The 72,089-nt window shown below is 40.8% G+C and overlaps 1 protein-coding gene across 1 annotated transcript; it reads right to left on the reverse strand.

Annotated features, from left to right (window-relative positions):
* Window positions 1-3,559: 3,559 nt before the first annotated feature.
* Window positions 3,560-47,801, reverse strand: LOC112124179 (bromodomain testis-specific protein-like). The gene is made up of 19 exons (XM_026655632.1): window positions 47,610-47,801; window positions 43,412-43,549; window positions 42,439-42,568; window positions 37,869-38,047; window positions 36,284-36,643; window positions 34,777-34,905; window positions 34,319-34,507; window positions 31,460-31,644; window positions 31,099-31,388; window positions 30,883-30,996; window positions 23,724-23,864; window positions 19,301-19,362; window positions 17,510-17,702; window positions 16,679-16,791; window positions 14,711-14,834; window positions 9,860-9,924; window positions 7,372-7,577; window positions 5,889-6,069; window positions 3,560-3,625 (listed from the first exon to the last, which is right to left on the reverse strand). Exons 1-19 carry the CDS (start codon window positions 47,799-47,801, stop codon window positions 3,560-3,562), a joined length of 3,057 nt encoding a protein of 1,018 aa, XP_026511417.1.
* Window positions 47,802-72,089: the final 24,288 nt, after the last annotated feature.

A 72,089-nucleotide genomic window follows, 5' to 3' on the forward strand; every position in this document is an offset into this window, starting at 1 on the left:
CACAACTCGATAGTCTGATGGTGGTCTAGTCTCTGGAATCTTCACCAGTGCACATACAGAGTTCATGCTTTATACCATGTTAAGCATCTATACAGTATGCATGATTCATCACACCAGGCAACCCTGGGAGGGCTGGCAGAACATGCACGTAGGAGCAGCTTAGAAAGAATAGTGATTAGTGCCACCTTGAATTTTCCCTGGTTGTCTAATTCCCTCCTAGTGTTCCATGACTTTCTGAAAGTAATGACCTGTGGTTGAGTAAGTTCATTTGTTAATTCCCTCAACACTCTGAGACACATCACCTGGCTCAGCCGATTTGCATACACACTGGTTATTTTCATCAAGTTTCCTGTCCCCCGTCCCAATAGGTAGCTATAGCTGTAGATAGAAGGTTAGACCATTCACTTTATTGAACAGAGCGATTCCACTCAGGTCGAGCGGATCACCACGAGAACGAAGGTGACCTGCAAGGATTCTATGTGCTCTGCAAAGAAAAATTCAGCATGGTCTTTAAGACAACAAATAAACAGAAGCAGAGTGAAACAATTCAGACAAAAGACCTGATATGCACACAGTGTGACTGTTTCAAAATGGATTACTGTTTGCAAACCCCATCTTTGTGATGCACATAGAACGGGTTCTAAATGTGACTACATGGCATACACTACAACGAAGAGAACCATGACCATTCCCTTTCCTTTGAATGAATCAAATACTGTACACACAGTGTTCTTTCCCTTCAGCACCAACCCAAGAAACAAACGGCGCTACAGCAGATCTTCAGACAGAAAAGAAATGGAAATGCAAGAGACCAGCCAGTCCCCACCCCGCTCCCTCGGGTTTTACAAGCAAAGAGAGCAAGTCGCCTGTTATTTATGTTTAGCGGCAGTCAGGTTACCCCCTCGTACCCCCATATTAAATGGTTAGCACAGAAACCAAGAGCCTTTACCTTAATTCTCACGTAGCAGTGCGTACCCAAGGAGGGATCACTGAGGCAGGCTGGAGGATTCTCCCGGATGATCCGCTGGAAGGTCTTGCCTGGACTCCTTCCTATGCTCCACAAAAGTTTCAGCAGCTCTATGCAGGCGCAGATCGCGCAGTAGCTATACACCAGCGCCCAGAAGAGCAGAGCCCTGACCGTCACCATGAACCCGCCCGGGAGCCACGGTAAACAATCAGCGGGGCTCGCCATTAGGCGGCGGCTGCTCCTCTCAATCCTCCCTCCCAGTCAGCGTCAGGGGATGGGCTCGGCAGGGAGAGCAGCGCGCCACCAGGCACAAGCCGCCGCCGGCAGCCTTGTGAGCGGGGCCGGAGCCCAGCCCAGCCAAGACACCGGCACGTCTGCCTCACGCCAGCGGCAGGGAGCCGGCCAGCAGCAGCCGGCGTGACTGAGAGCCGCCAGGCAGGAGGCTGGCTCCTGCAGCCGGGCGGGGCAGCACCACGCGGGGGGCAGGCACCGGGTCCTCGGCTCCCTCCGCTTTCCTCCCAGCCCCTTCGGGGGGGGCAGCCCCGGGCCGGCCCCCCAACAGCGGGAATGGCGCAGAGGGCCTCCCCACAGCCCCCGGCTCTAAGGCAGGGGCCAACAACCCGGCGCAGGTCAGCCGCAAGCAGCCCCGTGCGCTGCGCACCTACCTTGTCAGAGGTAGCCCTGTGCCCCCGCCAGGCGCCGTCAGCCCCGCGTGCAGCCCCCAGGCACGCCCGGGTAAGTCTAGGCTGTTCTACACCCAGAACCGGGGACAGCTCCGCCCCGCGCCCCCAGCGCCCAGGCTGGATTCGGGGGACTCATCCAGCCCAGGGCAGCCTCAAAGAGCAACCGCACTCATCACCTACTCTGCGTGTCTCTCCAGCACGCCCCTTTTGAGGTAGGAAAAATATCCTCGCTGCTCAGCTGCGACATTAAGTGACCTTAGCTAAGTCCCTTAGAAAGTCAGTGGCAGAGCTGGAAATTAAATCTACTCGTATTCTCCCTCCCGGTCTTAACCCCAGCCCTACCCTTCATCGCCCTTGGTTTACCGCTCTATGCGCAAGGCCCTGTGTTGAACACGAGTACACGGAAGCACAGGTTACTGCATCAGCGTACACTGGTTTTTAAACTGTTTAGTATAGGTAAGAATTTAAGTTTTCAATAAAATATTAAATGCTTAACTCCTACGCAATGAAAAAAATATGATCCATAAACTGATGTGGGGATGTAGGCTCAAGGTTGCAGCCAGACAAATAAGGGCTCTAAGAGAAGTGAGCTGTTCTTAATTCATCTGAATGGGGTATTAAACCTGAAGTCTGAAACAGTAGCTACTGTCTTAGATAGGGACAGTTAGACAGTAGATCTGTAATGGTAGAGTACATTTCAGCTCCCTACCTGGGAGTGTAATTTGCTAGAGCAGAGGCAGATAGAGGTTAGTGGTTGTTAGGAGACAGGAGCAGACAGCTGGAAGGTAGGAAGTTCTAAATAGTAATCGGGATTTTGGAACCCTTTGATTTATGTACATTTTGGCAAGTTGTTTTCCCCTCTTCTCCCAGTTATATTAAAATAGTACAATCATATTCTGATCCTGATTAGGGCTGCTACATACTAGGTACTTAAAAAAAAAACAGAACAATTTTTAAAGGTTAAGAGAGAGATATCTTTAAATGCTTCCCAGAAATACAAGCATTTTAGTTCCAATGAATTTCTTTGGGTACAAAATATGAATGATTAGGTAGGCACTCCGGCTTGCCTGCTCTTTCAAGCCATCTCTACTATAAAATACATGAACAAAAAAGTTAACCTGCCTCTACTTGGTTAAAAATGTTAAGTGAACAGAATGTGGCAAATGAAAGTGTAGGTCAAGTACAGAAAATGCAAAAGTTCCACAAATGTAGTTCTTTAAATACAAATTATTTCCACAGATCGTATAGATGGTCACTATTACAAGTCCAGTTTTTATTAAATAGCACATTTATGTGTTAATTAAAAAAGTGATATCTTCACTATTTAATCAAAATAAAACGCTTTTGAAGAGACAAAGTTATTATGGTTTGGATAACTTCTCCAAAATATTATTTAACACTACATGTAAATGCAGTGTATAACCAGAAACAGCCAGTGAAAACAAGAAAAGAAATCAGCTGTGGGCAGTATATTTTAAAAAAAGCTTCTGGAATGGCTCTGAAAGATAATTGCTTTTAAAAGTTCTAAATTCAAAAACAGGGAGATACAGATATTCCAAAAAAAATCTCTACAATGTATTTTAAGTAGTAACATGTATATGCAATCAAACATGACCGTGCTCAACTAGCTAGCAACAACTAGATTTGACAGATTATAAATGCAAGCAACAAAAATACCCTGTGATGTGTCAATGCATAATTTTAATATTTAACAGTGCTATGCAAATTAAACACATACTACAGCAGTTTACAGCTCTTCAAAGTGGTCTAAACAATATACTGTTGAGATACATAAATAGCACACATGTATTTAGCCACTTGTATCAAGTTTATTGTACCATTGCATTTAGTACAATATCACTCAAGGACTGTGGCCAGGTTGCAACTTTTGCTAGTGTCCAAAATTCCACTAAAGAGTTTCTTCAAAAGTTGCCATTATATCACTCTGCAGGTTCATGTCAATGGTACCAGTCATCTACAGGAAAGTGAATGAACAGGTTTCATAACTGAGTTATCACAGACAAAAGGAATACCATAATAAGTGAGAAAAATCTCTTCTAAACTACTAAAGTGACAGCACACCTATTGCTTGTTTATAGTGGCATCCACAATGGTAGCACTGGGCACTGTCCAAACTGCATTAAAAGGAACTTAAATTAAAAAAAAAATTGAAGTAACATGTCCACTTCCTTTTCTCATCATTGCAGGTGGACTTCAGTATGTATCTAAAACATTCTTTTTTAAAAGTCAGCCTGTGGCTGTGATTTCAATCACTTCATGGTATCAGGTTGCAAGACTTTTAAAGAATTTGATCGTTGGAAGTGAATTGAAAAGGCAAGCACTTCTGATTAAAAAGACATTTCTGTAACCAATGGTGATGGGAGAGAAAGATAAGATGTTTATTTACCTACTCTAATAGGGCTAGAGGGAATTTCTTTTTTAAATTTGATCTGTAATACCAACATTAAGTCCAAAACATACATACTAAAGGAGCACAGATGAACAACTTACAAGACTTCTGCTGTGAGATATTCACAGACCAGAATTTTTGTAACCTTAAATTTTGCTGTCTCTTAATGTTCTGATCTGATGAGCACTGTAGAACACACACACACACACACACACACACACACAGGGAATGTTTTGTTTTTGTAGGATTATTCTGCTGCACAATCATTGATGTTACTATGTCTGCTTTTGTGCATGTGTATATCCTTGAAGAGTCTGACAGCTGTCAACATTTGGAAGTTTCAGATTAAGGTAGGGTATGAATTTAAAGTGCAATACCTATTCCAGAGTAGTTTACCCTGTGGACACACTAATTCATTTTGGATTAACCTAAACTGGAAAAGGACACTCTTATTCCAGAATTAGAGTGTCTACCCAGGAAACTATTCTGGGTTATGGTGGAATAGCTATTTCACAATAGCTAATCTGGAAACTCTGCAGATGCCATGGGCCTGATCCAAAGTCCATTGTAGTCTATGGGGGGTCTTTCCATCAACTTCAGTGGGCTTTGGAGCAGGCTCTAAAAGAGAGGTGATTGTAGTGACATTTACACTTTCTAAAAAAGATTAGGTTACACCAACTTACCCAAAACTTTACTGAAATATCCATGAAATGCCAAGTTTAGACAAAAGCATTTTGCAGATTGAGGAGTCAGCTGTGGTTTAGCCAAGCTACATTTCTTACGTGGGAGAGATTTTTCCAAATCATTGGGTTAAAGACGGAGAAGTAATATATCCTGACAATCAGACTTACATTATACAAGGAAGATACATGCTCCAGTTTTGAAAGAAACTTGGCAAACAGATTACTTAAATTATAAATTAACATAGTGCTTGTGAAGAGTGCCAGCTAGAGCTGATAACTGTTTATGAAGGACATTCTTTGGAACAGGAACTTTGCATGGGCAGCAGCATAAGCTTCCCTACAAGGCTTCCAGGGTGACTCAGTGTATTCTGAGTGACCTTTTCAAGGGGAAAGAGTCTTTCAGCCTCTGTACCCAGCAGAGGCCAAGTTCTAAATGAGACTGACAGAGGTGCCAATTTAGCACTGACAAATATCCTAATCAATCACATTTATTGTTCCATGATAATTTACTCTTAGAAGTTTTCCCTTAAGAGTATCCCAGAGGTAAAAGGAATTTGAGTTCTTGGATCAACTACAGTCAGTTTACTTTAGGATGCAAAACAACACTAGGCAGAGATTCATCCACTTGCAGTGAGCCCTGTATGACACCATAAAAGCCCCTTAACCAGCTAGGGAAGAATTTCCCACCTTGTATTACCCACACTGGCCCCTTTCATTAATCCTGGGGATAAGTAGGCAAGCTGGGGGCTGGAAGAGAATCCCCACAGCACACAATACTATAAGGATTTCATGCTGCTGTGGGCAGCAGAGTAACCTATAAGCAGCCCTGATGTATATCACCAGCCCCTGGAGCAGCCCAAAATTGGCTTAAGTCACTTTTGTGCCTTTCCACCGTTGATCCTCGCACCTCCCTTTCCCCATTACTCTGTCTTTCTGTGTTGTACCTCCTGGAGGTGTAGCACAGAATCTTAAGCCTCAGACTTTACTTACTGGGACAGATCCTCAGCTATTTTAAATCAGCATAATTCCATTGTCTTCAAGTGAATCTACAATGACTTATGCCAGTTGAGGATCTAGTCCACCTGATTTTGTGCTCAACTGTAAGTAAAGCAAAGTTATTAGTTGAAAAAAGTTCCATGACTTACAGCTTCTCTCCGCCTGCGCTCTTGCTCCATTTTTCTAGCCAGGTTACGGTCTTTGACAAGACCTTTCTGGATATTTTGTTGAACCCCAGGTGGTTGTTGCTGTTCGCTGTTTGGCCTCTCTTTTTGTGGCTCTTCATCGGCTTTCATTCCAGTGGATTCCAGTTCTGCTCCTTCATGGGCCCTTAAAAAGTAAAATAAAATGTCTGATTCTTTGGTTTCCTCAGCATTATTTCTGTAGCCTTAACACGTGTCAGCTGAACAAAAGTGTCTGTTAGTAGCTTAATCAGCACTTACCTAGTACACAATACTTTAATGTGGTCCAACAATATGTATTGCACATGTTCATTAATTATATAAAGCTTTTCCCCAAATATAAGCATTACGTGGCAATATTTTTGTTTTTAAATGGGAAGCAACGGAATAAGCACCATTGACACTCCCCACCACAAACCTATATGGGGATTGTATATTTCTTTTAGATGAAATAAGTTTTGTAAACAAAGAATATAAAATGGGGATTTCTTACGTGAGAGTCAGGTAAGGGAAATGTCAGAAGCCAGTCTAGACTCATGGCTTCTGCCTTGTTCCTCTTTGACTGGCCAATCTGATAGAAGTTTTTTCTATCAAGTGACCCCCTGCTGCCTAAAATAGGGCAAGCCACCCCAGTGATTTATTCCACTGATGCCTCTCTATTATTGAAAGTGAGGGGCATGGCATGGGGCAGAGAGCAGTCTCATCCAGTCAGTGGCTTGTCGTTGGAGGACTTGCAGAGCTGGAAAGAGGCATTTTTGAGGGGCATGGCAGGGAATGGAGAGAGGCTGTCAGCCCATGAATTATGGAGGCTTGCCAACAGCGCTGTCAGCTCTGACAGCTGTCTAGATTTGGCAGTGCACTGATTGCATGTTAAAATGGATGCAATGCACTGGTGCAAATTCAATGGAGATGCAGGGCTTACCCCTACACATTTTAGGAATAGAATTTTGTTATAGCTCTGCCACAGGTTGTTCTGTTACAGCAGAGTAAGTGCAAAAATGCAATTATCTTGAATTTAAAGCAGATTAGCTAGTCTTGATTAACTCCACGTATGGATCCTCTTATTCCAGAACTCATCCACACAGAGCTACTCAGAAATAGCTATTCCAGAATATCTCCCAATGTAGATGAGTCCTAAATTGCGTATGACTGATTCTCTTATGACTACTGGTGCAGTTGCTCATTACATATCCTTAAATAATTGTATTATCAGCTTATCAAACAGACTGGTGAGTCACACTTTCATGGACAAGCCAACATAGCATATTTCAAAGGAGTCATGTGGTACTTTATGAATAAACTGATTCCTTACTGGTTTAAGTATTTTTTTTAAAAATAGAAATTAACTTAATAAATTCCACACAGCCATCCAAGAACAGACAGTTGATACAAATAAAGTGGACATGCGAAATTGGGTCATTTTCCCACTCAGTTATAAGGAATTACAAACCTCTCTTTTTCTTGAAAGGGGGTTTTCCCTTTCCTCTTGGCTTGTTCCAGTTGTCTCCTTAACTCTTGTGCTCGCTCAGTTTCTTCCTTTTCTAGTGCTGCTTTCCTGAACTGTTTGAAGTTCTCTGGAGATGCCTTTATGGGAACTGGAAGTGCCATCTTTTTACATAAATTTATCCAGGAGTCTGCATTCTTAATTCTGATGTCCTGAAATTTAAAAAAAGTGACTGTAATTCACATAATAGTTTGTGGTATTAAACTGCATTTTTTGTAAACAAATCACTTAGTCCTTACTATACTCACAAAACACTTGGTTTTCCCTGGACCTACTTTCACTCATAAGATGCAAACATCATAACTTTTTCAGTGCAGTTTTCAAATAGGAATGTTTTATTAGATATACGCTTTCAAAAAATTTTGTTGTAGATATTCTAAGTGTGCTTTCTCAAATAATGCCACTCTGTAAAAAAAATGGATTACCAGCAATAGACATATCTGTTAAATATCTTCCCCAGATCCTCCCTATTAGGACATATGCACCAGATTTTCTAGACCCAGAATGAGATGCATTCAGGACTGCTTTGCACACACGCACACACACACACACACACACACACACACACACACCCACCATTGGCAATGTTTTCCTCCTGCATAACTCCCATCTCAGTTCTAGGAAAGCTCCTATCAGGCCTGCAGTTAAAAACTTTTTTTTGTGGTGTAGAGGTGTGAAAAATTCTTTCCTAGTCCCACATGAAAGTTTGAACTCCAGCACTACTATTAGAGGCATTTTCTCAAGTATTGCTATGACCTGGTATTGTGGAATATGGAGGCGACGGATGCTAGTATTAAAAAAACCCACACCCTGAAAAGAGTCAAACCACATTAGTTAACAACGTAGTACAGGTGCACAAGTTTTGAATTCTGAGTCCTTTGTTTTGATATGTTAACTTTTTTATGATGTGAAATCCTAGAAATATAGGGCTGGATGGGCCCTCAAGAGGTCATCTAGTCCACCTCCATATTGAGGCAGGGTTAAGTATACCTAGACAATCCTTGAAAGGTATTTGTCTAAGCTGTCTTAGAAATCTCCAATCACTGTGATTCCATAACCTCCCTAGGGAACGTGTTCCAGTGTTTAACTATCCCTTATAGTTATTTCCTAATTTCCAACTTAAATCTCCCTTGGTGTAAACTAAGCTGATTACTATTTCTCCTACCCTTGGTAGATATGGAGAACAAATTGGTCACCAACCTCTTTATAACAACTCTTAATGTATATGAAGACCTATGTCCCCCCTCTCAGCGTACTCTTCTCTAAATATGTCCAATTCTTTTAATTTTTCTTCATAGTTCACGTTTCCTAAACTTCTTATTTTTGTTGCTATCCTCTGGTGTGTGTGTCTCTCTTCCCTCCTCCCCAATTTGTCCACATCTTTCTTAAAGTGTGGTGCCCAAAACTGGCCAGAGTACTCCAGCTGAGGCCTCACCAATGCCAATATTATAGAGCATACTTGCTTCCATTGTCCAAGTCATTACTGAAAATATTTACTAGTATCTGACCCATGACAGACCACCACTTGTACATGCTCCCATTTTGACAGCAGTCCATTGATAACTACTCTGAGTGCAGTCTTTCAACCAGTTGTGCACCCACTTTATAGTAATTTCATCTAGACTATATTTCTTTAGATTGCTTATGAGAACATCAGGTGGGACTGTGTTAACAGTCTTACTAGAGTCCAGATAGATGTCTACTGCTTTCCCCCCGACCCCACTAGGCCAGTTACCCTGTCAAAGAAGGAAATTAGATGGATTTGACATGATTTATTCTTGAGGAACTATCAACAGAGATTTGTCGATAGTTCCTCATCACCCAGTTATGCTCTAGGTTTGAATAAATTGTTTAATTGTTTGTTTCAGTATCTTTCTTGATATTGCAATTAGGATGACTGGCGTATAATTCCCCAGGTCCTCCTTTTCAAAGTTAGGTACGGTTTGTCCTTCTCCAGTTCTCTGGGACCTCCCCTGTCCTCCATGAGTTCTCAGATAATTGCAATAGTTCGGAGACTGCTTCGGCTAGTTCCTTAAGTACTCTAGGGTGAATTTCATCAGACCCTGCTGACTTGAATACATCTACCTTATCTAAATATGTTCTTTCCCTATGCTGGCCTAAGATCCTTCCACTTTATTGTGAATATTAATTGTGTTAAGCATCTGGTCACAGTAGAACATGACATAAAATAGCATAAACCAATAGAAAAAAATAGGACATGGAATAGAAACATGTGCTTGAGTCTTTGGAAGATGGATTTCAATAGCTCCCAAGGTCTGTGAGACAATGAACACATAAGCTATAGAAGTCACTTGAGAAGATCCTGAGATAAGGTGCTGCTGCTTTATAATAAACTTTAAAGATCTTCAAATAAGATATGCAAAATTGTTTCCTTGACTCTTAAGAGGGACATCCAAAAAGACAATATTCCTACCTTTTTAGGAAGAATTTGAAGTGTAGGATCTAGTGTGTTTTTATCATCAGTGCTGTCAGAATGACCTGTTGGAACAATAGAATGAGCTTTATGAGTCATGTGTTGATCATCTGGAAGATGCTTCTATTTCTGGAATGGAAGCCCACTGAAAAAGTCCTTTACAAGTTGGTCTCTGCTTTTATCATTGTGGCAGAGGAGCTCCTGAATTCATCAGTCCCAAGTAAGACAGAAAGAGATGCCTAAAGTGCTTTCACTTTCCTGAGTTAGAAGTTGAAGTGTTTGAATAGGGTTTGTAGGTTTTGTTCCACCCTTCATTTTGTGAAGGCTCTCTCTAGAACCCCTCCTTTCCCTGTAGAAAGCGAATGTAGGCAGGACAAAAAACCTTCTTAGAAACTGCAGTGCTTTCTATTTCTAGTTACTAGACTGGGACGGGGAAAAAAAACCAACCCTCTACATTACTCATCTCCTTTCCCCTCCCCCTCCAACAGAGATTGACTCTATCCCTTCTGTGATGTTCCCAGCCTCCCCTAGAGAGGGAGGAGTCAGTTACTTAGTAACCTCACATTCTGCATAAACGCATTTCTCCTGCCAGTTTCCACCTTTTTAAACAAGTAGGTCAGTCAGTAAGGTCTTCTAGTCATGTAAACCCATTTCCACTTCCAGTAGCTCCAGGGTACAGAATGTTTAAGAAATAAGGTATGTGCTCTGAGTAATTATCTTATTTGTTAAGCTGATAGATAATTCATTCTGAAAGGCAAACTATAAATTCCATTTCAGTAGCATTCATTTCAACACATATAAATGAAATTCTCTCTCTACTATATGTACTGCAAAAGAAAAAAACCTCAAAATATCATGTGTTTTTGCCAAAAACATTTTTTGAATTGTGCACTTAGAGTAATATTAGAAATACCTTGACAAGTATGTGGAATTGCAGATGACTAAGTCTTCCATTATTTCAGGTAAAACATACTGAATCAATAGGCAGAATTACCACACAGTAACAGAAGCGTTATGCTGCTTTTACCCCGGATATCACTGCTTTTTAGTGCTCAGAAGGGATTTCTATATCTAGATTGTTAAGTGCTTTGGGGATGGAAGCTAAAGCTTTGTTTTTCACAAAGGAACTGCTTTAGACATTGATATGGCACAAAACATAGGTTTAATACTCTTACACCTTTTTGTAATAAAACTCACTACCATCTACTCCGGGTAACTAAACTAGGTTTCAGTAATTCTATGTAGAATTATTCTTACCAAATGTTTAACAGATTTGATAGCTACAGGATAAAATATTATGTAAGCAGTTACATAAGCATCCGGGGCTCACAAACATGTAGAAAACATTAAGACATTAAAGTGCCTTCTCTGAAAATTTAAACTGTGGTCTCCAAATGCTATTTTCCAAAAGCAACCTTTACAAGAAGCAAACATCCCAAGTAGTCTCTTTTTTTTTTTAATTAAAAAGTCAGAAAATGAGCATACTACTCAACTTAAAATGAGCAAGAGTTTTGGCTAGCCAAATAAAATAGGATACCAAGTCAAGGCAGCCCTGTTGATGGGGGTCTGAGCCCCGGTATGTCTCACCGATGACCCTTGTAAATTTCTGGACCTGTCTGAACTCAAACCTATCTAGACAGCTTCTATGAGACCTGGAGAAAGGTCACTATCTTCATGCTTCTCCAGCATGGAGATTTACTTGGCTTTGAAGTGAACCTCCAGTTCTCCTGAATCTAATTATGTCCTTCATCACCCTGCTCTTCACCTTGCCCCCACACAAGCATCTGGAATTGTCAAGGTGATGGGAAGCCTAGAGCATAATCTTCAGCACAAGAGGCTCTGCTGTGAAGACCATCAGTTCATGCACGAGGAGCATTTACTCTTGGGCAGGAGAGGATTTTCTCAAAGCAGACACAGAGGGCTTCATGGCTGTCTTTCAGAAACCTGGTAGTGACCTTACTAGGTTCCAAGAATCCATCTTCATCTCCACTTCAAGAGCATGAATGCAAGATGGTGAAACTCAGGCCTTGTAACAAAGCTGCCTGCCTGCAGTCAGGGACTGCAAATTGAGCTGCTGGCTCCCACCTGGCATTTCCTGCCTTGGCCTGAATCTCATTACTAATGAGCTTCATGAGTCCCAGGCTGTGAGTGTATTGAGGAGCCAGTACTTTGAGCTCACAGTGGCATGGGGTGCTCAGGAAAGCTATTTTGAGTATTTTTAGGAAATAGCTGACCATACAAGAATGTCTAATTAGATTTGCTTTTCTGTAAGATCTCTTGACAAGTGGTTCAGACAAGCATGAGATTCTTTTAAGCAAATTTTAGGTCAAATTATGTCAGTAAAGATGCACATAGTAGTTCTTAGCACTTATATAGCATCTTTCATCTGAGGATTAAGCAGCACACAAGCTTGTGGAGCAAATGGAGATATCCTATCTCCTAGAACTGGAAGGGACCTTGAAAGGTCATCAAGTCCAACCCCCTGCCTTCACTAGCAGGACCAAGTACTGATTTTGCCCCAGATCCCTAAGTGGCCCCCTCAAGGATTGAACTCACAACCCTGGGTTTAGCAGGCCAATGCTCAAACCACTGAGCAAAGTCTAAGTTCCTTTTATTATTCAAGGAAAACATTTCCCCCCAGAGTTTTAATAATGGAAAATAAATGTAATAATCTTAGTAGGAAGCTCAGGTTGGGTGACTGGGAAATAGCTCCCATGCTGGTTACTCCTGCAACAGCAGGTCTGGTGCTGATGAATGAGCATTGAGCAGAGCTCTGCTTATTCATCTCATTTATTTTTTAACAAAACAAAACAAAACAAAAAAACAACAACACATAAGCAAACTAGTGCTCGCACCCCTGTGGCTCAAAAACTAAGCAACTCGTAATACGCCCCAGGGCAAAAACCTTCTCTTACCCTTCCAATCTTGAGATTCTTCCTGCAGCAGCCTTCTTTATGTACAAGAACTCTAGCTTTATTGCCCCCTTGTTAGGGTCAGGAATAGAGCATCCCAACTCCGGTGATCTCGACAGTGAGGATGAGGGGAACCATCCCACAGCCCCCTCCACTTGCCAAGTGAAAACTATAGGAGTGGTGAGTGAAAAGGTAGTGAAGGATTGAAGGAAAAGATTGAAGAGGACAGAACTAAGAGGGATAGAGAAGTAGGGATATGGGGAAGATAGGCAATGAGGAAGGAAAAGATTGAAAGGAAAAAGAAAGAGCAAACCATTCAGACAAAGAAAAGATGGGAACAGGAATGGAAGAAGAGAATGAAAGACCAATGTTTTCCAATAATATTTATAGATTGCTATAGGTGTACCTGTCATTTTGAAACACATTAAAGCAAGGTCATTGCCTTGAAGTTTACAGTTGAACAGTATGTGGGTAATAATTCAAAAGCAAAAAGGCGTGTACACATGGTCATTGAGGATTGTGCACTGAATTATAACTCATGTAAAACTGATACCAGGTGCTGTAAAGTGGTAGGCACTTTTCAGCATACATAAAGTACATTATTGGTACTAAATAAGTGTTGCAGTACAGAAGGGCAGGGTTAAGACTGCAATGTGAAAGCATTGTTTTGGTATAATTAAGTTTGTTAGTTAACCCTAAATTTCTAACACTATTCATTGACAATCTTCACTGCTAATTGTTTGGAAATAAGTATGCTTTTAGTTTCCACAAAGTTTTGTTTGAAATTTGTTTTATTTATGTTCAAATAAATGGGGGCAGGAGGAGGAGGAGGAGAAGTGTGTCTTCACTGCATTGTTAGTTTGGGGCACAACTCAAGTGATACCCTAATTCAGCTCTTGTTCACACAAAAATTTCTAGCCTAGGGTAACTAGGGCTTTGAGTTTGAAGTAGCTAGCTCATCAAGGGAGGTGGGCTGGAGCTCAAGGGATGCTGAAGCTCAAGCTACTATTGCAGTGGGGACTCAGTTTGAGAATTGTTAAGCTATCCCCTGCAGAAATGACTGATCTAAAGCTCAATACCTATTTGAAAGTCTGAAGTGAGTAAAAACTTTATGTTCTAGGGACAGGTTATTCCCAGACTCTTTACCAGGATCCTCCTTCAACCCTACTGTACTAATTGCTCAGTGGTTTATGGGCTACTTTTAATATATTGCCCAGGAAATATGAAGCCATCAGATCATCTTTTTCAGCAGAATTCCCTAATCATGACTGCACTGCCGAACTTTAGAAGGGAATGAAATGCTGCAGTGGACACACGGATACCTGTAGCCCCTGCTCTTTCAATAGTGATGCAAGACTGAAGCAGTATTTTATCAGTTTGTTTCTACAGTAGGGAAAATTCTTTGGCATCTGTTTATTTTGACAGATCTCTGCTACCCACAAAAGCCAGATAATAAAGAATAAGCCACCTGGAGACATTCCAGGGAGTGTCAGTAGAGAATCCTTTTAAAGTTCAGCAAAAACTTTTACTATTATGTAACAGGGCATCAATGGGGTGAATTTTTATCTAACTATTCTAAGCTTTCTAAATTAAGCTATTTGTCCCCTCTACTAAACTGCAGGGAAAGTTAAGCCTTTTCAAATTTAAAGTCATTGGCTTTATATAGTCTTGGTATCAAATACAACCAGAATGAGAACTGGACATCCATTTTTACTTAGCGTTGTGTAAATTAAGTGAATCAACAAACAACAACAAAGTGGACCAGGAAAAATAGTCACAGTAATGTTTGCATGCAGTACTATTTAGATATTAATTAGTGAACAAATATTACATTTAGTATTACTTTATTTTGACCAATATAATCTGAAAGTTCACATATACATTTATTTCAGGTGTCCACTCCTGATCTCAGTTACATTTCTAATAAGACCATACATACTTTGTTCTTGATTTATGGGTTTTGAGCCAGCAACTCCCCCAGAAACATTGTTTTGAAGAATATTTAATTTTCCAGATTCTTTGCCATCACTCATTGGAATATCCTGGGAAGATGAATTGGATGCCTAGGAGAGAATTAAGAGAGAGTTCAAAATGTACTCTGATCAGTTAATCTGTGCAATGTTCTATACATAGTATTTATCTAACAGAAAAAGGGAATTGCAACAGTGGGTTATTTCAGTCTATACAGGCTGGACCTGCAAGGAGGAAGTAGATTTGATCCATACTGTGGTGAACTAAAGTAAATTCTACATAAGCAGGCACTTTACTTAGTAGCAAGTACTGCTGAAAGAAATCAAGTGAGGGGCAATATGACTGTGGCCCAGATTCCCTCCTCCTGTTCCAGGGAGTTAGCACCACCTGAATGGTGCTAAGTGGCAGAATCAAGCCCTAGCTGGCCAGCTGAGAATTCCCCCAGCACAGGGGAGATCAGCTTGTGCAAAGTGTTTTACTGGCTCCTAAAACTGCTACCCCACCCCAGAGTAAGGGGCAGGGTGGAGCACACCTGCACTACCTTCATTTATAGCTGAGTATGCTCCTCTAGAGGTCAAACTGGCATAAGATAAAGCAGCCCCAATGTTGGGCTGGGGCTTTCACAAATGCACCATGAGAGTAGGGTTACCAGACAGCAAGTGTGAAAAATCAGGATGGAGCCTATGTAAGAAAAAGACCCAAAAATCAGGACTGTCCCTATAAAATCGGAACATCTGATCACCTTACATGAGAGTCAGAGAAGGTGTTACTGGCCCTCCACCAGGCTCAGTGCAGAAGAGGAAGAGAGCCTCTCTTCGTGCAATGGAGACTCTGGGCTGGAGAGTCCAAGAACAAAATGGCAGCACAGAAGAGGGACAATATATTTAGCTGTGATGCTGGGAGTTCCTTTTCCAGACCTGAAGAAATGCTCTCTGTGGCATGAAAGCTTGTCTTGCTCACCAACAGAAGTGGGTCCAATAAAAGATATTACCTCACCCACTTTGTGTCTCTAATATGCAGGGACTGACATGGCTACAACTACATTCCGTAGCATGGAAAAGGTGCATTTTAAGTCTTCGCACTGGAGAAACTTCAGAAAGTAAAAGCTTTTGAAAGCTTGGGTGAATCAACTGTACCTAGACCTGTTTGGAAGCATGTTTGTCTAACTATCTTTCTAGACAAGTTGGGAGAGGTTAAGCTGTGACATCAAGTCCAACTCAAAGGGAACTATAGAATTCAGCATGATAGTTGAGGGCCCCCATCTGGAGACTCCTCAAGGGTGGATTAGCCAAATTCAGGGTTTATTTATTAAATCATTCCTCCCTCAAAGAAACTGCTGAAGAAATTCTCCATAGTTATCTTTTAATCAAAAGATAAAATCATGTGGAGAGAGGGGGGGAAAAAGCCAGGCCTCACCTCATACCATCTTCACTGTACCATACAGCTGACAAGAGTTTAGTATGATATTTCCAGAGAAGGAAGCAAAAAGAAGAAGAACTAATGAAGATGCTGTGATTATATTACAAGGTAATCTTTACGTTCTGAAAGTCAAAGTGATCCTGGCAGTTTTATACTTTCAGGAACTATGTTAGAGGATATGTATTAAAGAAAGACAGTTAAGCTAGTGATTCCTTCAGCTGCAAAGCTTTTCCTTTCATATTTTGGCATAGAAAGCGCAATCCAACTCCTATTAAAGGCAATTAAGTCACTATTTGATTATGGGAATTAGATTAGACCCATACGGAACCACTGAAATGCTAATCAAGCTCAAACAACATTTCCAGAAAACAGAAAACCTTGCTCCAGTGTTGTATGAATACAAGCCTGAAGTGTTGCGATACTAGGTCTACTTATTTTGAAGGACAGAAGGTTAGTTATATGAAGATACTTGAGAAATCTATTTGGAGATAAATTAGCATAAATAATGACAATTCACCTCTGTGGCAATGTGAGTAGGCTGGCTGACAGAAGGCTGGCATGTCTTTGGAATATTTTGAGGCCTTTGCTGTACTGGTGTGGAGTGCAGTGGAGATATAACTGTGATTATACCTGAGTGGAGGGGGGGGAAAAGGAAATTAAATGTGCAACTTCCCATAATATACAGAGTCAACAAATCTGTAACCTATACTCAAAATTAGCTCAACAATATTTTAAGACACAGAATAGCCAAGTGTACATTCCAGTTAGATACTTTTTGGTACAGTCATCTGTTTTTAGTTAGCTTCCTAGCTGGATAATCAGCTAGCAGCTCATTCAGTTTTATACCAGAGCTGAGGAAGGATGATAAACTTTCAGATTTTTTGAGGGGGATGTCATTAAATATTTGTAAGATAGTTTTAAGGTAAGAGATATTTAAATATTCTTTCCTTTAAACCCAGCTTTACCAATGCAGCATTATGTCCTTTTAGCCCAATCTTGAGTCACTTTTTATAGTCACATTTTCTATTTTTCTATTTTGCTATTTGAGAGTAGTAAAATGACACTTACTAAAACCACAGTATCTGAAGTGTTGGTAGACTGCATTTCAGCCACCAGGATTCTGCTAAGTGTTGCTTGACCCCCATGACAGAACAAAGGGTGCTCAACACTACACATGTAAACTATTGCGGGGTCTCTAACCTAACACTTCCCCCATCCCACCTCCCAGCAAATTCCAAAAAAACAAAACAGGAATTCTAGACAAGACAAATACCAATTTTCTTCTCCTGCTATAATGACAGTCTCATGTCAATAATAGCCATTTCATTTTCTGGTGTAAAGATTTTACCTGAAGGAGACAGCATGCTTTGTTCAGGTAGTTTAAGTGGACTACGTTGCAAAAGCTGAGGCCATTGTGGTATTTTATGAGAAGGTTGCGTTTCTGAAGATCTTTGATTTTGCAAGCTACTAGTAAAAGAAAATGAAGTCTGCACTTCAGGAATAGCATTGCAGGATGTCTTTTGTGAAGACAGTGGTATTTGCTGCAGGAAGATTTAAATGTAATTAATTTTTGATATTTACCTTGCATTTGATAAAGTTAAGACTTTAATACCTCTTCAAGTTTTTCCCCTTTCCACCTGGGCATTTGAAAGTGATTTACTCCACTTAAAAATACAGTACAAATACTATCTGATGTCACTGGTGCCTATAATATGTTAGGAATTCTATAGGTTTGACAGCAGAAAAATGTATCCATTTAAATTAACAATGATGCACAATTTAAACTGAAGTGGAATTAACTCCTGCTGTCTGGTAGATACTTTGATAAATACACTACATTCTGACTCAGATACCAAGTATACTACAGAGGAAGTTGTAGAGACATCAAGATAAATTAAATGTAAGGCCCAGCCTGGTGGCATAGGAGTAGCATTCTGCAAGTCTTAGTTTTCCGAGGGAGAGGCCGAGATATATCAGTAGCATGGATCTCACCGTGGAGACACTTGAGCGCTTATCTTGCAAAGGCTACTCACAGTGAATAAAGTTAAGCATATGCTTAAGTCTTTGCAGGATCAGAGCCTGAGTGAAAGGCATAGTCTAAGAAGAGGTCTTGCATAATCCCTCTATAACGGAGGGTGAATAAACAGCCATTGAATAAAGAAGGCCAGTTAAGTTTGCCATCTGATTTTTCTATGTGGCTAAGTACTCTGCTCTGAAAGGAGGAGCAGTATATTTGAAGCACAGGAGCGGTACTCAAACTCTTCCAGGAAGGGGGAGAGGGAAGGGAATTGAGTCCAGTGTGGGCAAACTGATGTGGAAGTTTCTTGTAAAAGTACTTTGAAATACGAGCTGCAGCCTCTCCTCCCCGCCACACCTCCCACTGGGGATCTTTCAGAGTACATTCTGAAGGATGAGCATGGGCAATGGGAGGGTCACAGGCAAGCAGCTGCACTGGTATATAAGATGGGTATTCACAGGAGTGGAATAGGTGGTTTGTTTGTTTATTGGAAAAAGAGAGCTAAAGAGTTCTATATATTTAGTTTCATGTTAGGCTAGTTCCTCTTAAATCTTGCTCATTGTTCAGATGATGCTGTAATGTTTTGGATACTTCCTACATCTGTCACTATATCTGAACTAATATTTTACTTGAAGATTTGTATGCTTATAGCTAAGAGGAGACCTTAGTGTGCTTAGCATGGTTTATTAGGTTGATTCACTTTAATATGTGAAGGGTGAGACTGTGTTAAAGACACTTAAAAAATAAACCTTGTTAACCATTTTTAGGTAAATGTTGCCTCCATATTTTTCCTCAGACCCTGTTTCCCCCCCCCCCCCATCTGTAGTGAAGGAAGAGGATCCCCAAATGCTGCTCCCACCCCAGCAGCTGGGCTAGGTCTAGCCAGAGTGTTCCAGCAATATGCGTAACTTTGAACTTCTGCAGCAAACAAACTTTGTTCCACCCTATGAGTGAGGTAAACAAAATTAGAATCTAGTTAAATGTTCAAGATTTTAGTATCAAACAACAGAGAACAAAGCAATTTAAGTGATTTCAGCAAACAACACTACGCAGTGAATGACAAACCTTTTAATCTAGATCTAAAGTTATATGCATTCTAACAAAAGAGAAATGTGAATTTACCTCCATTTGTTCTTTAGAAGTCACACCATTCTGTCTGGTTCCATTTGGCTTTGAGCCTATTTCTGTAATCATCAATAAAGTAAGTGAGAAACTCCGATTTCACATCTGTTGTACGATTCACATCAGGACATTTTTATCTGTATTGCAGTAGCACCTAGAGGTCCAAGACCCATTGTTGTGGGAACTGAACGGACGTCCCTGTCCCAGAGAGCTTACTCCTGTTCAGTGGTGTTACACACATGCTTAACTTTGTGACGTCAATGGGACACACATATAGGGCCCTAATGGGATTTATATCTTAGCTGCCATTGCCACTTTAATGTAATTTTTTGTATTGTATAAGTGTAAAGAAACCACAGACTAAGGGTGGGATTCAGTGGGCAGCACAGAGCTTCCAGCCTAAGCAGAGATGAGGCTATGGTATTTTGGCATGCTCCAGTGGCTGGAACAGCCCCCAATATAACTTAAAGCAGCCCTAGACAGCTAGCAGCCTCAAGTACATACCCATCCAAGACCATAGGCACATATTCAGGGCAGGTAGCCCCTCCTGCTACCACCGGCATGCTCTATTTTTAGTGTGCTAGCTCAATCAGCTATCACCTTTATGTCTCCTCGAGCTAGAAGTTACATCTCCAGCTCAAAGTGTAGACATGCCCTTAGAATATCCATTAACTACATCCATATTTTTATTTCCGATGAAATGGTATATTACAAAAAGTGATTAACAATTAAAATTGGTGTACATGGCTTTCAGAATAGATATTTTAAAATCAATGGCAGCGTATAAAATATTTAAAGTGAAAGGCAGCTGTATTTCTAGCTGAAAACTTGCCGTAGCAGTGGACTGCATGTCAGTTTTCAATTAACAGCGTGATTTCAAGTTCAAAATACATTCTGTATGTTTTTAGACTACTTCTATTTTTACTTAAAGATTGTCATTCAGTATATGTGAAACGATTAGACATTTGAAGTAGTGACAGATGGCTCAGTAAAACAAAATTTCTAAACTTAAGTTTAAATTGCAAGACAGAAGTATCATAGCTTAGTGGCATTCCCAGACCAATTAGAGTCAACGCCACCTTGAGATGAACTAACGCCTATATAAAACTGGCTGAAATGTTGTGCTGGTCATGAAAATTAATTCCAGCTACAAGAGAAAAAATCCTTTACACCAAAGAATATGCTTCCATCTTCCAGGCAACTATTGTAGAGCCCAGAAAGTTTCAAAAATTCTGAGCTCGATGTTCTGGTTTTAAACACTTAGACCAGGGATGGGCAGCCTATGGCATGCGTGCCAAAGGCAGCACATGAGCTGATTTTCAGTGGCACTCACACTGCCCAGGTCCTGGCCACCAGTCCGGGGGGCTGTGCATTTTAATTTAATTTTAAATGAAGCTTCTTAAACATTTTTAAAACCTTATTTACTTTACATACAACAATAGTTTAGTTATATATTATAGACTTATAGAAAGAGACCTTCTAAAAACGTTAAAATGTATTACTGGCACGCAAAACCTTAAATTAGAGTGAATAAATGAAGACTCAGCACATCACTTCTGAAAGGTTGCCGACCCCTGACTTAGACAGACATCAACTTCAGTGCTGGATATTGTGGTCACTGATAGGGTGACCAGATGTCCTGTTTTTAAAGGGACAGTCTCGCATTTAAGCCCTTGTGCAGATGTCCCGACTTTTTCTTTAGAATGGGCAAATTGTCCCGTATTTTCTGTCTCCCCCCACCAGTACTGGTGGGTCTTGCTGCTGGCCAGATCTCTACTCGCCAGCTGCCCTCCCACCAGCTGAGTGGGAGGGTCCAGTGACTGATGATGGGGGCGGGTGTACAAGGCTGGTGGCGGGGTGAAGCTGCAGCACGCAGGGCCGGCCGCTGCCCCTGCTGGTCCATAAGTGCAGCCCCTGCTGCATGCCGGCTCTCAGCCAGCAGGGCCTCACCCCCCGTCCCTTTTCTGGCCAGCGCAGGCTGCAATGTGCGGCCGCTGGTGCGTGCAGGCAGCGGCCAGTTACGTGTCGCCTCTATTGCCCACTCATCAGCCCTTTATGTGTTTCCCCTCTCGCTGTCCTCTCCCTGCTTTGTCCCTTCACCCCCTCCAGCCCCGCTGCTGCTCCATATCCCCCCCCCCCTCCCCAGCCGGGCAGAGAACTAGCCCCTGGTCGGAATGCTCAGCTTACCAACAGCCTGGCTGGCAGGCTCCTTCCTTCCCCCACTGCCTCTGGCTGGGCCAGCACCCCAGGAAAGCCCAAGACCCTCTGGTCCAGGGTGCTGGCCAGTAGGAACCTAGCTCGGTGTGTGCCAAAGCCCCGTACAGTGCTGGCCCAGGGAAGCCTCTCTGCCCCTCAGCTAAGCTCTGGAGAGGTGGGGAGCAATTTCCAACCTGTTCACACCCCGACCCTGCAGGCTCCACAGCAGCCCCCACCCCCCCAGGCAGGGCTTACCATCTTTTTCACACACACGCCCGCCCTGGTTCCTGCCCCCCCAAGGAGCGTGGGGCTGCTCCATCCCCTAGGCAACTCTGCTGCTGAGCCACCTCTCTGGCCAGGCTCACTGAAGCTCCTGCAGCCAGGTTCCCTGGGCCCTAGTGCACAATGCATCCTTAGGGCTTAGCCCCTTCCTGCCTGTGCTGTGGCCAGGGGACAGGAGACAGCTGGGTTTTGTCAGCGGCCATTAGCTGCCTTTGAACACTATAGGGGCAGGAAGGGACAAGCTGCTTCCAGCCACAGAGGGGGTGGGAAGGGGGTGGGGAAATAGATGAGCTCTGCAAAGACACAGGCCAGGTCATTCCTTCCTTTCCCCTCTGGCTGGAAGCAGCTCCTGTCCCTTCCCTCCTGCACAGAGCTGAAAGACTGCTGCTGGCCACATTCTGGTGTGAACCCTCACAGAAATCTGAGGGGGCCATGTGATCCTATGTGCCCCCTCCCATGTGTTGCCTTGGGAAGGTGCAGCACCAGGTGAGGTGGGTCCGGTCTGGGGGCCCAGCCAGGCACGAAAGACAGAGCGCCAGGCAGGGAGGGTCGGTCGCCCCCCCATCATGTGTATGAGTGTGAGTGTGAGAGAGCTCTCCCCATGTGAACCCTAAAGCCTTAAAGATAAGAAGGCAAATAAAAAGAATCCAACTATGCAGTATTTCTTTTTAATAGGGGCTCAGTCAACTTGATGTTAATTTGAACGGTTGTACTGCATAGTTCTGATTGATTGCTGTTGAACTTGCTTGAATACGAGTAATTTTACCAGGTGTCCTGTATTCAGCATAGGGAAATATGGTCATCCTAGTCACTGATTGTTCAGTAAACTGCAAGGGTGAGCATTTTATGCAAGACAGAGTATATCAGTCCTTCAGAGGATCTCATCATGTATAGCAGCTTTACCTGCAATTTGAATAATTTTAAGTTTGTTCCCCAAAATCAGTGTACAGAGAGTCTAAGACAAGAACCACCCTGGAAAAATGAGCTAGGTTAATGACCACTTAAACCCTCTTCTATACTAGATGCTAAAACACATTATTGGGAAAAAGATTACACTGGGAAAATAACATTTTTTTCCCCCGACATGTAAACAGGGCCTAAATATTGAGCTATACTTTAATTAGAGTTTGAAACAGCCCCACTATATACATTTATATTGAACAGTTTGAAAAAGTTCAAAGGAATAATACACGATACTAAGTCTCATTCCTCTCCTCCCACACAGATATGCACCTCATGCATACAGTAGTCAAAGACACTCACAATCTTTCAGCAATCTGGGATTGTTTTCAATCCAGACTGCACTGCAAATTGCATTTCAGAACGGAACACTGTAAAAACAATTTCAATTAACTCTAACTTTGTTTTTTTGGGAAAATATCAGTTTGAAGTATGATCATTAGAAATGCTATTGGTAAGAGTTTTGGTACTACACTTGCCCTCATCCCTCCCCAACAATTTATTTTTCTATTTCTTAAAAAGAGTTTTGCTGCTAGGTTGTAGGCCTACACACAAACAAAATATTTCTATAGTCATCCCATTATAGTAATCATGTTGTTACAAACATTTAGGCAACACAGTTTTTAGACAACTTTGAATTAGATGAAAGTATGCTTTTAAAAGAAGAGCTTAATACTTTTAAGTAACCTAGCATATAGTTTATGACACGCTCCAGTACAGACACTTACATTTTGCTACTAGAAGTTTTCATTCCCAATTTCAGTTTGCCACTAAAAAAAAAAAAAAGTACTTTTCTAGAGAAGTTTTATCTGTAAAAAGAGTTTCAGTATTTCTACTTCATAGCATTTGACTAGACTATGGCACCCTGGAACATATAGCAACTCCGTAGGCCTAGAAGTATGCAAACTGAAGCTTCTTTTGTAAATTCTGAAGCATCAGGTCCTGTATATCAAGAGGCAGATGCTATACAATGAGGTTATCTGACCTGATTCAGAGTCATTGGTATCTGAAGAGCTAGAATCACTGCTAGTGCTGCTGCTGCTAGAGTCTGAGGAGGAGCTGCTGCTGCTACTCTCACTCAATCGCCTTGGTCCACCAATAATCTTTGGTATAGTGTTATTTTCAGCTGCAAGATAAGAAAAGGAAGTTAAAAGTACATATAGCACTGAAAGTCTTATGAATATATATGTTAAGTAGGGCTGTGAAGTGAAAAAAATTAATCATGGTTAATCGCACTGTTGATAATAGAATACCATTTATTTAAATATTTTTGGATGTTTTCTACATTTTCAAATATTGATTTCAATTACAACAGAATACAAAGTGTACAGTGCTCACTTTATATTTATTTTGATTAAAAGTATTTGCACTATAAAAAACAAGAAATAATATCTTGCAATTCACTTATTACAAGTACTGTAGTGCAATCTCTATCATGAAAGTTGAATTTACAAATGTAGAATTATGTACAAAATAAACTTCATTCAAAAATAAAACAATGTAAAATTTGAGATCCCACAAGTCCACTCAGTCCTACTTCTTGTTCAGCCAATTGCTCAGACAAAAAATTTGTTTACATTTGCAGGAGATAATGTTGCCTGCTTCTTGTTTACAATGTCACAGGACAGTGAGAACAGGCATTCATGGCACTGTCATAGCCAGTGTCGCAAGATATTTACGTACCAGATGTGCTAAAGATTCATATGCCCCTTCATGCTTCAACCACCATTCCAGGGCACATGCATCCATGCTGATGATGGGTTCTACTCAATAACAATCCAAAGCAGTGCAGACCGACACATGGTCATTTTCATTATCTGAGTCAGATGCCACCAGCAGAAGGTGGATTTTCTTTTTTGGGGGTTGGGGTTCTGTAGTTACCGCATCGGAGTGTTGCTCTTTTAAGACTTCTGACAGCATGTTCCACACCCCGTCCCGATCAGATTTTGGAAGGCAGTTCAGATTCTTAAATCTTGGGTCAAGTGCTGTAGCTATCTTTAGAAATCTCACATTGGTACCTTCTTTGCGTTCTGTCAAATCTGAAGTGAAAGTGTTCTTAAAATGAACCACTTGTGCTGGGTCATCATCCGAGACGGCTATAACATGAAATGTATGGCAGAAAGTGGGTAAAACAGAGCAAGGGACATTGAACTCCTTGGGGGGGAATTGTATCACAAATTTAATTAATGCATTATTTTTTTTAACAAGCGTCAGCAGCATGTCTTATGGAATGGTGGCCAAAGCACAAAGAGGCAAACGAATGTTTAGCATATCTGGCACGTAAATACTTTTGAAGCTAGCATTGCAAGGTAGGAGCATTGCCAGCAGATCGAGGGAAGTGATTATTCCCCTCTGTTCGGCACTGGTGAGGCCACATCGGGAGTATTGTGTCCAGTTTTGGGCCCCCCACTACAGAAAGGATCTGGACAAATTGGAGAGAGTACATCGGAGGGCAACAAAAATGATTAGGGGGCTGGGGCACATGACTTATGAGGAAAGGCTGGGGGAACTGGACTTATTTAGTCTGCAGAAGAGGAAGAGTGAGGGGGGGATTTGATAGCAGCCTTCAACTACCTGAAGGGGGGTTCCAAAGAGGATGGATCTAGACTGTTCTCAGTGGTACCAGATGACAGAACAAGGAGTAATGGTGTCAAGTTGCAGTGGGGGAGGTCTAGGTTGGATATTAGGAAAAACTATTTCATTAGGAGGGTGATGAAGCACTGGAATGGGTTACCTAGGGAGGTGGTGGAATCTCCAACCTTAGAGGTTTTTAAGGCCCGCCTTGACATAGCCCTGGTTGGTATAATTTAGTTGGGGTTGGTCCTGCTTTGAGCAGGGGCTTGGACTAGATGACCTCCTGAGGTCTCTTCCAACTCTAATCTTCTATGATTCTAAGAAGAGGACCGCATTATCTCCTATAAATGTAAACAAAACTTGTTTGTCTTAGCGCTTGGCTGAACGAGGAAGACTGAGTAGACTTGTAGGCTCTGAAGTTTTATATTGTTTTGTTTTTGTACACTTTTTGATTTCATTTACAACACAGAATACAATATATATGAAAGTGTAGAAAAACATGCAAAATATTTAATAAATTTCAATTGGTATTCTATTTTTTAAACTGCAATTAAAATTGCGATTAATCATGATTAACTAAAAAAAAAGAATTGAGAGAGTCAACTGTGATTAATTGACAGCCCTAGCGTTAAGATTAATAAAGCCACACTCAGATGCGCTCCATCTGAGTGACTGCCAAGACTACCTTTGCTAAATCTCTGTCCACTATTCACAAGGACGACAACATGTACCTGCCATTGTTTGGGTGCACGCTGGCCTGTTGGAGTCTAACTTAGTCCTTTTTAATACCAAAAGAGATTTTTGCTACCCTAAAGAAAAGATAAACAATTTAACTCAGTGGAGATTAAGATTTGGAGAGAGTTCCACAACAGTCCTTGTTTTTGCAGGCTAAAGCTCCAGAATAGCTAACTTAAGAAGAAAGTCTCTAAGGTGCCACAAGGACTCCTCGTTCTAACAAATTTATTTGGGCATAAGCTTTCGTGGGCTAGAACCCACTTCATCAGATGCATGGAGTGGAAAATACGGGAGCAGGTATAAATATATGAAATATAAATATATGAAAGGATGGGGGTTGCTTTACCAAGTGTGAGGTCAGTCTAACGAGATAAATCAATTAACAGCGGGATACCAAGGGAGGAAAAATAACTTTTGAAGTGATAAGAGTGTGGCCCATTACAGACAGTTGACAAGAAGAAAGCTGCAACTAACTGTTAGATATGGGACCATTAGTACCAGTTTTGGGGAGATAAATATGCCTACGTACATAAGATACCACAAACAAAAGCATGAAGATGCCCTGAAGATAGATGTGAGAGATGTACATTTCTATTATGGAGATTATTGCACCTCTCTCTGAAGCATTTGGTACTGGTGCCAGAAACCGAATACTGGATTAGACGGACCACTGATCCAGTTTGGTATGGCAATTCAGATGTTCCTAAATGTGTAATAGTGGCAGTTCCTGGTCAGAAAGCACATCAAGATGCAGAATAAAATAGCCAGCCACGCAAACAGTTCCACTTCAGATATTTGTTCTTTCTTCCACAAGTCTATGCAGAAAGCATGTCTAAAAATATTGAAGTGTTGCTAAAAATACATTAGTTGGAACAGAATTGACAACTCTTTATCCTCCCTCCCCTCTCCCCCCCAAAAAACCCCAAACCAAACTGTAACCTAATTCAGTTTTTTCCTCCACCCTTAACTCAGGAATTAAAATGGAAGTATTTTGCACTTTCTAAAGTGAATGCAGATAGGATTTTCTCCCTGTCCCAGGAAACAGTAAAGGACCATTAAAGTAAATTTTCTATCAGGTATTTCATGGTTCCTCCTCCTCCCCCTGAGTTCAGTAGCATTTTTCCAAAATGCAGGATTCAGAGCATGGATTGATTTTCTACTGTAGCCACCCAATGTGAAGTCTTTCCCTACAGAATCCAGGGGAATCAAGATTTAGATTGAACTTGAGAACTAAGTGAAGTCAAGCCTCAGTTCTTATTCTACCACTCTCTTTAATTGCTCCCATGCTCAGTAAATCTATCTTGTTTGTCTTCCCCTGTTGGAGACAAGGCCCCAGACTTTCCAGTTTAGTGTCCAATGCAGAGAAAATGAGCTATATAGAGCTTCAGTTGTGATATTTGTCTATTGTGTGGGACTTATAGTTTGCAATGCAAGCAGCATACAAAAGGAATGTTAAATGGGAAGATGGTGCATTTTACATTATCTAAAATCAGGGTCTGGGGCTGTAGAAGCATAACTGTGTATACTGATTTTTTTGCTTCTGTTGTAACTGACTTTCTAGAAGAGTCTGATAGTAAGGATTGAGTCACTATGAGCAACAGTAGGCACACATTACTCACCCTGTACCACTTCTGGGGCAGGAGTGTTTTTATAATTTCTCCACCATCCCAAGTTGGCTATACCGTCATGGTTTACCTACCCTTATAAGAGATCCATCTCAAGGTGAGCCAGGAGAGAGAATCTACTGGACTAGAACAGGCATCATCTCTGGCTCCACTGGAAAATGTAGGCCTGATAATGTGTGCATAGAAGGTGCTGAAGACTAGGGTATAGGCTTGGTGTCAATCCATATGGTGTAGAAGTTCCACATTGATTATGCTAGGATAATGCCTCAAAACTGTAAAGAAGCAGTGCTATCTTTGTCACACTACTATAAAAACCATCAGTAAAAGTTGCTAGATCTATCCAGGGCCACCCCCCCCCCCCCCATCTGAAGTCATTGGAAGCTCTAGTAGTTCTGAGCAAGGAAGAGCCGAGCAAGTTTCTTGACTCACGCCTTGAAGTGCACTTTACTGGATAGTTAGGGGTCTCATCTTAAGAGCAGAACTTCAATAGAGTTTTACCCCAATGTGCCAAGGTAGCAGACGCCTGAATTAGGGCTGTCGATTAATCGCAGTTAACTCATGCTATTAACTCAAAAAAATTAATTGTGATTAATGAGTTTTAATCATACTGTTCAACAATAGAATACCAATTGAAATTTATTAAATATTTTGGAAGTTTTTCTACATTAATATGTACTGTATTGTGTTGTAATTGAAATCAAATCTACATTATTTTTATTACAAATATTTGCACTGTAAAAGTGATAAAAAAGTATTTTTTAGGGCTGTCAAGCGATTAAAAAAATTAATCATGATTAATCACACTGCTAAACAGAATACCATTTAATTTTTTTGATGTTTTCTACAATGTCAAATTTTAGAGCCTACAAGTCCACTCAGTTCTACTTCTTTTTCAGCTAATCGCTCAGACAAAAATGTTTGTTTACATTTGCAGAAGATAATGCTGTCTGCTTCTCATTTACAATGGCACTCGAAAGGGAGAACAGACGTTTGCCACAAGGTATTTACATGCCAGATGCGTTAAAGATTATGTCCCTTGCTGCTTCAACCACCATTCCAGAGGACATGCGTCCATGCTGACGATGGGTTCTGGTCAATAATGATCTAAAGCAGTGCGGACCGCTGCATGTTCATTTTCATAATCTGAATCAGATGCCACTTGCAGAAGGTTGCTTTTCTTTTTTGGTGGTTAGGGTTCTGTAGTTTCCGCATCTGAGCGTTGCTCTTTTAAGACTTCTGAAGACATGCTCCACACCTCATCCTTCTTAGATTTTGGAAGGCACTTCAGATTCTTAAAACTTGGGTCCAGTGCTGTAGCTATTTTTAGAAATCTCACATTGGTGTCTTCTTTGTGTTTTGTCAAATGTGCAGTGAAAGTGTTCTTAAAAAGGAACTACATGTGCTGGGTCATCAACCGAGACTGCTATAACATGAAATATATGGCAGAATGAGAGTAAACAGAGCAGGAGACATACAGTTCTCCCCCAAGGGGTACAGTCACAAATTTAATTAACCCACTATTTTTTTAAACAAGCGTCATCAGCATGGAAACATGTCCTCTGGAACTATGGCCGATGCATGAAGAGGCATATGAATCTTTAGCGCATCTGGCACGTAAATATCTTGTGACGCCAGCTACAACAGTGCCATGCAAATGCCTGTTCTCACTTTCAGGTGATGCAAGAAAGAAGTGGGCAGCATTACCTCCTGTAAATGTAAACAAACTTGTTTCTCTTAGCGATTGGCTGAACAAGAAGTAGGACTGAGTGAACTTGCAGGCTCTAAGATTTTAGATAGTTTTATTTTTGAAGGCAGTTTTTTTGCACATAATTCTACATTTGTAAGTTAAACTTTCGTGATAAAAAGATTGCACTACAGTACTTGTATTAGGTGAATTGAAAAATAATATTTCTTTTTTTACAGTGCAAATACTTGTGAATCAAAAATAAAATGAGCACTGTACACTTTGTATTCTGTGTTGTAATTGAAATCAATATTTGAAAATGTAGGAAACATCCAAAAATATTTAAATAAATGGTATTCTATTATTGTTGAATCGCGCAATTAATCGTGATTAATTTTTTTAATCGCTTGACAGCCCTAGCCTGGTCACATCCTTCATAACTGACATAGCTTAGTACTTTGAAGGGATCAGAGCACAACTCCAACAGAATCCAGCAGTGGGAGTTGGAGAGGCTGGCATTGATGCAGATTCTTAGGTTTGGTCTATACTACCAACTTAGTAGTCCACACCCCTGGCTGACGTAGTTACACTGACCTAACTCTCGGCCTAGACAATGCTATGTCAATGGGAGGGCTTCTCCCATCGACATACTCCACCTCCCCAAGAGGCAATAACTAACTAGACCAACTGGAGAAGCTCTCCCGTCAGTGTAGGTAGGGTCTTCACAAAGCACTACAGTGGTGGTGCTGCAGTGCTGTAATTGTAGACGAGCCCTTACCCAAACAATGACCCCTGACCAATGCATTCCAGAAGTATTAGACCCTCCGTGCTGAATTACTGTTGAATTTAATCTGTTGACACTAGAGTTCAAGAGAGCCTTATGTCACTCTCCCTGGACCCCACTGCTCCGAGACTGGTGGGTGCAACCAGTGACCAAGAAAATTTCTTATGGACCATTTTTAACTACACACTTTTTGCAGGCACTTGGCTGTGTCTTTACCATCTGAAAGAAGAGATGAAGGAGATGGAAAAGAACCAATTCAGTATGCACACCACCACACCAGAATAGGATTTGAAAAAGAGGAACATGGTTAAGTGAAACTTTTTCTGAAGCATTTGCTATTAGCCATTGTCAGATGCAGGATGCCACACAAAATATAGACCTTTGCTTTGGTGCAACTGGCAATTCCTATGGTCTACCTGGCACCCCACATTGCTTGAGAGATGCTAACCCCATGAGGCACAAGATAGCTTTTGTTAATATTTTTAGAAAATGTTACAGAAAAGGTTCTATAACAGATAAAGTCTGGGACAGAAGGAAAAAAATAGTTGACCAACTAAATTGCTGTTGTGGTGTAATTGAGGCAATATAGGAGAGATCTCCCACTCTTGCAGGTTAGAAAAGTGACGGCTGGCAACTTTTAGTGCTTCTAATATTCTAAAAGGAAGAAATCCCACCAGAGTACAGACCTCAGGAGGAAATCTCATTATAAAGAACAGAGCAATACAACTAATGGTCACATTACATTTGGTGTTTTGCTTTTTAGGGTTTAACTGCCCATTGACATCCAGCAGCCTCTTTTCCAACTCTCGTTTTTTCTCAGAATTAAGTTCTTCTTTTGACTTCTCTGGTTTCTTAGCTGTATATGAAATAAAGAGAGACATTAAGAGCTACATCCAAACCCAAAATAGATTCTGGCTAAACATATTGTGTAGAGTTTATCCATGATATATACACACACCATGTTTTCTTGGTCTTTTCCTTAAACAAGCCATCACGTATTTCTCTAGTTCTCTAAGTGTCGATGCTTTTAAAGTTTCAAAGTCTATTTCTATCTCATCAGGATTAGAGTTTCTCAGTGAAGGCTCTCTTGACTGTATTATATATACTACTTTTCCAAGCTTATCTCCAGGAAGTTTATTTATGTCCAAACTCAACTGCCTTTTTTCATCATAATTCATAGGCTTGGCACTATCCTCATCTTCTGATTTACGTGCCAATGAGACTTGCTGCTTTGTTTTCTTTGACTGACTGCAAGAGAGAAAGTTTGCCGCATTGAGAGCAATTTAAAATAATGTCACCCACACAACCCTCACACTTACATATTTAAAGACAGTTTTTTCTTCAATTTCTTTTTTTGCTTTAGCTTTTTCTTCTTTTGATTCACATATTTGTGTTTGGATTTTTCTTTGCCTCTTTTCCCCTTTTTAGACTTTCCTTTTTTCTTCCTCAGCTTGGGCAAGGAGGTTTTGGCCAAAGCCCGCAACTGCTGATGAACAGCTTTAAGCTGTCAAAGAAAAGAAGGAAAGAAACTAAGCATCTTGATAGTCATTACAGGAAAAATATTGGGGGAAGGAGAAACTGGTCCTGAAGGCCATGGAAGAGTTTTGGCAGCCGGGCAGGGATGGAGAGGGTGTTTACTCAGTGGTGTAACAAGATTTTGGAAGGTAGAACAAACAGGATGAGGGGAGCTTTGGAAAATGGGGGCTTGCATTAAGAGGGAGACCATTTGTAGCAGGTACATGTGCACATGAGGGTTGTCTCTTACCATCCTCCTCCCAAAAATAAAAAAAAAAAAAAAAAAATCTGTCTTCCTGCAGGAACATCCCAAAGCTCCTCTTTAGCATGAGAAACTTGGGGCTCAAGTGTCTCAGTGCACCACTTGCCCACCTCCTATGAGGTGGTTCTGTGCAAGGTAGTCTAGAGAGGATGGGGGGCAGAGTCTTCACATAATAAGTCCAAGCTATTTTGGAAGTCTTGTCATCTGGCAGACAATTATACTGAAACCAAGATAAAGTGCTGGCTTCAACATAATCAGCTGGAACTATACAACACCTACAGAGACAACATTCATGTTTTGTCCAAGTTAAAAAAAAGAGAGGACCAGTTTACATTGCATAGGTATTAAAAAAGAGGAAAGGATGGATAACTCGTCCAACTGAGACACATTAGCTGGATAGTTCACTGCAGAACAGTTAAGCAGAAGTAAGGGTGATAATCAATGAATCCCCCGGCCCTCAGCAAAATGGAGAAGAACACACATCTTGATACTGTTTGAGTAGTCATTTTTTCCCCAATTAAGTAGCTCAGCACACTGAAATTTAGAGCTAAAACCCATCCATCTTTCATTAGATTTTGTAGCACTTCTCTGGACTTTAGCCAGAATTTGTGCATCTTGACAGAGATGCAAAAAGACCAGTAATTGTCCTGATGGAATCTCACAGTGGCTATGCTCATTAAAATTCAATAAATTATATTTTTAAGAGAGTAAGATGATACTAAGATTGCAGTCCCTTTATGAAGGCTATCAACACTGTAAACTGACAGAAAATAGAGGAGCTGTAGAAGTTCCAATTTGAATTTTGTTAAGAGTTTAAGTTTCAGTGGTGCAATTAAATTTATAAGCAACTTATCACTGATGCTTTCTTGCCTGCAGGGAGACTGATAACGTAGTAGCCTTGTTCATTCTTAGGATTTGGAGGTTGTGGATGAGAGAGTCTGCATGCAGCCTCCTCTTAAATTAGGAGTTGAAAACGGTGTCATAGATTAATTACATTCCCTTAGATTTGCAATAAATTTTTAGATTTGACCTATGATCTTTACAGTATGCCAGAATAATTCCTACTGATATTGTTCCTCAGACAGGCATATCCAGCAGGGATCAGTAGAAACGTCACAATCTTGTTTACAATAGTCTAATGTAGCCTAGTATCTTATTGACCTGCTTTCCACAGAACTTGAAGATATTCATGATAGTTTTAGAACCACTCAAAATTCAAAGACAAAACAAACAAAGAATTAGATTGCTCATCGGATTGAAAACCTGAAGGAGTTTCATTATGATGTTAGGCATTTAAGAGTCCAGGTCAGCATGCCTGAAAGTAGTTAACCTAGGATGGGGATAATTTATGAAGTGAAGTAGCTTTAAGAGAGAGTCTAAAGGCATAAAGGCAGCAAGGATATCCATGAAAGAAAAAGTCCTGGGAAGGACACAAAAGGAAGGGGTAGTTGAATAGCCAGAGGCTAGAACCATAGCTCAGTAGGATTTGGAGTAAGCAAAAGAGCTTAAGGGCAGGTCTACACTACAGAGTTAAGTCGACCCTGCGGCCGCCCTAGCTCACCTCCGCTGCTGCTGCCTGGGAGGGAGGGGGAGATCCCGAGCGGCAGATCCCGAGCGGCCGCGGCGCGCGAAACAGTTGTTTCGCGCGCCGCTGCTCCCCCTCCCTCCCAGGCTTGAGAGCCTGCGGGGAGGAGGCAGGGCTGGGGATTTGGGGAAGGGGCGGAGTTGAGGCGGGGCCGGGGGGTGGGGTAATTTAAAAACGGGGGGGGGGGGGGTATTTTTTTTTCTTTGGGCGGCAAAAATCCTAGAGCCAGCCCTGAGCACCACCAACGGGACTTTTAATGGCCCAGTCGGTGGCGCTGACCAGAGCCACCGCGACCCAGTGCCTTCCATTCTGTGACCCAGTGCAGGGTCGTGACCCACAGTTTGAAAACCACTGCCCTAAGTGACTTGTCTTGATGCTAACTGGCTCCCTCTTCAACTGCTTGAGAGGTGCAAAGAGCCCAATGTGATTAGGGCTTCAGAACAAGGCAATACCAACTGGATTTAGGCACTTTTGGAATTTTAATCCAATGCATTTAAAAAGACAGGTAGCAGATATCCTATTCATCATCATCATCATCATCATCAACATCTGCCTACTGAAGGCTCTGAAGCTAGTATGTAAAAAGTTAAGCCTGCTGTTAGAGAACCTGCCATCTCCCACAAAGTAACCACAGCACAATGTGCTACCACATAAGAAAATAATTCTGCACCACCCCAAATGCACACTTTTGTACATACATTTAAAAAAACTGTTTACAGACAGCTTATGGTTCTAGACCTTCGAATGGATACACGTGAACGAGAGCCACCACAGGCTACAATCGTCGTGCACTTTGTACAGAGCATTGTTGCTTACTTGCTCTTGAAGCTTTGCAAGGCGCCGTGTTCTTTCCTCTTCTGAATCTTCAGATGATCTTTCTTCAGAGGAGTCATCACTGCTGCTTTCACTAGAAAAAGCACTTGCTATTTCTGTTTTGGGCAGTGACGGTGGTATACTTGCAACAGGTTCATCTGGAATTTTGGCAAATTGCATCTCAAAGATATCCTAAAATATAAATAAATAAATAAAAATGTTGGGACCTCTTCATAGGAGAGTATATCATCTTTACTGATCTCTTTATATTGGTCTAGATGTCCTAGAATGGTCACAGGTCACCTAGCACCCAATGATTTCTCCTTTCTCTCAGAAGAGAATTCTCCAAGACTAATTACCAGAACACCTCCACAGTGGGAACCTTAGGTGGTCCAGAATTTGTTAGTGTCTAAGGTGCCACAAGGACTCCTCACAGTTTCATTTATTAAGTGATAACCCACCTGCAGTTTTCTTGCCATAGCAACCACTTCATGGTCTGGAGAGTTGTATTTGTAGCAATTCATAAACATTAATCGAATATCTGCAGCAAACTCTTGTGTATCTTTATATTCATAGTTATCCATTTTCTTCTATGAGGAAACAATAATGAAGTTGCATTTTAGACGATCTAAAGTTTAAGATACAGACTATGTATCTGGGACTTAACGCCAAATGTAAAAGTCAAGGAAGATTGATACTTCCAGCATCAGAATAAATCTGGTGCAGTAGGGTTACCATACTGCAGAAGCTCCAAAACCACCATTTAAAATAAATAAATAAATCGCAGCCACCACACAACCTCATACACCACCTAGCCTCTTCTGACTTAGAATATTCTGTTGCAAATATTAACTGTCAGCAATATAACTTTATTGAATTAAAGCTATGATACTAACAAGTTTTGAATAACTAAACTTTCTGCTATAGTACCAAAAATCTTTAGCTAATGTTCAGTTATAGATTATAAGGAATCCGCATTTATTCTGCATGTGTCCTGTCTTTAATTTGTATTGTAAGTCACGTAGATGACTGAAATACTCTGTAAATAAATCCAGGCCAAGGTTTTTCAATAAATAAAAATAAATATGGGCACTTAGAGTTGGGTTCCCAGACCCTAATTTAGCTACCTAAATAAGTGGCCTAATTTTCAGAAGAACTGAGTACCTGACCACTCCATTGAAGTCAGTGGGAGCCATTAAGTTCTCAACTCTTCTGAAACTTAGGCCACTTATTTAGGTAGCTAAATCAGGGTCTGGGAACCCAACTTTAGAAATCAACATTTTATAAAAATAGGTATCCATTTTTTCAGTCATTGACTACACTGTCTAAAGGACTTATTTTGTTTCTTATAAATGGGGACAAACATGACAAAGTTTGAATTATCTCCCTACCACTTAAGATGGGGGAGCAGTTAAGTTTAAGACAAAACAGGGAGCTTACACAGTTGAGACATCTGGGTGTCTGAGGTTTCAGATTGCATCATGAGAGTGAGCCTTGAAGGGCTAGAGTGATGCTTAAGTACTGGGAAAGCGATAGAGACTATCGCCTGTTTTTATATATGCTGACAGTAGTCATTTATAAAGTGACCCAAAAGGTACTTTGACATGTGCCCTGATGGGTTTATACAGATAGGCTAGAGACTTGGAAAGCTTGCACCACCACCAGACGTTTGCTTGAGTGAAAAGTCTTAACTGTAATTTAAGCCCTTTTACTAATTTTTAAGCTCAGTTCACCCTACAAGTAAGGAAACTAATTACTTTACCAGTTAATCAACAACATGAAATAAATAACCATAAGACACTATGTACAGCAAGTTATGTAGTCTTTGTGCCTCAGTTTACTTTCCTTAAAGAACCAAGTCTTCATGACATTTTCAGATTCAATTTAAAAGGTATATTTAATTTAGGACCATAAATCCCCTACACACGAGAATAAACCAGAGTTGTGAATCTAGCCAAAACCCCTTACCTTAATAGTTCCAAGGTCTATAGGGCATTTCATGGTATCATGGTGGTCATTGAGCCCCAAAGCTGTAATGTCTACAGGTTTATAGAAAGGCCAAGCATATGATGCATGTTTCTTTGCAAACATTTCTTTAAGGATCTCACTACAATGCTTTAGTTGTTCTGATAATTGAACATTTTTGACAACTTCAAGTGGCTGTTGAGAATCTGGCAAGTCTTTCTTTAGATAACTGTCTGGTACACTACATTCACTTTCTCCTCTACATATTTTAGCAATTTTTGGTTCATTAAGTGCTGGAGAAGATTCACAGCTTGCTGTGGATATTGTAGTAGTATCAGCCTTTCTTTTCACACCCTTTTTAACCTAGAAAACAAAAGTTTACATAGAATATTTCAAGTAACTAGAATGGCACAATTCCACGATAAATAGCAAAAGAGAAACTTTTTTTGTTTAGTTTTTTTTTTTTTTTAGACAAAAGCTTCTGTATTTTTTCTCCACAACTGTTAAATATAAAATTGTAGAAACAAGTTCAAGACCTACATTTTCAGCAAAGTGTTACAATCTAGCATCAGGTGTAAGGCTTTCTTCTTTAGAGTTGGAAGAAAAGTGTACTACAGTTTTATTTATTTTGCGGTCATTTAAATAGGGTGAAATCTCAAAAAAGTTACTAGATTATGAAGTTGACATAAGAACAGCCACCAGCAAATACAAATATTCCTGCACTCCAGTATTTGAGGCCTAATTAGAGGCCATGAGTACAAGCTTTTAGCTCTTAGGTTTGGTCTAACATTGTGCTGCCTCTGGTTTGGAAGAGATACAATATATGCACTTTGCCACTAACTCACTAAATACTCAAATACATATTTTTACTTTTCTGAAAAAGGTCTGGGAGAGAGCATGCATGTTTCCAGCTGGAATAGTTGAAACAACACTAGTTGATATGAGATGGTTTGATCTAACCAAAATGGCGTGTTTTCACACACAGGTCCAGATAGCAGCTATTGTTTTTGGTAGCTCATACAAAAGAGTTGTTTAAGATAAATCTACAATAGAATAGTTAACAGGTAGTATGGTTATTTTGAAAATTGAGCATTTCCAATCATATCATGGACTTAGTTTACATTAAAACTAGGTCAGTTCCTTTTGAATATTTAATTTTGAAGTTAAGCAGAGATCTGTCCCCATAGTGGGAAACCACCTTTAACTCAACATAAAGCAAAGCTACCAGTCTCTCAAACCATCTTTCTAACAAACAAACATTCATTAACTCATCTGAGCACAAAGAAAAGCAAAACACCAAGATTTAAATATGCAGTAACCATACTTTTTGACTCAACCTCTGCCCTATATACTGTAATTAGTGCTGCCCCACTTATTCAAGAGATCAGAAATGGTGTATTAAAAAAAAAAATCTACATTTTGTAAGATGCAAGATAAATAGGTTGTGCTTATTCACAGTGCACTATGTTAAATGGTGTTCCATTAGTTTTGTGCATTGTGATCCACACTATACATGGATGTGCCAACTACTGCCCCAAACAGTATCAATCTACTTTCATTAGAAGCCAGTATACAAAATGTAACTTACTTTTGTTATAGGTAGCGTGGCTGACATTAAGGTAGTCGATTGAGCCATTGACAGAGGGGCTAACACAAGCTGCTGTGGTACTGGAGTCATCACGTGAGGCTGCTTAACAATGCTTTCAAGTTGCTTCTGCAGTTGATTTTGCTCAGTGGTACAAACTCCTGAATCAGGCAGCTGAGGTCCTAATAAATCAAACCAATTTACACTGAGATGTGTACTTTGGTGTCCCAACAATTCCAGTCCTATGTTCTTATAGAAGAGATCTTCTAGGTCATCAAGTCCAGTCTCCTGTCATTGCAGGCAACTTAGTCATAATCCCATTGATGAACGTATCAAACCCCCCATCTTTACATTCCAGTCATAACATTTCCTTTCACAAAGCTCCTGTTGGTAGGCCCAAAGGCTACATGGTCTTATTTTCAATTGACCAAATACTTACCTGCAATTGGTGCTCTCTGAAGCTATACATAAGTGCAACAATTACCACTCTTGCATCCATGCTCCTAATGCAAGACCAGGTGGGGACTCTCCTGGTTCAGATCTGAAGTGCTAGTTCAGCAACGGAGCCATAGTGCCCCCAAGAGTCTTCAACTGAGTTAATGCCCTTGAAAAAAAACTGAACTAAAACTATTTATCTGTGAAAGCAATAGTTCGTTAAATCATCTTTTTTTCAGAGAGAGAGAGAGAGAGGCTTTTTTAGGTCTCTGTTCTTGGAAATTGAATTTCTCCATTGAGGTCTCATTTGGATTAAAAAAAAAAAAGTGGAATAGAATAGAAGTAGTACTGGAACTAGAAACAGATACCAGCTAAACAGTGATGACAGAAATCCTCTCTATAATTTAAGTTCTACTAAGAGCCCAATATTCCAAAAGTAAGTTTACTAATTTGGAGAAGCACTTAGGTAGTCAGCTTGGAAAAGGGATTCTGTAAGACCACTTAAGCAAGCTAATCACTGTTGCTTGAATTCCTCAAGTTAATAATTTATAGTTGTGTACTCCAAGTGGCTGCCCTCATAAATCTCCCATGTGAAGTCTGATTGAAGGTTCAGTGTAGAGGCAGACGCTCCTTTAACGTGACCCTAAAAATCAAAGGCCTGCCAAAGGTGTAACAATAAAATATTAGCTTGGCCAAACAATAAGAGGTGGTTCTCAGAGAGCAGAACATGTTGTAGTGATAAGCAAGAGAGGTTGGGTAGGTTATCGCAGGACATTAGTTATTCCACATGAAGTCCTTAAGATCTTTGAAACAGATTGTGGAAGAGAACCTCCCTGTGATGGGTGTAAGAATAATCTTGATAGGTGACTTATTGAAACTGAATCTTGATACCAGCTCTGAAAGTAGTAAGATTCATTTACAGTATCACCTCGTTAATGAAGAATTTAATGTAAGATGGAATGGCACCAAAATGGGGCACCAAAAATAGAATACCATTTATTTAAATATTTTTGGATGTTTTCTACATTTTCAAATATATTGATTTCAATTACAACACAGAATACAAAGTGTACAGTGCTCACTTTATATTTACTTTTGATTAGAAGTATTTGCACTGTTAAAAGAGAGAGTATTTTTCAATTCACCCAATACAAGTACTGTAGTGCAATCTCTTGATCATGAAAGTTGAACTTACAAATGTAGACTTATGTACAAAAAAACCCCCCTGCATTCAAAAATAAAACCATGTAAAATTTTAGAGCCTGCAAGTCCACTCAGTCCAGCCAATCGCTCAGACAAACAAGTTTGTTTACATTTGCAGGAGATAATGCTGCCTGCTTCCTGTTTACAATGTCACCTGAAAGTGAGAACAGGCATTTGCATGGCACTGTTGTAGCCAGCGCTGCAAGATATTTACGTGCCACGTAGGGTGACCAGACAGCAAGTGTGAAAAATCGGGACAGGGGGTGAGGAGTAATAGGAGCCTATAGAAGAAAATGCCCCAAATATCAGGACTGTCCCTATAAAATAGGGACATCTGGCCACCCTAGTGCCAGATGGGCTAAAGATTCATATGTTCCTTCATGCTTCAACCACCATTCCAGGGGACATGCGTCCATGCTGATGATGGGTTCTGCTCAATAATCCAAAGCAGTGCAGACTGATGCACGGTTCATTTTCATCATCTGAGTCAGATGTCACCAGTAGAAGGTTGATTTTCTTTTTTGGTAGTTTCCACATCGGAGTGTTGCTCTTTTAAGACTTCTGAAAGCATGCTCCACGCCTCGTCCCTCTCAGATTTTGGAAGGCACTTCAGATACTTAAACCTTGGGTCGTGTGCTGTAGCTATCTTTAGAAATCTCATATTGGAACCTTCTTTACATTTTGTCAAATCTGCAGTGAAAGTGTTCTTAAAATGAAGAACATGTGCTGGGTCATCATCCGAGACTGCTATAATATATGACAGAATGCGGGCAAAACAGAGCAGGAGACATACAATTCTCCCACAAGGAGTTCAGTCACAAATTTAATTAACACATCATCAGCATGGAAGCATGTCTTCTAGAATGATGGCTGAAACATGAATGTTTAGCATATCTGGCACATAAATACCTTGCAATGCCGGCTACAAAAGTGCCATGCAAATGCCTGTTCTCACTTTCTGGTGACATTGTAAACAAGAAGCGGGCAGCATTATCTCCTGTAAATGTAAACAACCTTATTTGTCTTAGCGATTGGCTGAACAAGAAGTAGGACTGAGTGGACTTGCAGGCTCTAAAATTTTACATGGTTTTATTTTTGAATGCAGTTTTTTTGTACATAGTTCTACATTGTAAGTTGCACTTTCATGACAAAGACTGCACTACAGTACTTTCATGAGGTGAACTATAAAATACTTTGTTTTATCATTTTTACAATGAAAATATTTGTAAATATTGGAATAAATATATATGAAAATGTAGGAAAACATCCAAAATATTTAATAAATTTAAATTGGTATTCTATTGTTTAACAGTGCAATTAAAACTGCGATTAATCTCGATTAATTTTTTTAATTGCGATTAATTTGAGTTAGTCACATGATTTAACTGCGATTAATCAAGAGCCCTATTATAAATACATTTGTTTATACAGCACCTTTAATCAGCAGATCACACGTCTGTGAAATGCTCAGAAGCATCTTAATTTTACAGAAAGAGAAGCAGAGGTACAAGAATACCAGTGACGAGCTGCCAGAATGTTAATAACCAGTTCCCTACTGGGTCTTCGGCGGCAGGTCCTTCACTTGCTCCGGGTTTTCAGTGGCACTTCGGCGGCGGGTCCTTGAGTGCCGCCGAAGACCCGGCGTGAGTGAACGACCCGCCGCCGAAGTGCCGACGACAACCCGGTAGGGAACCAGTTATTAAGTGCCTCCCGGTGAGTACAAGCTCGAGACCCCCGACCCTAACTGCCCCCCCAGGACCCCACCCAACTCGCCCCGCTCCCGGTCCCTGACTGTCCCGATCCCATCCACCACCATCCTGACAGACCCCCGGAACTCCCACGCCTACCCAAGCCCCCGTTCCCTGTCCCCTCACCGCCCCCCCAGAACCTCCGCCCCCTCCAACCACTCCCTGCCCCTTACCCAACCCCTCCTCCCAGCCCCAGCCCGGCCCCCTTACCATGCTGCTCAGGGCAGCGTGTATGGATGCCGCGCGCCCTGCTGGAGCTCGCAGCCCCACCCCCTACCATGCCACTCAAAGCGTCAGGAGCTGCCGAGCTGCCCAGGAGCAGTCCAGAGCGGGGAAGGGGTTAGGGGAGCCTCCCCAGCCGGGAGCTCAGGCGAGCCAGACAGGACGGTCCCACGGGCAGGAGTTTGCCCACCCCTTTAACAACCGGTTCATGCGAACCGGGTCCAGCTCACCACTGAAGAATACTAAACAATTTTATCAATGACAAACAGTAATTTAGTGACAGAGAGAAGAATAGAAAACCGGATAGCTCTTGACCTGCACACCTCTGCTCTCACACCTGGAAGGAAGGCTAACACAGATTTGCATTTCCCTCTTCAAATACTTAGTATACTTTTAAGTTAGGAAGTTAAAAGTAAAATATTAACTAGCTTAGTTTTTTTTATTGCAAGTCAATTATGGAATATATGCACTGCACTACTTCTCCTTTCAGGAAGCATCTTTCATCAGATGGATAAACCATTTTTCCTATAACTATACTACTGTACCTGTTAACTGTCAATGCAGAGAATGAGCTAAACCTCAAACTCATGTCAAAAGGTAGAATTTTTGTTTTAAGTTATTCAGCGAGAACTGGAGAGGGTATTTATTATTGGCATATTGAACCTGCTTAAAACCTTGAAGCAATAATTTTTTGCCTGTCTACTGAATTCCAGGAAAATCAAGTGACAGTTGTCATTTTGTGAAATACAGAGTCCTGACCCCAACTGCTCCACAGCAAAATTTAGTAGCATTAGGTTTTAGTCCAAATAGTAAATTGCTTACAGTCGCCATAAAATTTTACCATTCTGATATTCTTGACAAGTCTATAGCTCTCCCACAATTTGATGTTTACAAAAAAAGTTGTAATTAAAATTTGAACTGTTAGCAAGTTAATACATTAACACTGTATGTAGTCTAGTATTTACCTTCTTGTTTCTTTCCTTTTCTTTTCCCTTTGTTGACAATCACTATTTTCTCTTCTGGAGGCATTTGTGCCATTTTCTGCATAAATACTTTTTCTAGCTCTTGTGCCATAAAAACAATGTCATCGCCTGGCTGCAAGATATACCGGTAATTATGTTTGTAAATCACAGAATATAGGTAATATACTTTAATAATACAAGAGTATTCCATTCAGTAGCATTATAATATACCCATGTTCTGTAGCATCATATGTTACAAGTTTACGGTCAATCTGAAATCAGACTATAGGGTCTCTAAATAAAGTCTGATTACAGAACAACCTTAAAAGGGTTACATAACCCACTTCACCAGTTCCACAACTAGTTATTGAAAGACTAAATGCCCCTCCACCCCTTTATTATTTCCTTCTATATTTCCCCAACCATCCCACTGCTACACTGAGACAAGTTTCAGGCTGTTCACTTGAGCATCCTTCAAATCCTGAGGATACGGCAATCAAGTATTAAAACAAAACTGCCTGAGTTTGCCACGCATAAGCAGCATTTTAAAAGTTGCTTCTTCCGTTGGTCTGTCACACACTATTTTGTCAGTCATTATACATTGCAAAGCTCATCTATTCACCGAGCTTCCCGATAAGCTTTTTAATTGTTAGACATGTTTGTTGTGCGATTACATGGGCTATGTGGTGTAGTGTTGTAGTGGGTTTGTTGGTATCATCCTTGTATGGGGACATTTATTCTTTTGATGAATTGTACAGATGGCTAAAAGTTGACTAGGTGCTTTTGGTAAGTTTGAATAAATATTAGCAGCCTATTTAAATAAATGTTTTCCATTAAAATTCAGAGACACATTAAGTTACTTGGCCATTACAAGTAACAAAATGCATCAATAGCGAACACTTTCAGAATTGGGTATATGGCCTACTGAACACTATACACATTTACTACATTCCCCTCTTTTTAGCATTTTACATACCTTGTTATACACATAGCAGTTCGTGAACATAGTTTTAAAGTCTTCAATGCAGTCTGTAGCTTTTGTATAATAATTATATTCCAAACGCTTTTTAATTGTGCTCAAGTCCATGGGTTTCTTAATGATATTATAATAATCCTGTAGTTTTGAAAAGATGGTTAAAAACCATACAATTTGTGAATTTAATTAAAGATTAATAAGAGTTACTAGGACATGAGTGCTCTTGTACATTTGAGGACAACCTGTTAACCTTTACAGGAGAATAAAACTACTATGTTGCTGAATTTGGAATAGGAACATTCCATTAAAAGAAAAAAAAACTTTCCTTCAGGTTTAAAGTTACCATTAAAAGCATCGTAAGTGCCACAACAGCAGAGGTATTATGGAACTTAATTTCTTTGTACTCCTCCCGTTGCATGATAAAGTATTCATTTCAATAGTATTAGGACGATGTGGATAAATGGCACTTCTGCTAGGAAAAATAGTTCTCTTGTATAGCACTTTTCATCTGTTGGTCTCAAAGCAATTTACAAGTGAAAATAAGCATCCCCATTTCCCAGATGGGGAAATGGAAGCAAAGACAGGCAAAGAGACTTGCACAAAATTGCAGGCAGAGCTGGGAAGAGAGTTTAGGTCTCTTGATGTCTGCCCAGTACATTATCCATTGGGCCATGGTGCTTCCCTAAAAACAAAGGTGAATTCAAGTCCTAGCTGACTGACTCTTAAATTAAAATAAATTTTTTTTAAAAAATAGAGTCCTAATAGAATTGCTCACTTCCACCTCTGGGAATTAGCACACAGTTGTTAATCTCTAGGTTAGAAGAAATCAGAAACATTCAACAGTTTTACACTCCCATTAACTGGTTTACATATGCTTCAAATAATTAAGTTAGTAATAACGACCTCTGAAGCACCTCTAACTAGATCAATTTATCCACTTGAACAAAAGGCTAAATACATCATAATAATGTTTAAGTGTCTGTTCAACCACATGACCAGAAGAACATTTAAACTACACAGCTAAAAGACAGCTATTGTCAAAATACTGATCTCTTCTGCCACCTCCTGTCCCCTTTCGGTGTCAGAAGAGTGAAGTTAGATATTCGTTGTCCTTGTAATGAAGCCAGACAGAATTTATTGTAGATTATGCAAAAGTTGAAGCTACACTATTTCCGAAAGTATGTGTTAAATTCTAAGTGGCTGCCTTAGAAATTTGAAGAGGCAGAACTGTCCTGAGGCTAACTACAATTGTTGCCACAACTTTGAATGAATGACCTTAAGTGACAGTTTCTCCTAAGAACAAAAACAAAATACAGACGACAGTCACTTTGACAGTGCTTTTGGACAAACTGACCAAATGAGTTTGTCAAGAGAAACAGCTATGGATAAAGGGTTTTGTCTGCTGCTCCAAATAACACCAATTGTCTGGAGGGACTGATTTATAAGAAAATGTTAAAAGAACTAAGTATTTATACCATAGCTTGGTTAAGTAACAACTACGTAACGGAAACAATTTATAAATGGCTGGTACGTGTGAGCACTAATGAAAGGCAAGTTTAAGGGTAATCTAAGGGGATAACCAGGAGAAACTTGACTGAGTTGAGAAATTATAAATCTAAGAGCAACATCTTTCAGCATATTAAAAGTCTAAGGGCAGTTGTGGTGGAAGCCCCATTCCTTGACAAGACTAGAATAATATATACCCCTTCACCCCCCCCAAAAAAAATCAGAAAGAATACAGCAGCATCCTGAAGGAGTTCAGAGTTGGGTAACAATAATGGTTCAAGGCATAAAACCTCATATTGAGGGAGACTGGGATTGCATAACCTCAAATGCAAAAATAAAAGTACACAATATAATGAATGTTATTGAGAAAATAGAATGAACAGAAGTTTGATTTGTCTCATAATACAAGAAGGAAAAGTCAGTGACCCCAAATTGTGCAGAGAGTTTAGAACTGATAAAAGGAAGCACTTTCCCCCACATAATAAACAGTTTGCTTGTGGAACTCATTGCCACAGGATCTCATTAAGACCAAGAGCTTTACAAGATGAGAGTTCTATCCCGAGTTAATTGTAAAAAACAAACAAACAAGGGTTTGGGCAGGGATAAGAGCACTCATACTTCAGTGCATAAGCCAAAAACTATTCAGGGTTAGGAGAAAGCTTTATTTGGGGACAAGTAATCCCATAATCACTTGTTGGGGTTTGTTACACCTTTCTTTGACATTGTTCAGAAACAGATCCTTAGTGACACACTACTGGTCCACTGGTCTGATTCAGTATGGCATTTGCTATGTTTCTAAGCCTTCTTTGGTAGGGTAATAGAAAGATGTTAGGTCATTTAGTTAATTTCCATTCTTTTAATTTTATAATGTGCTATTTCAGAAAATAAAGTATCATTGGTCCAGACAGAGATTGATGCTATAATCCAGCATTTAGGGCACTCACCTAGGATGTGGGACACTCGGGTTCAAGTCCCTGCTCTAAATCAAGTAGAGTGGGGATTCAAATCTGGGTCTCCCACATCCCAGGTGAGCAGCCTAACCCCTGGGCTGTGACTGGATATACACATTTTTGAGAGGAAGTCTATAGTACAAGCAAGAACCAAGCCATTGAAAACAACCCTCATATCTCAAAGACTTCCAAACTGAGAAATGTGGCTAGCCTTCTTTTAGGAAGTATGCATACATTTGTAGGTGATTTTAAGAATGGAATATTGCCTTTTTAAGTTTCTTGAAGGTTATCTAAGGGGGTCTGCTATTAAAATGTTGCACTACATAGAAAATGAAAGTTAAAAATCAGAAGTTCGGTCTTTCACTTAAAAGTCAAGACAATTTTGGATTACCACAATGAGCTATGCTGGTCAACTGATGTGTAATTCTGTATTTGAAATGGAGATTTTGACAGGACAGATATAGGGAGAAACCAGACTATCCTAGCGAGAAAATGACCGCACATTCTTAATTCTTTCATCACTCAAACAAGTTAAAGTCTCAGGTTGCCCCTACATCAAGGCCCCAAAAGAGTGAGTGAAAGCCATACAGCAGTGTTGAGGAAGTCTCACAAGGTTTATTTTTTTAAACCCTTCGTATTTGTATTCATCTTCTCTGCACTGAAAAAAAAAAAAAAAGTGATACACTGTCAGCATAACAGAGAAAGAAGCTTATGAGCATCATCGGTCAGTTTCACCACCTTCCAGTCAGAGAGACATGATGATTACTGAAAAAAAGTAATCCATTAATTTCCTGGTGTAAAGTGTTAATTGCTTGGACATTTCACAAACAAGACCAAATGTCAATCAAACAAACATTCTCTAAAACATAATGCATCTTCAATAGTCAATATTTTCTAATACATCTTACATGCATAAAAGTAAATATAGCATATTAAACTGTTCCAAAGGTGCCGTATTTTCAGATTATGAAGCATTAAGAAGTGTCAACCTCTTAGGGGTGCGTCAGAGGTGTTGACAGTATTCTCAGAACCCTGAACTAAAGTTTGAATGGACACATAATGCTCTATAAACAGTTTAAAAGATGTCAGGAAACTATTGACTATTTTAAGAGCAGGTGTCTTTAGAAGGGTACCCCACTCCCACCACCCAAGAGAAAGCTTTTTCTAGTGGGAAATTCATCTGGGTTTCTCTTTCTAATATTTCTCTTTAAACATTCCACCAGAAACTCAAATGAGGCCTTAGAACAGACAAACATAACATTAAATCAGGATGGAATTTGACAAGTTGCATCAGATTTTCAGTGGTAGAAACTATTTGGATTTTCTCCACTCCGGAGAAAGCGGCTGCAAGATCTCAGACAGACCTGCTAGCTACTTATTGGAGACAATAATGTTTACAAGCAAGTATAATTTCCTGACAGTTCCTATCATAATATAGTGATGGAGGAGTAAAGGCCTGGGCTAAGAGTCTGTGCTGCACCTCTAAGAAGTGCAGCTCAGGGGTAGCTGCGTGGGGTGGTTTAAGACCCCTATATAGATTTCCCCATCCTGGGCTGCTTTGGGGGCTGAAATACTTCTGGCATAATGTAGACAGTCCTGGGGGCCTAAACTGCAGCACTGCCCAGAATCTCTGTAGAGTAGCAGACTGTTTTTTAAAGCCAACATTTCAGTTCACCTTTAAGATTTCACTTGCTTATTCTTCAACATATAAGGCTTAATACAATACTCAAATGGAGTCTTACAGGAAGGTTTAGTGCTGCAGCATCTACAGGCTGGTGAAATGGCCAGGAAAAGTTGTGTCTCCACATAGCTTTCATGACCACCCTCTGTAAATACTGAAGTTGATTTGTTAAACAGCCAGTTTTTTTAGGATTGATATATTCTGGCGGTGGAGGATTAACAATAATTGGATACTGTTGATTTGGAACAGACATCTTTAGCGAGTTTCTATAGCCACATGTTCCAAGGTCTGTTGTAGCATCAATCTGTGAAGAAAAAAATAAGTTTTAATATAAAAAAGTGTAAATATTGTGGGACAAACCAAGTCAGGAAAAGTATAAACTTTCAGTACATAAGGTGAAAGACTGCTACATGCAATACTAAACACATTAGTTTTTAGCTCCTTTAATGAAACAGTTCATTGGATGCATCTCTAACAGTGATAAGGCATACTTGAGATCACAGAAATGACATTTTATAACGTTACTGTCCAAAATAGAAAACCATTAGAAACCACTGACATTTTACTTTAGTTTAGAAGTGCTGTTATACCTGAAGAGTGTTTACAAAGCCATCAGAAACCCATGAACAGATAGGATACTGGAAAAGCCTGGAATTACAGGTCTGGATAATTCAAACATCTAGTTAGTTTTCTGCTTATACTCATTCATAGGCCCAACTTCTGTTGGTGAGGGAGACAAGCTTTTGAGCTTATACAGACCTGAAGAAGAGCTCTCTGTAAGCTCAAAAGCTTGTCTCTCTCACCAACAGAAGTTGGGCCAATAAAATATATTACCTTACCCACCTTGTCTTTAATATCCTGGGACCAACATGGCTACAACACTAAACACACTCATTCAAAAAGACTTGCAGGGAAGTTTTCCTAGATTTGAAGCTCAGGTTAGAAATCTCAGCTGTTGTATAATACAGATTTTTGCTGTAGATAGGTCAAGATTTTCATGAAATCTGTTTGATTTTTCAAATTACACTTACAGGACAGTAATGTGCAGCTTTATAGATATGTTGATCTGACCTAGAATATAAGAATAGGTCTAATAACTTTCTCACACATCTCTGCCAAACCACTTCAGTTATGACATGCAACCACCATATAAACTTGCATATTCAAATAAAACTCAAATTGGATTACCTGTTTTTCAAGTTTGGCCATATGCACAAGAATATCATTTGTATCTTTATACCATCCTTGTTATGTACAAACAAGACTGCGACAGCTTTATGGAATGCTACTCTGATACCATCTTAATGCATTTGAAATCAGTTAAGGGGACATTACTAGACATTGCTTGCAATCATTTGACTTTTGCCAGTAGATAGTGCTGTTGTGCTAAACTTAATCAGTCTTTAGCATGTTAGAATGCAAATATGTATTCACTTAAGAGTAGGAATAAAAGGTTCTTTAAAAATAGTGTTGTGTAGTATAAGTTACTACAAGACTAATCATATTGTCATCCAGTTTAGAGCTGAGAGAATACCTGAAACAAGAATTTTAAACCTTTTTCTACTTAAGGTGTTTATTTCTGAATGTTACCAGATAATTGTTAGAAAATGAAACCAGAGCATAAATTTTATTACTGATTTTACCCAAGAGGAAGCTAAATTTTAAGTTACAATACAAGTAAATTCAAGAACCATAGGCTGTCATTTTCTGCTGACCTTACTAAAGCAAATATTATTCAGTTAAAAATAATCCTATCCAATTTCTGTTTGCAAACCAAAAGACAAATAAAAAACCACACACATCTTTGATCAAGATATACAGTGAGATGTGAAATTTTCAAGCAGAAACTATTGTTAGCTTTGAGTTGATTAAAATAAGTCTAATACCTTAAACTCATTCTTACTGAAAGGAGAGCATCTTGTCAGACATGAAATATTACATCTGACATTTTGATCTGTTTTCTCTTATTTTTGCATTTAAAAAGAAGCCTTATCACTAGCTGTGCTTGTAGATACAGAACTGGTCTGATTTCTCTCCCATCTCTGTTTACTTACAGAAAATAGAATTTTCCAATGGATAATATTGTCATTAACGTAAAACAGTTTCTTCAGCTAATTTAATTTCTTACAACCGATAAGTTAGCCTAGCAGTGTTCACATCAGCCAATTGTACCCAGTCAGAGATTGTATCAATAGCCAAAGCTTGCTATTAACTTTCAAGCTTGTTCATTTAAGGAGCTGGAATGTCAAACTATACTGTATCTCAAGGTACTTTTTGGTCAAGCATTTTAATAAATAAGCTGATAAAAATCTTTAATGTTGGTCATTAAGTAAAGACAGGCTAAGCTGTAGAGTTTATAAAAACAGATCCAATAATGATAATTGAAAGATGCATGTAAAAATATTTGTTGTATTTATTTTTCTAAGCAATGCTCTAACTTTAGGACAGACCTACCATACTGTACAATTTTAAAAGGGAAAATTTATATTTTATGCCTAGTTTAAGACAAACCCTGTGGATGGGATTATGCAGTTATTTTAATAGTTGCATAATTCCCTGTAAATTGTAGAATAATTATGTTCCATTGTCAAAGTTTTCTAGCGAAACTAAAGTCTGGTTCTTCTTTTTGTAAAGCAAATCCTGAAAGCCAGTGGGAAGTTGGGCAACTAGTTTTTGAACATCCCATCTTAAAAAATGAACTGATTCAGGCCATCTGCAGACAGCCTGAGAGAGTAGCTCTAAGTAAGGGGTGAACTGCCTCATTCATCTCAATCCTATGTAAACTCTGGAGATTGACAGATGTGTTGACCCTATCACAGCTGATTATTGTAGCAGACATTTATTTAGAGCTATTGGACATTGGGTAGGGTGTAGCAGAGTACTCAATCGCTGTCAAGTGTTGCGGGGCAGGGTAGCAAAGGCATTCAGAGTTTCAAACCATAGCCACCCCATGGAAAAGCTTGGGAGGCCATGAGAAATTAATCCTCAGCTCCTATGTGCCCCCCAAAAGGAAACAGACCACAAGCCTCTTTCCTGTGTGCTAGAGCCCCAGTTGTGTCCCACACATCAGTGAAAGCCTCTAGCTTTCCCCTGACCTGATACATCCATCAATAGCTATTAGCCAGGATAGGCAGGGATGCTGTCCCTAGCCTCGGTTTGCCAGAAGCTGGGAATGAGCGACAGAGAATGGATCACTTGATGATTACCTGTCCATTCCCTTTGGGGCACCTGGCATTAGCCGCTGTTGGAAGACAGGATACTGGGCTAGATGAACCTTTAGTCTGACCCAGTATGGCCGTTCTTATGACCTCTACAACACCTTGGTGTTTGACATTAAGGCTGCATTCTACACATGAAAGAGAATAAGGGGCAGCATAAAAATAAATTGGGTTTAACATTGTTGTCCCTCAGCCAGGAGTGGTTGTTATCAGGGCCTTGCAACAGGTCAGAATCTTTTATTGGAAAAAAATGAGGAATCCTTGTGGCACCTTGGAGACTAATTTATTTGGGCATAAGCTTTCATGGGCTAAAACCCACTTCATCTGATGAAGATAAATTTGTTAGTCTCTAAGGTGCCACAAGGACTCCTCATTTTTGCTGATACAGACTAACACAGCTACCACTCTGAAACCTGTTTTATTGGAAAGGAATTCATGTCATGAGTCAGGCCTGGTGTAATTCGTTTGTTTTTTACTCCACGTATATGACCCACACTATTCTCAATCCAAGCTAGGTCTAACTGTCCACAGGGAACTTCAGAAACCCCAGCTCAGCTGCCAGGAGCAGCTGTCTTAGTCATTGTCCATCCAGGTCTCCAACAGCCTCCTGCTTTGGAATCTTTTCATTCTGACTGCTCTGTCACACTTCAGTCAGAAGCCAAAAGAGTAGCAATAGATTCAACACACAGCCTTCTCCTGCACTATTACTGCCCTGCCAATTCACTGTGGTATCACTAAGGATTATTTATTATTTTCCTACTTAATTCACTAAAAACTTCAAATTAGTTTACCTGAACTTGCTGCAGAAGTTCTGTAACTCAGAAGCCAAACTTGCAAAGAAAAAAAAAAAAAAGAAAAAAAGGGTATCCAAAGTCCTGGGAATTTACTCAGCACTCCACATAAGAAGAGAAGATGGTGGCTGGTTGCAATATGCACAGCATAAAAGGACAAGACAGCTCAGCACATACAGTTTTTATGTTGTGCTACTAAAGAGGCAGTGGACAGGAAGGACAGAGCATGTTTCATGAGTCTCGGTTGCTTGCTACATAAGCAGCGTCTAGTGCACCATAGGGGACATGCTGCCTTGAGTATAAAAGTTTTTACCACTGAATTCTAGTATAGTCTAGTGCCAACCATAGTTTATAGGTACTCAAGATAAATTATTAGCCGCTGCATAATTTAAATTGAATTTCTGACTACTATTTGCAGGAATAAGTGTTCATTGGGATAGTTCCATTAATACCTAGCTGTTACATGGCATTTCATCAGAAGATCTTAAAGAGCTCAAAAGGAAGGAAGTATCCTAACCCCCATTTGACAGATGGGTAAACTGACAGAGAAAGTGATTTAGCCAAGGTCAACCAGCAGGCCCATCATAGAGCTGGGAATAAAATACAGGGTTTTGAATCCCAGCCCAGTGTTCTGTGCACTAGGCTTCAGCCAAGTGCCATTTCTTAGCTATCCTTTTGCTGGGAGGCAGTTTTAAGCTGTGTATTGTTTTTCAGCCACAGGTATAAAAGCCATCTTTTAAAAATGGTATTGTAAATTCCTTTCCCTTTAATTTTTAAAATAATTAAAAGTATTAAAGATTTAAAATTGGTTACTAGGTTTAAGATTGGACATTAAAAGGTAAAGACAAAGGTAAAAGAGAAAAGGTTGTAATTGGGCAAGAATTAAAAGAGTGCATAGGAAATGTCATAGAATTTAATTTGAAGCACTTTTAGTAGTTAGGGTTATAAAATGCTGAAAAAATTAAGTAGCAGTGTCAAAGTAACCAAGTGATCAGGCAGAGCAGCTTTTAGGCATACAATAGTTAATATGGCACCTGGGACCTAGTGTGTTTTAATTAAGGGAATGGCAGCTAACGCCCATCATTTTGGAAAGTGCTGTGGGATCCTTAACTTCCATTTCTACACAGCCAGTAGAAACAGTCAGAAAAGACAACTTTAATCTTGCACCTGAAGGACAAAGTTGTTTTTATTTTTTAAACCAGCACTTTCCCTACTTTAAAATAAGATCCTTTGTATGTACATGAAAGCAAGGATTTGAGCAATTTCTATCCAAATAAGTTATTTGAGGTCCTCCCCCACAACTGTAGAGTTACACTATTGCCAGCCCCCAAGCAGTCAAAAGGTCAGGCGGCTAACCCTCAGAAGTCATGAGCTTTTAGGAAATAAAACAAAAAAACCTTACTAAGTAAAGACTGAGCTACTCACATAATCACATCACTCCAAGAGTTAGTGCTTTGAGAAAGATACTATCAAGAGTCAGAATCAAGTCATAAGATTTGGAACAGCCTCATGAGACTTTAGTTCACATGCTATATCACAGGTAATATTAGAAAGTGTATGGGAAAGCTGAAAGGTTCCCTTTGTAAAGTGAATAGGATTTTTAGGACATACTTAGGTTCTATACCCCCTTCCTGGAAACACATGCTGTTACTCAAGATCAGCCACTCACACATTAACATACCATGTTTGAACACAGAGATATGCTATCTGCCAAGATTTCTGTATGCACTAAAAGCATTGGTCCCTCCAACTAACAAAAAGCTGTTATATACTTGATGTTCATTGTTGTTTTTAATGAAATGTTTACCCAAATGGAGGGGGGGGGGGAAAGGAAACCAAACACAACTAGTCTAGGCCATATAAGACTCATCAGAGCCTCCCCCTCCCCACCCCCATTTCAAGCTCCATCAGCCATTCAGATTCCTTTTTCAAAAGGGCTGTTATATTATCCCCCAAAGCCATGAGCGTATTGAACACCAGCTAGCAAGGCTAGCCATATAAATATTAGCTCTAAAATGGCACCAATGTACAGCTGCTGTCAGAGACAAGCCAGACCCAATAGCATCACCACTCACCAGCTAAAAGCCTGAGTGCAACCCTTACTTAAACCAGACATCCATTTACCTTAACCCCAGGGAAGTAGCCTCAACTCAGCATCTCCCTGCCTACAGAGGAGGAACAGAACCTCAGAGCAAGGAGGGGGAAGGCTTATTTAATTCTTCCCACAGCTGCTTTATCTCTGTGATACAATCACACATACAAAGTATAGGGATAGGTCCCCAGCCTAAGCTAGAGTAGAGCCTTCATCTCTGTTCCAACAGTGTTCTTGATCAGGGATTTATCATTATAAAATGGAAGCAGCTGGTAGGAGTCAATAGTGACCACCTGGTTATTTATATTTAGGCCCACCCATTCATTGGCTGGTCAGCAAACCAGCTGGAAGAAGTAAAATCTGGAGCCAGACAATTTTTGTTCCCCACTACTCTAAACTCTAATGTCTAAGTAAAGAGCAAGTGTAGATGCTCCTTTTTCATTGATTAAACCTGAACCATGATGCATCCTGGTACAACCTGGATCCAGCACCTGGATCCTGCTGATCCAGTCAGTTTTTGGCCCCAATCCTTCAAAATCTACTGCCTGAATAAAAAACAAGTTTAACTACCCCTGCTGTACCTTAAAAATCTGGACCCTAATGCACCCCAGGACAACAATACTACAAAAACTCAGATCTAGTATCTGGATCCTGCCAAAATTTGGCCACAGATACAGAAATTGTAACATCAAACTAAAGAACAACTGTTGCTTCTAATGCTGGACCTAAAAAAATCTGGCCCCAACACACTGTGGTATGAGAAAGCTGCAAAAACTCAAATTTGTCTTCTGTATCCATCTGCATTCAACTGAGGTTTGGGGTCAAAAAGTGTCTAGATCCAGCAGAACAAAGTATTGGATCTGTGTTCTTACAGCACTGCTACACTGGGCTGTGTCAGTGTCTGGGTGTTACTTAGGCTGTAAAGGCAGCTGGACTTTTTCTCCATTTTGATGGTACAACTATGGGGCTTGAATTTAAAAAGGTACAGGGTCCAGCAATATCCAGATAGATCCAGCTTTTACTCTGATCCTAACCAGCTCACTCTTTTCAAAGCAGGTAGGTGGACAGGCAAGAAGAAAGGGCTAAGAGCTGCTACCCCTGCGATGATCTTACTGGAATGGGGCTGAAGGAAGAGGGGAGACTCTTTAGAGGCAGCAGGAGGGGATGGTACAAGGAGAGTCCTTCATTGGAGTGTCAGAGATTCCCACTTCTGAAGAAGAGGGGGAGGAGGAAGACTGTCTCAGTGAGAAGGGTGGCAATCCTCCCAGTGGCTAGGGCACCAGACTATGACTTGGGAGACCCAGATTCAATTTCCTGCTCCACCACAGACTTCCTGTGTGATCTTGGGCAAGTCACTTAGGCTTCTGTTCCTCAGCTATAATGGGGTTAATTACACTTCCCTACCTCATAGTGGTGTTGTGAGGATACATCCATCACAGATTTGAAGTCCTTTGAAATCTACTGATGAAAAGTGCTATATAAGGGATAGGTATTATTATAAACCCTTATAAATGACAAGGTGCAGTGGAACTGTGGGTTTGAGAGATTTTTGTCATTGGAATAAGAGAGAAATGCTTCCTGATAGTGGAGAGGAAGGTTCCCTCATTGACAGAGACATGGATGGGAATCTTTTGTCATTGGAGTAGGAAGGAGAAACTTTCTCAATGGTTACACCAGAGACAAGTTGCCCTCAATGAACAGGATCCTTTCTTACTTTCTCACTAAGCTTTCTCCCTCAAGTTTTCCATTTTGCAATTGCTTGTTTGTCTTTGTCTTTAGTCAGCTAAGTTTGCCAAGCTATTCTGTGACTATGGAAACACTGTGCTTGAAAATCATATTGTTTTATTTACAATCACTTGGAAAACTGTACTTTGAAATTATAATTCCTTTGATGTACTGTTGATGTTAAAAAGGATTAAATAGGATGATATTAGAATAATACTTGGTTTCAGTTAAACGTGATGAGAACAGTGCTTAAAATGATTCTTGCACTTCTCACATGCTGTGCAGACAGAATGCTGCTGCTTGTTTTACAGCAATACAGCACATCTTGGTTATACCTTTGTTCATTGTGCTGGATTTATATTTTATTATTAATATTCATCCCCTCCCCGTCACGCTTGTCTGCCATTTTGACTGTGGCTGTGTGATATGCCTCCAGACAGCCACTGATAATTGTGGATTGGGAACTTCTGGGTGACAATGGCATCCCATGCAACCACTTGGTGAAGAGGAGAGGGAAAAGAAGCTCTTCCATCCTCATACAAAGCCACTTCTGCTATTTCAAAAACAGTGGTAGCACCCTACATTAAAGCCTGTGTGATGGGGCATCTGCCCCGCACTGACTCTGATAGGGTTAAAACCCAGCCTGGAGGGCTGCAAGGAAAAAAAAGCCAATCAGGGCCCAGACAGCCCATATAAAAGGAAGCTGCAGGGCAGGGCAAGCTAAGCTGATCTGATCTGTTGCAGGAAGTTTAAGGGAGGAGATTGGTTTCCTAGAGGGCTGCAGAGACTAGCACTGTGAACAGGGCTGTTAGGGCTTGCAGGCCTGAGGCCCAGGGAAGAGGGTGAAGGAGCCAGATGCAGGAGCCGAAGGTGCTTGGGCTGTGGGGAAGTAGCTCAGGGAATTGAGACAGATTGGTGGAGAAAGAAAGGAGGGGCAGCAGGAAGCTGTTGTTTACAGGATCCCATCCTTCCCACACTTGCTGCTGAAGAAGTGACCAGGCTATGGACTGCCAAGCTGCTGTGAGAAGCAGATAGACTGTTGCAGAAGGAGTCCCCAGGAAGGGGGAAACCTGGATTGTGACACAGCTGGAGGGCTGTGCCACGAGGCAGAGAGACCAGAACTGTAGTGGGTCTGCAGGCAGAGATCAGGATGGGAGAGCTACTGCCACCAGATGGCCCACCTGCTGACCAGACCTAACTCCTGAAATGGCCAGCAGGAAGTGTCAGTGTAGTGGGAGACCCCATGACACCTGAAACAATGTTCCCTATGGACCCCAAGCAATGAATTTTTAAAAATAAAAAGGGCTGACCATCTCACCTGTAGATTTCTTGTCCACATTCTTCTCTTCATGGAGTGGGTTGGATTGCATCTCCTTGAAGATATTCTGTACCTCAAAGTTCTTTGGCCCCCCTATGTCTTAGATGCTGAAACCTGGGACCTCTCATTATCTGAGGTAGTGGCCTGGGACTTCATAATGATACCGGGTACCAAGAAGGGAGTCCATTGGGGATTCAGTATTGGACATTATTCCTAAGGTGCCTAAATTATTTAGCTTATTGAAGAGATGGTTAGGAGGTAACTTGACTATGATCTGTAAGTACCTATGCAGGGAGAAGGTATCTGATAAGAGAGGGCTCTTTCTGCTAACAGACAAAAGCATTTCAAGCTCCGATGGCTGGAAAGTTCCAACAAGAATTAAGATGCAGATTTCTAATAGAGGGTAACTAATCATTAGAACTGATTCCATAAAGATATGATAAACTCTCCATCTCTTGCAGTCCTTAAAACTAGAATAGGTATCTTTCTTGCATGAGTTGTGACTGAACTACAACATATCTTTTAGAATCACCCAGCATGTTAAATGTTTACATTCCAGAGGCTTTTTACTCTATGAGCAATGGGAACACTTTCTGCTCATGAAAACCCACCTAATCTACAAAATGTATTAGCAAGGAAATTGAGATGTAATGAGTATTTTTTTAGAATGAGTAGGGTTGGATGTGGGCCTCCTTGCTAATAAACTTTGCAGAATACATGGGTTTTCATAGGGGAACGGATGGGTGAGCAGCATCTGGTGACTTGGAGGAAATTATAGTAAGAATACTAGTAAATGTAATACAGTAGTAGGGGTATATATACCATACCCAGGAAGGGCTCCCATTTGTCCTAGAGCTAATGACTTTCTTTAATGTAAATGTTCGTCATGTTTGGGATCAGTGTGTCATAAGTATCCTCAGACAAGCCCCCTTTCCCTGGATATGTCCCGTGCTCTGGAGATCAGGAGAGGGTTGGAGTAGAAGCTGTGCTGATTGTTCTACACACTAAGGATTCCCCAATGCAAAAGGAATCATCAGAGGCCCAATTAGGGTTGTTTTGCACTGCTGGTGCATGGCTGAGGATCCGTCCTACAATATGGAATATTTTAGGGAACCCATTTGGAGCATACTCAATCACTATGTGGGGATGTGCATGAGCAGTGCATTCAAATCTAGGAGCTGTGAGGGGATGGAGCATGCTCAGTTACTGTGTGGGGATGGCACATGAGCAGCCTAGTGACAGGTGGGAGCATGCTCAGTATAGATGGAATCTTTGAAGAATTTAGCTAGCAAACTAAGGGCTTGTCTACACTTACCAGGGGTTTGAAGTGTAGCGATCAATGCATCGCCAGTCAATTTAGCAGGTCTCGTGAAGACCTGCTAAATCAACCGCCGGTCGCTCTCCAGTCAACTCCTGTACTCCACCTGAACGAGAAGCGCAAGGGGAGTCAATGGGAGAGCGTCTCCAGTCGACATCGTGTAGTGTGGCCCCCAAGGTAAGTAGATCTAAGTATGTTGACTTGTAGCTGAAGTTGCGTAACTTAGATCAATCTCCCCCCGTAGTGTAGACAAGGCCTAAGAAGCCGCTACTGTGCATGTGTGAACTAAGATTTTACAAAGGCTGAATTTGGGCATTTTTTCATGGGGATTGGAACCCTGACCCCAGTATTATAAGTCTAGAGTAGCTCCTTTGAGTTCCATGGAGTCATTCTATGGTAACACAGTGGTGTAACTGAGGGCAGAAAGAGCCCCCTAAAATTTATGCCATCTTAAAATTCATCCTGTCCTTTCCAAAAGCATGAAACTAACATGAAACACTTGATGAAAATGGAGTTACATCAGGGCTGAAATGTGCTGTCTCTCTCATACTTTGTCCTAAAATTTTTCTAAAAAATTCCCTCTGCTGTATTATCACTTATAGCATTGATGGTTAAAATATCAGTAACCAATTGCAGAACTATCTAGATCTGTTCTGAACATGGATATATTAGACAGAGATTTAAGTGTTGGTGGCCAGTCTACACTAGCATTCCCACCATTGCTAGTCTAGACACAGGTGTACTATTCCTACATCTTGCCTCAAGTGGATTTCAGTAATGTCACCACCTTTGCTGTTTTGGAAATTTGCATTAAATAAAGGCAAACACTTTAGAGAATAATACATGCTGTGTTTTACAGACAAGACTTTAGAGTGAGAAGGTGAAAAAATAATAGCATCATTTATAAATCAGAACCATAATTCAGTTTTATTTCTAACACCTACCTATTTTCAAATCTTAGTCATTTTTGGTATCCAGTAATTTACGGTGATCATTGGAATTTATTCTTGTTACTTGATTTTGTTATACACAAACACTCCAATTTTTATTTGTGTATGCTAACTTTGTGGTTTTTGACTGTTGCTCTCAACCTGTGCTGAGTCAGCCACACAACTCATGAAGTGCAAACAAAATTGAAATCTTTGTGTGACTGTGGATTTTGATCTGTTTCACAGTGTGAAAGCAATGTGGTAGAATGACTTTTAGGACTATGGCACAAATACTAAGGGAATTATGGAACAATGAAGTTAATAGGGATTGTAACTTCCCAAATAAAAGACAGCTTTATTATACAACTCAAACCTCACAGCTGGATATAGAAATTGGATCTGGCAACTGGTGGTGTAAATTACAGGCCAAATTTGACTCTCAGGTACACTAGTGTAAATAACTCCAATGACTTCAGTATTTGTTGCTCTGGATTTACATGAGCATGCATGATAGAAAAACATATTAAATCATTGTTCCAGTTATTTGTAAAAATGTATATATGTATGTTGATTTTAGCCTAACCTGAGACTCCACACCAGAGTGCACATAAGAGCTCTGAGTGATTTAAAAACACAGCCAAGTGGGTGTGAAAAAAATATAAAACCATACAAAGCAGTAGCATATCTTAACACACATCATTTAATTACCAGTCATGTGACCCACACAGGTTAAGCCCCTCCCACTATATTATCTCACCCTCTGTTTCCTCATCCCTCCATCAATGCCTGCTCAAACAACTCTTTCAAAATTGTCTATTGGTTTGGAGTGTGCCAAGTTTTGAGTGCCTAGTGGCAGCTGAGGGTCATAATAAGTGGCTGGGACTGGCAATTAGCTCCCTCCCTGACAATGCCACATGTGCAATCACTGCTGATAATCAACCAACTAAACAATTTGTTCCCTTCCCCAATAGCTCTGAGTCCTCTGCTGTAGCCCACACACCAGTCTGTTATCTGGAAAATTATCAGGTACCCTCCCTCCCTATGCTCTGCTCCCTGCGTCCTCTCCCTCACACCTGAAATAAATCCTGTGGCTCCAGCCTATCTGCTTCCTAACTCTCCCCACTCCCAGACTACAGGACAGGTTCCCCCTGTTCCCCATTTAGCCCTACAAAGCTGACCATTAAAACATAAGGGCTGATTCCCTGTCCTGTACCATGGCCTTTATGCTGGGTAGGCAATGCAAAGTGAATAAAAACCAGCCACAAGTGTCTTGATAGGGATTCCCCTGGCATGGGAGAGTCTCCAGCAGGCACAGAGCTAACTCAGTTGGCTTCTTGGCTTTCCTCCCTGGAGCCTCTAGTGCAGACTGAGTGTCAAGGGTGAAGAGGGGAGTGGCTGATGTGCACTGTACTCTGGCTATCCCTAGCTAGTGTGTATTCACTTTGGGATCGTCACCAGCTTGTGCAAATTGCAGCAGTCCTAAGGCTGTGCTAACTTGTAACAGGGCAGGGGCAGAGAACTGAAGAGCCCTAATTGGCTGTTGGTTCTCAGCGTCTCTTCTTTATCCCCTCCCCCCCCCCCCAGGCTGCCCTAGCTGGCTACATGGGAGATCCTTTGCTAGGTGCTCCCCTAGGGTCTGCCTTGAGCTGCCAACACATGTTAAAATCCAACTTGCCCTGTCTACAGAGGGTTCTAAGTAGTGTTAATTCAAATGTGTTAGCTAAAATTTTAAAAATACAACTCTTATCCTACTGGGAACAGGAGCTATGGTACTTTATTAAAGGCACTAGATGCTGCCAGACCTCAACTTCCAACCACGGCTCTCTGTTATGCTGCTGGAGAGAAGGTGGAAAGGGCATCTGCCACAAAGACTGTCTGCACATTAACTTGACTGGCTTTGTTAAAAGGGTGCACTTTGTCCACAGAGAAGTTTGCACTGGTCTATCTCCTTTTGCTCTAAGAATGATTTATTGTAGTTTAGCTCAAACTTACTAAAAAAAAAGAATTAGGTAAGTTCATGGTGGATAGGACCATCAATGGCTATTAGCCAAAATGGTCAGGGACAAAACCCTATGCTCTGGGTGTCCCTAAACCTCTTACTACTAGAATCTGGCACTGGATGATAGATGGACGGATCAGTTGATAATTGCCCCATTCTGTTAATTTCCTCTGAAGCACCTGGCACCAGGATACTGGGCTAGAGGGGCCTTTGGTCTGACCCAGTATCGTCATTATTATATTCTTATTCCTAAATTATTTAAACTAAACCAAAATAAACCTGCCTTATGTGAAAATAAGAGCATCCACACATAGCCTTTTGCACCAGTTTAACTACATCGGTTTAAAATCACACCTTTAGTTAAACCAGTGCAACTCTGTGTGTGGACGAGGCCAAAGCTTTTTGTTTGTTTAAATGAATAAAGGAATGAAGATTTAATAGTTGAGGCTTAGCCCTGTTTGTTCCTCAGTATTAGATGCCACTGTGCCTATCTAATGATAGAACCTGATTTTCATGGGTGTTCAGCATCTCTGCAAATCATGTTTTAGGTGTCTCAAGTTGGACTTGAGGCATCAAAACTAATAACTCTTTTGAAAATTTAGGCCTTACATTGTTCCATGCCCATCTAATTCAATTAGCCAGATTTCCACTCAGAGAACCTCAGTAAAATAGGTTGACAAAAGTTTCCTAATTATGTCCATAAACTTACAATGATCTACCAGCAGATGTCAGCTCATAACTGTTTTAACTCCATTTCACTCATTTGGAAAGTAATTAAAATAAATGAATCAGGACTCACATTGTATCTTTTTGTTCAGAGCATCAGTGAACATGGTGTTGGTATAAACATAACATTATAACCAGTTTAGCAATTTCTTCCAAAAAGAGGGATACTTTATTTTTCAGTCAAACCTCACTTCAATTTGAACTAATTTCTTCTGTTTTATTTTTAATTATGTAAGTGTAACTTTAAAGGCAATTTTTGAAAAATTGGACTCTAGGCCCAATCCTGTATACTCAGACTACAGGGCTTGGTGCTTAGACTAGTGTTTCAAGGCAATGGAACTATTCATGACAGTAAGTGCTGTGCCCAGAGTGAGGTGCTAATTTAGGGTAGCCTCCCTATAGCCACATGTATGTTGCTCTGCACCCCAGAATGGCTGTAGCACTAAGTACTACTGCTTCTCCGCTTCCCACCCACAATACTCCCGGCCATCTACATCGAAGACTGTGACGGGGCAACGTAGGGCTGCATACGTTGGCTGTATGCCGCTCCTGCACTGGAGGAATTCTCCCTATGGGGTTTCTATCCCCTGTACAGACTCTATTTACTGTCAGAGCACCATATAGGTATCTTTAGGGTATAGTCCTCTACTGGGGATGGTGTGGAGCTGCTTTCAATATTACAAACCTTTGTGCGAAGCAGCATATTTCCATGTGCACCAGTTTTATTTTTTTGTTGGTCACTGTGGGTAAAAGGGGAATGGGGCCATGGTTCTTTGTCCTCTCTACCTGCCTTGTCTCTTTGTATCTCCAAAGCATACAGTCTTAAATATTTTGCAATCTTAATTATTTCTGGATATGTAAAAGTGACATTTTTAAACAAATGTATACATTTGAATGGACACTGTGGATGAGTAAAAAAATGTAAATTACAAGAATAAGAATTATAATGGTTACTAGTTTGACAAACAGGAGAAGCAGATTGGTTAATAGGCTTCTATCGCCATAGAGGGGCTTATTTTGTAGCAGCTTTGCATGCGGGACTCCTGTTGTCCTTGACACATGGAACAGTCTCAGAATGAAGCCTAAAGCTGGATTGTTTTTATAGAAATATTCCAGTGAGTGTTAACAGAAGAATGGTGAGCAGATGGCTTTGGACTAGTGCTGAGAATACACACAACTTTTCCCCCTCAAGATCCGCCACCTTATGATATACAAAGAAACATGAACACTACACTCCATCTTCAGACAACTCCACTGACTCTCGTAGACTTGCCATGTCTACTTTTTAGACCATGAGACCGATTCTCTGCTGTGTCTGGGCACAGCTGAGTAGTGGGGGTGAGGCCGTCAGGGAGCTGGTTACAGCTCCCTGAGTCTGCCCCAACCCCAGTCCTAGCCCAAGTTAGAAGAGCCGGAAGTAGCTTTGGTCCCCTAGGGGACAGGTAGAGCACATTGCATTGTGGTTACTCCTCTTTCTTGTTCCCTTCTTTATGCTGGAGATTGAAGGAAGAGGGAGGTATAGGAGCCAGCTTTGCTGGCTCTATGCTTTCTGGGGACTCCCATGGGTATCCTGAACAGGGGACTCAGGAGGTATCAGCTTCCTTTGCATCGCCTGAACAGGACAAAAGAAGTGGATCAGGAGAGAGAGAGAGAATCTTTCTCCTTTGCTCTACCTCTCCCCCTCCCCCCCACCCATTCCCATGCTTTTCAAGCACCAGTCTCTTTTTTTGTCCTTTCACTCCAACTTCCTACTCCTGGTATGAAAGACTTCAAAGCTGCCATCTAGAACGGTGTTTTTCAAACTGTGGATTGCAACCCAGTACTGGGTCGCGGCATGTAGTAAGGCACTGGGTCACCTTGCTCTGGTCAGCACCGCCGACCGGGACTTTAAAAGTTCCGTCAATGGTGCTGCCCAGCTAAGGCAGGCTAGGGCCTACCTTTTCACGCCCTGGAAGCGGCCAGCAGCGGGTCCAGCTTCTAGGCAGGGGGGCCATGGGGCTTCACGTGCTGCCCCCATCCTGAGCACCAGCTCCGCACTCCGGCCAATGGGAGCTGGAGGAGGTGGTGCCTGCAGGCAAAAATCATGCGAAGCCACTTGCACGCCTTCACCTAGGAGCCAGACCTGCTGCTGGCCGCTTTCGGTGCGCAGTGCGATCCACAGTGCCAGAACAGATAGGAAGCCTGCCTTTGCAACCCAGCTGCGCCGCTGACCAGGAGCCGCCCGAGGTAAGTCTGCTCCCCAACTCCATGCCCGAATCCCCTCCCCCAGCCCTGACCCCCTCCTGCACCCCAACCCCTTACCCCAGCCCAGAGCCCCCTCCCACACCCTGAACCCCTCATTCCTGGCCCCACCCCACAGCCCTCACCCCTGCACCCCAACCATCTTCCCCAGCCCTGAGCCCCTCCCACACCCCAAACTCCTCATCTCCAGCTCCGTTGGGTTGCGGGCATCAACAATTTTCTTCAGCTGGGTCCCCAGAAAAAAAGTTTGAAAACCATTGATCTAGAATAGTCTTCATGCATCTTTCCAATTCATCACCTCACCATGTTTTCAAATTGCAGATGGATATTTATTTTCTTCTCTGAATTGCCTGTACCTCTGAATTTCTCTGTTCCTTTTCAAATATTATTTTAACTTTGTATTGCTGAGGGTATTAGAACTGTAAATACAATAAAAGAATAATAATATTTAAAAGTAATGGGCTTTCCAATACAAGCAGGAGCAGGTCCAAAGGGAGTTGAGGATTATCAGCCCTCATTGCATCAGACCTTTTTGCAATAGCTCTGAGTCTCCTACACTGACTTTGATGCCATCCAGGAGTATCTCTCACTTGCTGCAGCTCAGTGGATTCAAAGATCAAGCTGTACAGCTGATGCTTTCATTTGGATTTCATACCTACAACAGAAGAGGACAGCACAACCTCTTGTGCATTAAATGATATTTAAAAGCAACAGAAAGAGCAGCCAGGCATTGCAATGGCTTTTATTTTATCTGATGCTGAATTGAATGTTTGCTGTGAAACCTGTGCTAAAATAAGGTCTAATTAAATATTAAAGGATACCCTCATGCATGAAGTCTGTGCACAAATATAAGAAAGACAACATATACATGTTCTCTGAATCCTTAAGCTGGTTCTCCAAAGCATTTGATATGCACTGTGGAACAGTTTATTTGTGGAAAGAATCTAAATATGGCAAATAGTCCTGATTAAAACAAAAATAAAATATTGGAGGGGAAAAAAACCTTAATTTAATTAATGGCTATTTTTTTGTGAGCTGGGGTATTAGTTAGTTTGGAGTCTTTGCATAAGCCAAACTTGCATTAGCGCAAATAAGAGTTACACTCTTTGTGAAAGGTTGAGCCAGTAGAGAATATTCATCTTCTTGTTGTTTATTTTTCTATATTTGTCAGATTTTATAAACCTCCATTTCAATACATTGAGAACTCATCTTTCATGTTTACAGTTTCTTCTTTTAAGCATGTAGATATAAATGTATGTGCAGTGGTTACACGAAAGGCAGTATGTGTGCACTACTGCTGTACCTTTACATTTATCTACATGCCAGGATTAATCCAAGATCGAGTAATGTTTTGCCTCAAAGCTGTTGTACCAATGAACCTTAACCCTGATCTTAAGAGACTTTCTCTCCATTCGTGTGACAGTTTGTTTGTTCTTCACTTCAGGGCTTCTTTTGAGCTAAAACAGCCATTAAGAGCAAATTGCTCTAGACAGCTTTTCTCTCTCTATGAGGAACAAAAACTGCAACTCATTTTCATTTTCTTCTTATACCTTTTGCAGGTGATTCATCCAAACATAAATCCATTGTGATATCCATCCAACATTAGAATGATCTAAATGCGGTTGGGAACAGATTCTGTGACCTTTAGCACAATGAACAAGTAAAGAATCACTGGATGCAAGAGAACAAATTTGGCTCCATTACATTAGTGCAGTCCCACTGGCCTCCGGTATCTGTGTAGCAGAGGGGGGGAAAAAAACAATTTGGCTCAGTATTTCATATATTTTCAATTATTTTGGTAGCTATTGCTATTTAATTTCTCATCAAATGCCAGTGACAGAGACAAAATAATAGACATATTTTAAATGAATCTTACATGGATTAGGGTTTGATCCTAAGAAGTGCTGAATATCTGCAACTTCTTGAACACAACGACAATTGTAGCCGTTCAGTGTTTCTCAGGATCAGTCTCTTATTTAAAAAAAAAACAGGCAATAAGCCTACAATACATTTGCTTCACAATTCATTCTCCTATTAGGCACAGATAGGTTCTTTTTTGCTTTTCTTAATTTAAAATTAATGTACTGTTTGTGAAAGATGCTAAAATAAAACAGAACTTGAAAAGGGTTCTCTATCTCTAGAGCAGCACAGGCAGTGTCTGAGAGAAAGGGGAAATAGATGTAGGATCAGACCTATGATTTCTTATAGTCCTTACTCAGGCAAAAGTACTATTGAGTGAGAAGTAAAATGGACAAATGTAGACTATACAATTCTACTCATTATTAGGAGAGAAAATAACTTCTGGATAGATCCAACATGATAAAACTTGTTTCAGTAAACCCTTTTTAATTAGCCAAATACCAAACGTTATTTGTAGATCTTGCTTTGCTGTTTCTTGCAGTAAGAAAACTGCTGAAACAGAAAAGTAGATGTCACTTCATTAACATTTCTTATTCTACAATTTCAGCTAAAATGAAACCTTATATTTCAATTAGTTTGTTATCAAATTAATTGATTATTATCCATCTGAGATCTCAGATTAGCAGTATAAACAGAAGTGATTTAGTATGCCACTGCGAGCCTATTTTCTAACTATAACTGAATGTTCCAGTTGTAGCAGACGTTCTAGATGTTGTTGGGCAGGAGCTAGAATGAATAGTTGTGTGTATTTTCAGAAAAAAAAACATTTTTGCCCTCTTTTTGCTGCAATTCTTATTTCAGAACAGGAACTGTAGTTGTGTCTCTGGGCATGTCTACACTGCTCTGCAGTTCAGACTAAGGGGGCATGAATAGCAGTGTGCATCAAAGTGCTGCGCTGTAACGCCCTTGCGTGGACGCTGCAGGTGCAAACTTAAACGATCCTGAGTTCTCACTAATGTAATCCTCTCTGAATGCTGTCTCTTTGAAGAGGAATACACTAGTGCAAACTTGATACCTTTAAGTTCACACCCACAGTGTTCAATCGGGAGAGTTACAGCTCAGACTTTGATGCGCACTGCTATTCATGCCCGCTTAGTCTGAACTGTAGGGCAAGGTAGAGGTGCCCTAAAATACTGACAGCAAACATTCATCCTTGCTGTTTTGCATATCCCTGACATAATCAAGGCTGCATTGTTTAGAATGAGGAAATATATTGTAAATGTATAAATCCATACATATAGCATTTATGTAATATTTCTTTGTTTATATTCTCAGACAGAAATCTTTGTAAATTTGAATTCAAGGTTGCTAAATTATCCCCCATTTTGAAAATATTCTGTAGAAGAACGTAAACGTTTAAAAGTCTGGAAATGCTCAGTTAAGGATTTTGGATTTTAATTTACATTTACTTTTCACGCTGAGTAACATAAAACTTTCTCTTGAGATGTAACCTTAAATTCTACCCTTCTGTGTCATAGTATTATAGCATATTGTTAGCCTGAATATTAGTGTTTTTGGATTTGTTAACCTTTGAGGCAAATTTCCTTTTGACCATTTGAATAGGTGGTGGGTTGGTGGATTGAATTGGGGTTTTATAGGGATGCCTAACTAATAAGTTTGGCCAGCACTTTGTATCTGATATTTTTATGTTAAATTTTGAGAAGCTCAAAGTGTTGAAACTGGATATGGTGAATTGAATTGGGCTGCACTCCTGAGAGAACACACAGGAGTCTCATTCTTTGAGCCACAGAGCTGTACTCCATGGCACTCAGCTTCATGAGACTGGAGATGGGGGTTATGATTCACCTAGGAGAGCAGCACCGCTGTAATCAGTGGATCATCATACATCAAGAACCTGCTGGTCCAGAGTCCTGCCTGGACACTAAAACAGCAGCAATAAAGTGGCAAGTGTCACATTCATTACCTTCTGGTTGGAGAGAAAATCCTCTCTCTCTAAACCCCAGTTTGATTTTCTATGCAAAATCTGTTTATGTGATTGTTACACAAGGAATGTAAATTTCATCTTTAGTGCTTAATTAACCACTGTTGGCCAGCAAGTTAATTTAGGAAATTGTTTATTTTCTGTAGGTAATTCCAAAACGTCATGAAACATAGATATAGAAAAAGTTCTACTCAGTATTTTCTGTTCCCAGACTCTTGGGAAGCCTAAACTGAAAGTTGTGGCTTATATCTTTAAAAAGAGCCTGCGTTTTTCAATTTTAAATACATAGTGTCCCTTTCCATTACGTTAAAACAGTTTACAGTTCTCACACTGTTATCCCTTCCTGTTAAAAGTTTCATTAAATGCCACTATTCTGATATTCATAATTTCTAACCAGTTGTCAGTTCTGTCAGGCGTGCCCTAAAATGAGTGACCTAGGCTGCTGAAGCACTTCTCCATTTTTGCTTCCAATGACTGTATTACTGCCACTAGTTATACCAGGTGAAACCAATCCTCCTCTATAGTTGTAGAGTACAATGATCTGCTTTTTAAAAACCCCAAACCCTGAAAATGGCAACTACAAATACACAGAGTCCACTCCTGCCATGGGCAAAGCATCCCCTATTCCAGGGGCAGCAAACTTTTTGGCCTGAGGGCCGCATCGGGTTTCTGAAATTGTACGGAGGGCTGGTTAGGGGAGGCTGTGTCAGTGAAGATCAAGGGTGCAGAGGTGCATCTGTGTGAGTTCACCCCCCACCTGGGGAAGAAGGCACCTTGCTTGCTCTGCCGTCTGAGCACTTGCTCTGGCTGGCTGCCCTGCTGCCCACTTGCTCACCACCCACTCCTGCTGACCACCCATCAGTCACCTGCTGCTGCTACCTGCCTCTCTGCTGGTCAGTCTCTTAGTGATTTTTAGCTCTTAGCAGGCTCGGCAGACGCACAGTCCCATCACAACTGATTTCAGTTGTGATTGCGCATTTAAAATAATAAAGATGCTCCTAATGAAGCCTATTTAGCTCTTTCTTTGAACAGTGGGGAGGAACAGATTAAACCAGTGGGGGACCCCTAGGGAGAGTCCACATCTCCTGGTGTCCCCCCCTTATTTTCACAGGGCTCTGGCATTCAAGCCCCTGGCTTAACAAGGTCCCTTCAGCTGAGGGTGACTCCCTCATTTGGCACAGGTTAAGCACAGTTCTGCTCCCCTTCTTTCATACAATAATGACGACACATTGATAACAGCATTTCACTACGTCTGCATTCAGTACTAAAGTGATTTGTAACCCAACACCAGCCAAAGTTGATTAGTTTAGGAAACACCGCTCTATCTGCTGGATATCTAAGCAGAGTAGGTGCGTTCATGTAAATAAAGTCTGCTCCTGAAGTCTCTCCCCCTCCCAGCCAGCTGTCAGGGGAGAATTCATTCAGACCCTACTTACATCTTTTTTTATAACAGTTAAGCTTTTTATATTTGGGCAACATAGTGAAAACCCTCTAGAAACTCATAGGTGTAGTTCTCAGTTCTCTCTCAGGCATTTGGTGAGGACAGGGCCAGCCCTAGAACCAAATGGCACCCCAGGCAAGGAGTGTCTTTTGCGCCCCCTCCATTTGTTAAACTTTTGAATACTTTATTTTTTATTGCATTTGTAGCCCATTTCACAACTTTGATGCATGATTTGCATGCATGATTTATTCCTGTCATATAAGATGATAAATGTGCACGTTAGGATCTGGAAATCTATATTTATTCATGCAATATATAAGCAAATAAAAAATGGTTTCCTCTAAACTTATAGAAACCTTTTAATTTTAATTTGCTAATAACAAAAACAGCACCTCGAGCCCGGCACTCTTCCAAGCCTGGCACCCTAGTTGATCACCTTGGTAGCCTGCCCCTAAAAACAGCCCTGGGTCAGGAACTCTCATGTCTGATACTCTATTAGAAGCCAGTTCTTCCTGCGTTGTTGAATACCATGCATATATTTTCCCCTAGATGGAATGTGTGCATGTAAAATTCCCATCAACATTTGTGGGAGTATGTGAATGGGTATATGTGGCCCATCCCCTTTTGAACAAAGAAAGGATGAAACCCTTTCACTGAACAGAAAGGAGGAAGATAAGACTGAAAGCCTGACTGAGCTGCCAGACCTGAAATAAGGAGCTAGTGGCAGTGCCTTGTTAGAAAGTTGGGCGGTGAAACTGACAGCTCTGGGTGAAGGTGGAGATTTTTGATTGGGGAGAGTTGAGAGGAGTTCCTTAGGAAGAGAGAGGAGCAGAGTAGAGCTACAAGTCTGTTTTTGATTCTGTCCTGTTTAGGACAGAGGAGGGACTGGGAAATTAATTGGTTACCTTGACTGAGAAGGACTGTTCTACTGCCAGAAGCTGTAACTGCAGTCAGAACTACTTCTATTTTGTTTTGTTTTCCAAGTGGACCCTTGGCTGAAGGAAGCAGCCCTGTGATTGTGGGCAACTGTGCCAGGTGGAAGGAAACTTCCATGTGTTTTTTCTGTTTTGTTTGGACTGGTGACCACAAGAGCTATCCTGTGACTGCTTTATTTCTTTTTGGCTGAGAGTAGAGCTCTTTGTCCCCTTTGGGGGGGGGGCTGACTTTTGGGGCTGTGATCATAACTTCCACTCAGCTGTAGCTAGTGGTCCTGTTACAGAGAAAAAAATTAAATCAAGGAGAGAATATCAGGAACAGACTGGTAAACAATTGCTGAATGTCAAAACAATAGTTGAATTATTGCAGTCATAACTGAACTTCTGTTATAAACCCTTGTTTTAGAAGAATACTTTCTGAACCTCACCAAAATGCATCATGTGGTATGTGTGGGCCCCCGTTTTGAAATTTGGGCCCCTAAGGACACATATATCCACATTTAGACCCTAAAATCAGAAATTAGGTATCCATATACCTATTCTAACTAGCTACATACTAACTTGAGTATCAAAATGTAGAATTGGGCACCTTAACTTAGATATTCAAGTTTGGGGTTCTGTCATGAGGTGATGGGGAAATATAATTATCCATTAATCTTATAACTACAGAAAGTGGGGGTACTGTGGCTTAATGTCAACTCAAAGGAAAAACATTAAATATTACTTGTAATCAGCTGGCCATAATTTTTCAAAGTAGTGAGTGAGACTTTACTGAGGTATCTCATTAAGGTAATTAACTATGTAACTCCCATGCACTGCTTTAGCAATGCACCTCTTACATGTTTAAAAAGTTTGAGAAGATGCAGTGTTCATTCCTTCTTGCCAGAAGGTCCCCCATCTCTGCTGATCATGCCCTTTTTGAGGTGAGGCACACAGGTTCACTGATTGGTCAAACAGCCTAGTAATCAAGGGTGTTCTAGGTCTATATTCTGGTTGCCTCCGATATGAGTGTGCTTGTGAGGGGAAGAGATTCCCTTGCTCACCTATTCCCCACTCAGCAAACCCTCCCAGGGACAGGCAAAATGCCCAGTAATCAGATAGGGTTGCCAGGTGTCCGGTTTTCAACCATAAAGTCCAGACAAAAAGGGAACCTGGCAGTGTCCAGTCAGCACAGCTGACAGAATGGGCTGGCTCCCGAACTGGTGGGGAGGTAGGTACCAGCGCCACTGCCACCACCCAAGGAATACTGTTGCCCCTGCCCCCACTTGCCCCAATTTCCCCACCCCAGCCCCTTGCTCCAGGGACTGACCCCCCTGTCCTGCTGTGCCCCAATTGCCCCTGCCCCATCCCCTTGTTCCAGGGACCAACCCCCTCTCCATCCTGCTGGCCCCTTGCTCCACTTGCCATTGTATAGTATATAATAATGTCCTTGCTGTTCATGTTGCCATGAAGAATATGCTCAGGTGCTGAAATAGTGTGCCCCCTGCTGAATGAACCATGTATTTTGGTGCTCCTGTTGTGCCAGATGAATGCAGAGCAGGGGGCAGGGCATTGGGGGGAAGAGGCGGGGCAGGGGATGGGGCAGGAGTGGCCAGTTTTCAGCAATTAGAAAGTTGGCAACCCTAGGTCCATTGTGAACGTTCAACAAAAATGTATGGTATTTCTTGTAGTTCCCAGAATAAACGTGGTAGTAAATCTCTTCTGATTTCATTTGTAAAAGGGAATCTTTCACCTCCATACAGTGTGACCAGGTTTTACACAACAGTTAAATCTTTAACAATTTTAATAGACATTTAGGTGCTGGGATGAAGATCTAAAACTAATATAGTTATATAAGTACACAAATAATTTCTATTAACTTCTCTCAAATGAGGTCATCTGAAATATAAGCTTTGACTCTGTTTCACAGTAAATGAGTCACTCAAATCTTAATATTTATTACTGAA

Source organism: Terrapene carolina, unplaced genomic scaffold (genome assembly GCF_002925995.2).
Source record: "Terrapene carolina triunguis isolate 2854851 unplaced genomic scaffold, T_m_triunguis-2.0 Scaffold210, whole genome shotgun sequence".
Lineage (NCBI taxonomy): Eukaryota > Metazoa > Chordata > Testudines > Emydidae > Terrapene > Terrapene triunguis.

Bases quoted from the DNA above. Each gene is read 5' to 3' on its own strand.
- LOC112124179 (XM_026655632.1), bottom strand. From the start codon at position 47,801: ATGTCTGTTCCAAATCAACAGTATCCAATTATTGTTAATCCTCCACCG. The intron at 17,703-19,300 runs GTAAATTCACAT...ATCTTCCTGCAG, and splicing joins CTTCTAAAGAACAAATGGAG to CAAATACCACTGTCTTCACA. The intron at 6,070-7,371 runs GTTTGTAATTCC...TTACTTTTTAAG, and splicing joins CCCTTTCAAGAAAAAGAGAG to GGCCCATGAAGGAGCAGAAC.